This window comes from Ammodytes marinus (assembly GCF_949987685.1).
Source record: "Ammodytes marinus genome assembly, chromosome: 8".
Classification (NCBI taxonomy): Eukaryota; Metazoa; Chordata; class Actinopteri; order Uranoscopiformes; family Ammodytidae; genus Ammodytes; species Ammodytes marinus.
In genome coordinates this window covers 3,654,045-3,726,133 of record NC_137212.1, presented here as the reverse complement: position 1 = coordinate 3,726,133, position 72,089 = coordinate 3,654,045, and the positions used below count along the sequence as shown (strand labels likewise).

Genomic DNA, 72,089 nt, shown 5'->3' with positions numbered 1-72,089 from the left:
CTTTGCTGCTACATACTGTTGAATAGCTCAATGGAATAAGGCTTAGATAGACGTGGGTCACTTGTGTCCTATGTTGTGTACTCTTCTTTGGTTCTTTAGAAATCTTTTTGAGGAAAAGTGTTGATCCCCGGGCAGAATGTTTTAGAACGGTACAGTGTACATTATGCAACATTCTATAGAGGGGGGGGGGGGAAACTAAATGCACCAGAGTTAAGCTTTTTTTTTTTCAACAGCGTCATCCATCTTTGTTTTTCTCCCTTAGTTCAGCTGTCTATAGCGGATGTCTGCAGGCTTCTCATCTGGGCTGTGTTCTTGTGCTGAACTATTTTTTTTTTTTACACTAGCAGGCACGTCCCTCCCCAATGTTTTTATAGTTTTTCAGCCTATCGGAGCGCTGTAAGGGGAATGCCCACCCCCGATTTTTTTTTTTTTTCTTTTCTTTTTTTCGCTCTTTTCTTCACTCCTGTTGCCTACAGGGGCCGCTCATAGTGAGAACATTGTGTGCTGGTAACTGGGCCAAAACAAAAGCCACACAGGGCGGAAGGAGCGGAGCGGGGCTGGCTGCTGGGTGAGAGTTATGACCCCGGGGTGTTTACATTGCTTTGTTCTGCTTCTCTCTCAGAACAGTCTGACTCTTGTGGACTTTGTGAATACACGTCTTAAAGTCTTAAAGTCACGCGCACTTCCTACACTTCCTACACAATTCCTATACATAAACATTTTACGTCCTCCATTTTTTTTTTTTTAGAAACTCATATTATGAAATTTCTTCTTTGCTGATGTCTTAGAAAAGTAGAAGTTGGGCTTTGTTATTGGCCCCCTTAATCCTTTTAGGACGCTGGATCTAAACACTTAAAAAGCTAGTTTTCTTTAGTTTACTCGATTACACGTTTGAGTTCTTGCCAGGTAAAGGCTTGTTTGTCCCACAGAGCAAGTGTCCATGTCATAGCACTAAATATTTCAGAGGAATGGGAGCTGAAACTCGTGTCACATGGGCATGATCTGTTGGTATTGTTTACCCTGGGATGCTTGGGTAGATCCCTTGGGGGGGAGGAACTAGCAGCCAGGCTGGTCTGCTGTTATTGGGAGGTCATTTTGGAGTCTGGAGGGGGGCTCAGACTGCTACTGCCAGATGTCCTGTCTCCTCTCCCCTCCCCCCTCACAGCTAGGGGAGAGTGTGTGTGTGGGTGGGGGTGTGTGCGTTCCTTGTTTTGCAATTGTAACAAAAGCCTCGGAGCACCAAGGACGGGCAGTGGGCAGTGCAGTGTGCATGCCGACGCAAAGCTCTGGTTCCAAACAAACCTAAGCCCCTCTCCTTATATTTCACAGCCCCGGGTGTATGACTGAAACGTGCACTGGGATAAAGCCTGCCTTCCAGTGAATACCAATACTTCCCTGCTGTCTAGTATGGTAGAAACAGATTTAGGATGTCCCAATACATGTGGTCAGACGCAGGATGCCGCATTTTATTTCAACAGCTTTATAAGCAATTTCAAGGTGCATTGTTATGAAGAAAGAACTGAAGTAAAAGTATGTCCCAATTGTATGCCTACTGCATGCAGACTAAGTACTTGTTATGATCAGCTGTAGTAGCCAATAGTCAAAAGAGTATGCGATTTGCAACGCAGGGTTAGTAGAACCTTGTTTTGCCGAATGCTGTTGTCATTCTGATCTGCGATTTGGATAAACGGCCATAAATCCACTCCCTTGCAAATAGCTGCTGACCCACTTATCATGTAGATAATGCATCCTGTTGGCTGGGCCCGTGTTTTGCATTCTGCACATGTCGGTTATCAGGGCGAGAGGTGTGTGTGTGTGAAATATGATCAGGAGGAAAGTGAACTGATTGGGGGGGCTAGTTGCTAGTTTTGCTGCTGACTCAGACGCTAACAGTGCAGCGGCCTCTTTTCATTAATCCCAGACGCACACTGCAAACTTTGAGCCCCAGCGCGCTTCAATAGCAGCTGTAATCCAGCTCCCAGGAAGAGAAACATGGCAGCCAACACCAGCCCCCCACACAATAACATAACACGGGGCTGGAAAATTCAGGCCTTTTGCTCCGGTGTCAGCAGTCTATTATTCTGTCTCACTTGGCAGGACGTGCAGCTGGTGGCAGGCCCCCTTCTGTGCTCTAGTTCCAGGCAGCAAACAGGTTATATTTAGACTGTTTCTTTGTGTTTATCGTCAACACATTTAGATTGTTTGGATGGTTCAATGGAACACTTAGTGCCTCCTGAAGAGCAGTTAAGGTTTAAATATGGGTCACACATGATGGGGCTAAGTTTAGAGCTGGCTGCCTTTTTTGTTCTCATTCAGTTATGTCTTGGCTTTGCCAGCTGCGCTCAGAAAGTAGGTTAAATTCTCTTTTCAACTGTCAGGAGGTTTGATAGAGGTAGAAAAGTGGGGAAGTGTGCAGGTTTGATCAGGAATAAAGCGTTTAAAGGTGCAGTCAGCGACTTGATGTCAATCACGTTTTGTCAAAATCACTGACTATCTCCTTACGATCCTCTACCTGTTCGCACTCCCAAAAAATCCAGTGTTAATACACAGCCTAGGCTCTGTAAATGGGCATTTTGCTTGCTAAAGTGGGCAATCTCTATAATCGCTGACTCCACCTTTTTTTTTTTTTTTTAAAGGGCGCTGCATCATTTGAAATATATATAATCAGTGCAAACCGCCTGCTGTACAGTAAACACAGCCCTGGGTGGGGCTTTGTGGTGCAATGTTATGGTGACAGCCTTCACCCACACTATTAACTCTTTAACTGGTCTGGTTGGCTCGGCTTGGTTCATAAATGTCCTCTTCCATTTCTACTGCTGTGGAAAAAACACAAAGGCAATGAAAGCAATGTGTTCAGTGAGCTATTTTTAGATGGTGTGACTGTGACTTACCCATTCTGTTATTGTGTTGCAGATCATTGAGAAAAGACCAGGGCACAGCCGCAGCCGAGTCTTCCGTGAGGTTGAGATGCTCTACCAGTGCCAGGGCCATAGGTAATGACCAACAATAGTAGTACATTCACTTTTTATTTTATGATTGTACTTTTTTTTTTTATATATATTTTTTTTTATGTTGTGTCCAAAAAAAAAAAAAAAAAATTAATAAAAATCATTTATGGGGGGGATTTTTTTTTTTTTTGAAATATTCTTTACATATATATTGTTTTTAAGCGATGTTGACGGTGCATATTGATGACCATTTATGTGACATATGCAAGATTAAAGCCAGTGTCACAGTTCAGTTACACGTGACACTTGTAATGCCCCCTGATGAATGTTTAAAGACATGCCACAGAATGACTGACCCACATAGTGCATGAATCATGACTGGATTACCACCGGCTCATATTTTCTTTTCTGTTTATTTTCTCCAGTAACATCCTGGAACTGGTGGAGTTCTTCGAAGAGGAAGACAAATTCTACCTGGTCTTTGAAAAGCTGAGAGGAGGTCAGTCTAACATTTTATTTTTTAGTTCTGTAATGCATTTGCCCATCCCATTTGATTTGTGTATGTGACAAGGCATTCATTATATGATTTTTTTTTTTTGTGCTTGTAAATCGTGCTAATAACCTTGTTTTTCCCCTCTCCCTACCAGGGTCAATCTTGGCCCAAATTCACAAAAGACGACACTTCAGTGAGAAGGAAGCCAGTGTGGTCGTGCAGGACATTGCCAGTGCTCTAGATTTCCTGCATAACAAGGGTACGATTACTCTTAAAGGCCTTTTTTATTACTCTCCTTGATCATCGGAAGGTTATACAATCCCCAAGGCTATTATATGCATGCCTTCAAATGGGGCTTGTATAAGTTTAGACTTAACAGAAGCTAAAATGGATCACTGGACAAAATAGCCTGTCCTGATTTTCAAACTAATATAATACTTTTTCCTTCTATCACAATGGCTAGATGTTACTAACTGATTTTTATTATTATTTTTATTAAGGAATGGCACATAGAGATCTGAAGCCGGAAAACATTCTCTGTGAGAGCGCCGATAAGGTGAGTTTACCGCAAACATGTTTATGAAACCAATTAGTTCAAAGGGCGACTAATGTGGTGATAAACTGTGATATAGTCTTATCTAAAACGGTGATACGAAACCCTTTTGTAATGATAAACGTACAGCGGAAATATCTGCTCTCACAAGTGGATACCGTAATCCACTCAAATGATATGAAATCAAAATATTGATGATTTTTATGATTCTGAACCTATTGTGTCTTTGTCAGATTTCCCCAGTCAAGATCTGTGACTTTGACTTGGGCAGCGGGATCAAGTTGAACAGCGACAGCTCCCCAATCTCCACCCCCGAGCTCCTCACTCCCGTAAGTCCACATCAAACATTTTAGATGTCTGTTTCAGCCACCAAAATGCTATCGTATGTTTTAAGAGGGAGGCTGTTTTTCAGATTGTAAAACCAGTCTTTATCATGTTGGACCGCCTTGCTTCGTATTGGGCAATCCTTTAGTGGCCTGAGAATGTTTTTTTTTTTTTTTTTTTTTTTTTTTTTTGATGTTATTGTAGTTTAGATTCTCTGAAATGACGTGCATTGCTTCCTAAATGTCCCTGGCTGGCTTTTTAAACTTTTCCCTTTATCTTGTGCCATATCGGCGACACTTCCCTTAGTAGTTTTAATGTCAACGTCCTGTTGCTTATCGCACGCAAATAGTGAGGACAATGTCCATGAGTTTCTGCGGGGGTTATGATTGTTCAACAAAGTACCAGGGAAAAAGCCCTTTTTGCTAAAGTAGAACTGGCAAGCTCTTGATTTTGTGTCAACACACACTGTCGTTGGAGGGCTTGATGGATGGGGCGTAGCAGGTGAAGGGTAGCAGGAATGTAGGAGTGGGTTGGGGAGTTTTCTACACTTGTAACTTCATCTTGCTTCAGCTAATGACTAGAAGGCCCATCCCCTTAGACCGACTGTCTGTATCGGGCGAGGGGATTTGGGGCCATGAGACCTCGTGTTTAGTCTACAAGGGATTACATGTATGACCCAAAGGATTGTGTGTTTGTTTCTGAGTAGTCGGGTTGTATATATAGGTCGCTCTGGGCTGTTTTTAAGTTTAGTTTATTTCTGTCATTTTCCAGCTTATAGTCGACATGCTCAGGCAAGACGTTGGTAAACAAACATGTAGTCAATGCCTTAAAAACTAAAATATAAAACACACTTTTATACAGGACTGTCCCGAAAAGATATATGTGGAATTCTTAGCTTGCTGCACCTACACTTTTAACATTACTTTACTTGCATGTTACAAGGCAATGAAAGAAGGTCACAGAAACCATCTATATACATTAAATAGGCTTTTTGTCTACCCCAACAATCCCCTAACATATTTCATGTACACTCTTAGCATTCATACTTCAGTTATATATTCGTCAAACATCTTTGTTTTTGTGAGTGCATCACCGCAAGACTTAATCTAATGCAGAACATTTCAATGGGATGAAAAAAAAAAAGCTTTTTGTGTACAAGGCACAGCAACATAGCCTTGTGTTTAATAATAAGACCTCACAGAGAAGAACACAGTGACTTTCTTACAAGGCCACTACATCCGACGATAGAAGAAGTTGTTCTAGTGAAACCAAAACACTCTCTCTCATTTCCCCTTTTTCTCTCTCTGTGTGGTACGGGGCAGAAAAACATCCATCTAGCCTCTTATCTCCGCCCAGCCACTCACTCACTGGCCCCAACCAACCCTAGTGCTGCTCTGCGCTTTCTTTATGGCCCCTTTCATACAAAGGCTGCTGTGCATAACATAAGGCTTGTTCTAGAATGTTTCAGCCCTTTGCCCATATACCTAGCAACTGCCCTGTGATTGGCTGTGGGAGTGGGCGGGGGAGGGGAATATGGGAGGGGTTAGAAACAGGCCCCAGTATGTTGCTTTGCTGCTCATGCGCACTGGGCTTGTTTTCCTTGTGCCTCGATCACAGGAACAATGTTATCTGATTTTTCATCTCACTATTGGCTCTCGCTCATCCGGCCCCCCTCCAAGCCCCCCCCACCCCTCTCTTTCTGGCCACACATTCCTACAGTTGCTGTTGCACAACACAACACACCGTGCAGTTTGCTGTATTTGCTTATGTTCCTAATACAAGAGAATGTGGTCAGGTTAGCTTTATGTAATGGGCTGAAAATGTATGTTTACAGTACAGGTCATATTTATTTTGAAGTGCTGTAATGCAAGCCAGAATGGTGTTAACGCTAGAGGGGGATGTCTCTAGGAAAAGGCTGTTTTTGATTACTAAGAATATTCCTCCTGATAAAACAGAATGTGTTCAGTTTACTTCATGTAAGGGCTCCTTGAAAAATGTAAGTTCATGGTGGATTATTTTTGTTGTGCTCTTGTGCAAAGCAAGAATGATGGTTACATAAGAGGAGGGCGGCCCTCTCTAGGAAAAGGCTATTTTATGTGGCAAAGAATTGTTCCTACAGAATGTCTAGTTAACTTTATGTAAGGGCGGTTTGAAAGTGTATGTTTACAGTGGAAATGTTTAGTTATGCAAGCCCGCTTGGAGTTAACACTAGAGAAGTGCCTGTCTAGGAAAAGGCTATTGTTATGGTACTAACATTTTCGTACAGAATATGTCTAGTTAACTTTATGTAAGGGCTGTTTGATAATGTAAGCATATGGAGTGCACATCTTTTTTTTCTTATGCTCTTAATACGAGCCAGAAAGACGGTAACACAAGAGGAGACGAGCCCTTTCTAGGGAAAAAGTCTATTTTAGTTTACCAAGAAACATGAACATGTGTCTGCCTGCCTGTCATCTTTTTCTTGGCAAGAAATAAACCTTGGCTGTTGGGATGTTGATGCCGCACGTGTGCAGCAGCAGTTGAGAAAGGAAAGAAAAAAAACGTGGGAAGTGCAACAAGATGCGACATGCATTTTTTTTTTCAAAACAAAAACAAACTTGCAGTAATTGCCCTTGTTGGTTTGTTGACGCAGTTTGCGGGCGCAGCTGCTTGCATGACTCTTAGAACAGGTCTGTTGCTGCTTCCTGTTTAAGCCTCTTGAGATTACCCTGAGGTTTTTACAATGGGCAGAGGAGAGGTGTGTCGTTCAGTATGGCCTGATCAGTCACATGGGCTGCAGGAAAGTCCCACAGCTGCCAGTTCCAACAAATCCTAAGCGCTATCATCAGCTGATTAGCGGCACCTTCTACCTACCGACAGCTTACAGGATGCGAGTTCAACAAGGTGCTTTTCTCAACAGGATGTTTGAGGTTGCAACCAAGGACTCGTGATAACTTTCCAGAAATCGCCTGATTTCCTTTTGTACTTTCCCACATACTCACAGCTGATTATGAAAGTATGCGGTTTGCATGCAGTAGGCACACAATTGGATGATACTTTTACTTGTTTTTTTCATCATAACATCACACCTTAAACTTGCCTCTTGCTTGTTTTTAAATAAACGTTATTCTATGTTTTTTAAATTATCCTTATTGTAAACAAATGAGCAGTACAGAAGAAATCTGTTTTTAGTACACAATCACTGCCCTATCAAAAACAACTGGTGCTTGGAGCGCAGCCCTTATTTTCCTGACCCCCCCCCCCTCCACCCTAACTTGAGCTCTTATCACTAGAAGTTGCCGGCTGTCATTGCTATCTTGATACTAACTTGTCTTTGATTGGTGAGGTATTTTTAAACAGCCTTGATTAGCTGTTTTGATAGCACTGCTATTGCATCACCTTTCTAGTTTGAGGGGCACCTTGGTAGCCAAAAATATCCCTTTTTTCTTTCTTTCTTGGCATCGGTCCTGAATCCTTGGGGCCCGTCTGTATGCAGTCACCCCAGCAGACATGATGATGTTGTTGGTAGAAACATGGGGGTTGGGTTGAGGGGGGGGTTGGGTGGTTTTGGATCCAACAGAAGCAGCTTTGTCCGACATTCCTATGCAGTGGGTTTCATTACATAAGGAGCGGAAGAGGAGGAGGAGTAGAGAGACAGCTGGGACAAGCTACCGGGGCACAATACATCAATGTAAACAGATGGAAGGATAGAAGGCCACAGTGGTCTGCCAGGATGTAGGCTTCACTTGGGACAAAGCACTTCAAAATAAACATGGTTGGCTGTGGGCTACAGTTTAGAAAAGAAGAGATTGCTCAAAGGATGGATGCGCTGGTATTCTCAGAACAGGTTTTTTGGAAGAATACTAGTTTCCTTCAATAAGTAAATCCTATAGAAATCTACAAAGAATCTAATTACTTGATTAAGTCCTGTATGTGTATATATGATTGTTTGTATAATACCACACACTTAAGGCGCTATATAAATAAAGTTAAAGTGAGAGCAATCCAAACTTTTGACATGAAAAAACATCTCCGACTCGTATGACCACACACATTCTTAAGTTGAACTAGAGACCTGCCCGTCTTGTTTCCATCACATTAAAGCAGCATGAGGTGTTTTGTGTTTCCACATTATGTAACCTTGGCTCTGCCCCGGTCTGTACCTCTGCAGGACAACAATCCTCTTTGCCCTGCTCAGTAGTTTGGCCTCGTTTCTCTCCGTAGCTACATAACAAGTCCCCGTCTGCCAGGCTTACATACAGATGGACAGTCAAAGCAATGAATCACTGCTTCTCCCTACTGTCTCTACCCACTCACTAACCTGCTTTGATTCAGCCTAGCCCTACCCGCCTCCAGTCTTAGAATTGAACACAATGTTCCCATGTTAAGTCTCCATTCAAATTGAGAAAAGCTGTATAAGGCCCTTTTTTTAAATGGACCCGTCCGTCTCTAGCAGCTATAAGCATGTGACTGTCACAGGCTGCCTCCACTGAACACAACTGGCCCCACAGCGTTTAACACTGGCAACCACGAGGTATCAGCTGAGGGAAGGAATGTAGGGCTGCAGCAGAGAAGAGAAAGGCTTGTTTTCATTTTATAAAGCCCTCTGGAGACCTGGGCTAAAATTGTAAATAATATATATATAAATACTTGTGTTGTCATGAGAACCAGAGCATAGCACGCTTCATCTAAACCAGAGCTTCTATAAAGTGTATCAAACTTGTATGACAATATCTTTGTATTGGGTTGATAAATATGCCTATAACTATTTTCAGATGCTTTACTATCATGCAGCTAACTCCCCAAATAACATGGTAGGATTTTGGGTTACTATACAGGGGCTTTTAAAATCCCTTTCTGCTGTTGCTAACAAAGTATTTCTTTGTCTTGTGTGTTCCAGTGTGGGTCAGCAGAGTACATGGCTCCCGAGGTGGTGGAGGCCTTCAGTGAGGAGGCGACCATCTACGATAAGCGCTGCGACCTGTGGAGCCTGGGGGTCATCCTCTACATCATGCTGAGTGGATACCCGCCGTTCGTGGGTCGCTGCGGAGGGGACTGCGGCTGGGAACTGGGGGAACCTTGCCACACCTGCCAGGTAAGAATATGATGCATTTGAGCTTGAATCTCTTTGCAGGACTTAAAGGAAAAGTTCAATTGTATTTTTTCTTTTTTTTCTTTAACTCTTTGATGCGAGAGGCCACAGAAACCATGACTTAAACCATGTGTGCATTTTTGAAGAAGAAATGGTCAAAGGTCGCTCATCGCTAGGTAGCTTAGCTCAAACACTGGTAGTCAATAGGTGCAGAGTGACGCAACAAGCTAAAAAACAAATGTTGACCCAAAGTTATGCTAAAACAATTAGCATAATGTCTCCATCCAGGTTAATCTAACTTTCTTTTTTTGTTTATGTCCGTTTTTCTAGAACCATTTGTTTGAGAGTATTCAGGAAGGGAAATACGAGTATCCAGAGAAGGAATGGGCTCACATCTCCTCAAGTGCCAAAGACCTCATATCCAAACTTCTCGTCCGCGACGCCAAAAAACGCCTGAGTGCCAACCAGGTGCTGCTGCATCCCTGGGTGACGGGGGTGAGTCTCAAACATCAAGCACATTGAATTTTATATATATATTTATTTCTGTCTTTTTAAGAGACATGTTTTTGTTGAGCTAGGTGTTGCAGTTTCTAATGTATTGTTTTTTTTTTTTTTTTTTCTTCAGGGCGCTTATTACGCTTTCCCATCAAACTTCCTGCATCAAAGGTGAGAGAATGTAACCTTTACAGAACACTGCATTACTTTGGACATTAGGACGTTTATTTGTCATTGTATTGCTACTGCAAAATGTGGCATTAGTAATAAATGGGTTGATAAAAATATTATGTTTTTAATTTTTCTGAACACTCAAAGTAAAAACACACAATAGTGATAGATTAAAAAATAGGATACAGTTTAGACCCCACTTCTGTTTCATATTGCACATTTGAGCCTCAAACATAATTTGTTTGCCTCATAGCATTATTGCCTAAATCATATTTACTCTACATCTACTCTATTCTATATCTACTTTACCCTACTCTCTAACCCTTAAAATATGACTTAGGCAATTATGCTGTTAGGCTAACGAAAAGTAAATGTAGAATAGATTAGATGTATAGTAAAAGTAGAGTAAATATGATTTAGGCAATTATGCTATGAGGCTAACGATATGCAACTTGTCTGTAATGATTTCCATTCCTAATGTCTTCCCCCTCTTCTCTTGCCCACCAGAACCAGCAAAGCCAGGGATCTGACGTTCTTTGCGGACAAGGCGATGGCAGTGAACCGTCAGCTGGCGGAGCAGGACGACATCGAGGACCAGCATCACCACGAGGCCCCGTTCATCATCACCGCTCGGGGCAAGTCTCTGCGCCTCTCCAGCTCCAACCTGGCCCGGCGCAGACAGAGGGACAGCCTGCCCAAAGGAGGGCCCGTGTCTGCCGCAGAGCTCCGCCAGCTGCTGGCCCCTCTGGTCATCGTGGGAGACTGTGCCTGAAAACTTTTGTGTCATTTCCCTCTCGACCCCCCCCCCCCCCCCCCCTACAAAATGGACATCCGACCGTTTCCGTTTAAAAAGATTCAAAGTCCACATTTAAAAGACTCTCCCTCTCCGATACCGGCCCTTATATCTCTCTCACCCTGACTGGACTCCAGCTGGCCCGGGCTGCTTCCTTTGCCATTCAAGGCGTTTTCTTGCCTCGCTGTAAAAGGGAGATTATGCTCTTTTTTGAAAAATGCCTTCTGCCCTACTGCAGCACTTCTGAAGCACACGTCAGCCCAGGGCCTGCATATAGCAAACACACACACAGGTATATGTATGTACATATGTGCACGTCAGGGTGTTTGAGAGGTCGGGCCGGTTAACGATATGGGAGAGAGAAGTATTTTCTAAGTTATGTTAAATTTTCTTTTTCATAACTCAGTTCCGAAGAAAAATCAAAACATTTTATTGTTATGTTCTTCTTCTTTGAAAAATAAGCTCAGACACCAAAGGACTAAAACCTGTTGTGCTGCTCCCACGTTACAACTTGGATCCACTGTGAATTATTACGTTATCTGGAATGTTCTCTTTGCCTGTATGTATACGCATGAATGGCCCATCTGCAGATACACACAAGCTTATGCAATATGCCAAGATGGAGGCTGTTCCTGTCCCGAAAAGGATTCAGTTTAAATGGGTTACTCGGAAGGGGGCTGTTAGCCGAAATTTGGCTTGGGGACTTAAGATATAATTTTTATATACACACTTTTTTTTTTTTTTTTTTTTTTTTCATCCAAAGGTTCCTCAACACTGAGCCTCTTGTGTAAAAGTTTATGATTAAAAACAAGCACTCATTCATCTAGCCTGGTGGCCGCGCACTTAATGCTACCCATAGCTACGAATGTCAGCCATGATTTACTTGTTGCACCAATTCATACGAACGTGTATGCCAACTTTATTATCAGTGGCCCCACACCTTTTTTTTTTGTGTTCATATGAGACCATCAAGCAAGTGTAATAATATGGAATTAAACTATTACACCCCGAAAAAGTAAGACTTTTCTGAGCTAAGCTATGAAGTACATCTGGTATGTTGGTGCAAGCTGATTATGTTTTTAAAAACGGCTAGGCAAATTAAATTGGGTCAGTGTTCCTTTTTCATTGTAGAGAATTCATGACGTGTCCCCTTGCCACAACCACATGCATTTTTTTTTTTTTTTTTCCCTCAAAATCAATTTACGCATTAGATTTAAACATTGACCAGTAAAAGGTTTAAAAACTCTCAATGGTGGTTTTGAAAGAAGCACATTTTGGCCGATTTGACCCAAAGTGTTGTTTATTACTCAAATACATTCGATACAATTCCCAAGGGTTCACTATTGACTGTCTTATCTTTTATCAAGACATCCCTTTCAAAATAAAGGGCATAACGAATTAAAATTAATTTCATAAGAGGCAGAAAAAATATGGAAAAAAAACATTCCACAAAAAGAAAAAAACAACAAAAAAAAGTCTTCCACGGATATGTAGCTGTATTAAGTTTACTTTATTTTTTCATGTGTTGAAAAACTCCATGTCAATGTGCCACACTGATGATTTTTTTTCATTTATTTTTTTCTTTCTAAATGGCTGTCAAGCTTTTTATTTTCTATATGGTTTTCATGCAGGTGTCGTTCAGTTCAGGGTGAAACACCGGATGTTTTCCTTTTTTTTTTGGTATTCTTTTGTGTTTTTAAGAAAGTTCAAAGTACGTGGTGTGTGTAAGATGTTGGAAAAGTTAAGTTGATCTGGAGCGTTCATGCCCAGGGAAGGTGATTTTATTTTTTTATGTTTAAAGCTATAGTGCGTATCTTCTGTTGCCCCCCCCCCCCATGAGGAATTCTCAGTAATTATTACAACATTGTCAGCGCAGCTACATGATATAAGCCCTCTGCGATTGCTCATGGATTTTTATAACTTCTGCTGTACGTCCAGGTTTTTTCTTAGCAGTAGAATCGACAACTGAAACCATTCTTGAGAATTTTCTGAGTTCCTGCACCAGTGTCTGGGGACGGGGGCAACACCAGTTTGTAAACGCTGCCACTTTTCAGAGCTTTGTGGAGCCAATAGGCTTGATCAACTTATTCTGGTGATGGCTTGAATGTAACCGGCATTCATTTATATGGAAAAACCTACGCACTATAGCTTTAAGAGTTGGCAATAATATTTTTTTTTTTTTGTTTTTGTTCAGATATAAAGTTCATTAAGCTCATTCTGAAGCTGACAGGTAATGGATGGGTGGTGAGGTTTTCATAACACTGTAGCCATTTCACCAAAGACGGTTCAAGTCACGACATTGAACAAAACGTGTAAATCCATCACCTAACAGTGACAAAATGGGGGAACTTTTTTGATTGTCCGTGTCCTGTTACCAGCACTGCAGCAACGGTACTATGTTAAAATGGCTCCCTTGGTGTCAAAAGGACCCATTATGCTGATATATAGGACACTGAAATAGTTCTTAAAAAAAAAAAAAAAAAAACTTTCTACAAGATGCATAGTTATGGGGGTTTATGTCTTATACTAAGACTTACTTGAATTTGTGTATGCAGCTGTTTCTTCTCCGTTTGGGAAACTCCTTTTTGCTATTGGTAAACTTTTAAAAGCATTAAGCTAACGATCAAGGCAATCTTGGGGTCTTGAAAACATACCAATACAGTTCAGTATTCTGCCTTTTTCTCTCTCACTTTTTTTTTTGAGCATCGTACAAGTTAAGTCCCTACTTTTTTGATAGGGTTGGATACTCAAAAAAAAAAACAACGCACAGACTTCTGGCCAAAACTCTGTCAACAGCCTGAATGGTATATAGTTGAGTTTTTTTCTCTTGGTCCTGACCATTTCTACCCGGTAGCTTTTTTTCAGACTGCCTTTTAACGGGGACAAAATTATATCCTTTAAAGCCTAGCAAAACTTTTTATATTGTAAAGTCATTTTTTTGAAGTAAGGAAAGTGTTAAAAATTCAACTCATTCATTGAAATGGACAGTCCCACCATACCAACCACCAACACCATTTATGAATGTAGCCCAACAGGCAAACGCATTTACAATCCAGCAACATTTATCACATGTTTTATGAAGATAGTTTCATGGACATAATGTGGGGTTTTTTTTTCTGTCAATGTTGATAGCATTTCTCTACTCATTTTTGGACATTTTAACACTGAAATCGAACCCGAGCCCATTGTAGTTAATGGGAAAGAAATTTGAAAATGAATACATCCCTTTTTTTCCCAGTACAATTTTTTTTTTTTCTGATTTCAAATAAGCACTTTACTGTACCATGTGAATGATTGCAGTTCACTCAAGGCAACATTTATGACAGTTGCTACAGAATTTTGTATTGTTTTCTAAAAAAAAATAATAAAAAAATGCAATAAATGCTTTGAACTACTGTCTCGTCTGTCTGCTTACTGTAGTAACGCCACTGTATGTTTCTCAACGTTTTTATCAATAATGTCCCCTCCTTTTGAAATACTTAATTTAATAATTTTATAATAATTTTAATGCTTAATTAAATTATAATATTTAGTACCAATTGACCAGGTCCAAGCAAAAGTCTATATAAATAATTACAATTGTGATTCGCTATAGTCAGATTCATTAAAATACAACATTGTTAGTGAAAAAGACTTGCAAATATAAACAGTAATCATCATGTTAGATGTCACGAGAAAGAGAAATATAGGGTTAAAAAAACACTCTTTCTGCCTTTTCTCAGGCTAGGATGAACCGATTTCAATTTTTTTCGCACATTTATACTACATAGGATCTCAGAATTCAATACACCTTCATATTCAAACCGGTGAAGTAGGCCTTTAATTGAATAATTTTATAATAATTTTAATGCTTAATTAAATTATAATATTCAGTACCAATTGACCGGCTCCAAGCAAACGCCTATATAAATAATTACAATTGTGATTTGCTATAGTCTGATTCATTAAATTACAACATTGTTACTGAAAAAGACTTACAAATATAAACAGTAATCCTCAAGTTATAATACAGCGATTCTGGAGAAAGCTTGTCAAAATGTTGCTATAGCTACGGTGGGCTCCTTTGTTTACATACCAGTTTACAGAGCCTAGGCTGTGTATTAACACTGGATTCTTTTTCAGCACAGAAATCACTGTCTCTTTTATTAAACAACATTGTAACTGAAAATCACTTGCTATAATAAACTAATTATAGTCATAGGACACTTTTAATTTAGTGTGAAACATGCATAATTAACTTATTCTAGATCAGTTTTAGTAATGATCCATATATCCAAACGTTAAACCTGCAGTGTGTAGAATTTTGGGTTTTATTTCCCAGCAGATTTTGTAGAAAGTAATTATAATATCCATAAGTACATTTAATTTAGTGCATAATAGCTGAAAAACATTTTTTGAATCATTTTTTTTTCCCTTAGAAAGGATCTCATATATGTCCATATTTCTGCATATCTTGCCTAGTGCCGCCATCTTGAAAGTGTCATAGTTGGAATGTCATCAGGTGCATTGTTTAAAATTTAGAATTGTTCTTGTCCTTGAAGGCCACTGTAGCTTCTGTTATTATTCGAAAGGGTTGGGGTTACCCAGGGAGTGTTGCATTCTAGAACTTTGTAGAACTTTCTTGATGATGTCATATTACACACTGCACCTTTAAGACTAGAATATGTTTGTTAACCAAACTGTGGGCCCTGCTGCTGTAAACAACATCAGTGAAACAGTAACTTTTCAGGAAGCTTTCTAAACTTCAAACAGGGTTCCAGGGATCACATTTTCCTGTGAAAAAAGTTTGTTTATTCAGTTATTTGACTTTACCTTAGACATTTTTTCACTTCTTTGACAAACCTAAAGTTACACAGTGCACCTTTAAGACGGTCAGAATCTAAAACAACTGTACTTTTCCTAGAGTGTGCCCTTTCCTGTGCCAGTTAGTTTGATATTAACCAACAGCGTTATCTGTTGGCCCAAGGCTGAGGCCGCTTCATCTGATCAGTAGCTGTATATCTCCTTATCAGTAACACACTCCCTGATACCGACTATGTCACATGTGTCCTTGGGCTGTTGGTAAATATGAGCTCTCTCTCTCTCTCTCTCTCTCTCTCTCTCTCTCTCTCTCTCTCTCTCTCTCTCTCTCTCTCTCTCTCTCTCTCTCTCTCTCTCTCTCTCTCTCTCTCTCACTCACACACACACACACACACACACACACACACACACACACACACACACACACACACACACACACACACACACACACACACACACATACACACACACACACACACACACACACATTTGTACAGCTATACTTGTGAGGACACTCATTGATATTATGCAGTCTCTAGTCTAGCCCCTTATCCTAAACCTAACCTTCAAAACTGAATGCCTAACCCCAACCCTTACACTAACCCTAACATAAACCTAATTCTAACCTGAACCTTAAAACCTAGTGTTAACCCTCAAACAGCCCTTTAAAGGCCTGTCCCAAAGAGAGAACCGGCCAAAAAATGTCCTGCACTTTCCAGTAATGTCCTGACTTATAAGGGCTTACACTCAAATTGGTTCTCACAAAAATAGTTGTACACATGAACCCAAACACACACACACGCATGCACGCACACACACACACACACACACACAAACACACACACACACACACACACACATTGCTTTCACCTTAGCTAGAGAGTCATGCTTGACAAGCTCGTTCTGTCGCGACTGATGCAACTTGCTGCAAGATGCCACCTTGTGATCTCCCTGTCATACTAGATGTCTTACTGTATGTACATAATGCTGAAATAACAAAATGCAAGTGTAGGCCTAAGATTAAAACATTGCTATACGAGTCAGGGTATGTCATCATGTGGTTAAAATAATAATAACCCGTATAAAATAAAATAATGTCTGCAGAAATATTTCTCAAATGTATCTGATGTAGATATTGTTTATGTTTATGTTGATCTTTTTATTTTTTATTTAAAAGTTCTACTTCTTTTCATTCGCTTTTAAATGTTTTCTGATGTGTTTTATGTATTTTAATCTTGCCCCTGTAAAGCACTTTGAATGGCCCTGTGTCTGAATTGTGCTATAGAAATAAACTCGCCTTGCCTTGCCTTATTCTGCTCTATATTTCTTTTATATGGGTCAGAGATAAACACCATTTTGATTCTGATGTCTGTCTGGCATTATATCAGAACTGACAATAAAAAAACGTTGACTTTGACTTTGAAATCAACGGTTGGGTTAGTAGGTACATATAATATATAAAGACAAATCCAAGACAGCAGTGTCAACAAGGGCTGCAACGAACTATCGATTATTTTTAATTTAAACAATTAATCGTATATAATGCAAAATAATAAATTGTCCATCTCATGTTTTTTATGTTTAATCAAAAGAGGAAACTCAGCTATGCCAATTAAAATTATATAAAATTGTAACATTGTTTAGTTGGAACAGGCAAATAATTGGGAATTTTTTTAGTAAACAATGAAGCAAATATCCATGCTTTTAACCTGAGCAATGTCTAATAAAGTAATGTTTAATATTTAGCCTATATATTATATAATTATGATTCAATTCTTCTATTTAAATGTGCTGCACTGTGTTCACATACATATAGTAAAAAGGTTGAAAAACACAGTCATAAAACCCCCTATACAAAACACCTATAGATTATAATTGCGTAGCTTCTATTTCAGCCTTACTTACGTCATAAGGAAACGAGGAAACCAACTGATGCAACAGCAGCATGTTTACTGTACGAGCTGCAGAGGACACGTGACCCACCAGACGCGTCACCGGTCTCTGTCTCCCTCTAGTGGCGAGTTCTGGTAAATGCATTCAGAAATTATACAAGTTTAATAATAAAAAATATATATACACAAGTGCTGTGCAAGTGTGTAATAGCTTATCAGTGTATTTATGGCGCTATCTAGCGGTGGGATATAAAATAAACTAAAGGGCCCAGTTAAACCATTTCAATAAAACATTTTTAAATAGCCTACTACACTAACTTTGTCCAGTTGACTTTTTGCACTATTTAGTATTTAGAATTTAGCAACTATTGTTTATGTGTATCTTATTCTACTGCAAATTAAACTAAATACCTTCATATCTTTTAACCAATTTAAACAAACTATCTTAAATCTGCCAAACTCTACCTGTAACTGTTTTAATTAGACTATATTGTACTTTCACCCATTTAATTTTAATTGCTGCCACTCTTCACCACTATGTAAATGTTTCAATTGTTTTTTTTTTTTTTTTTTTTTTTTCTCTTCACCTGTTGTTGTGTATTTGATGTTTTTGCATTGAATATTGTTTATGTATTGTTGTTTTTCCTTTGAATTTGCTTTGAACTCGACATCATTGTACCCCTCAATTGGTCTCTCGAGGATAAATAAAAGTTAAATGAAAATGAAAAATTGTATTATTATTATTGTTCCTATTGCACAGTGGCTCAGAGACAAACGCCATTTCGATCCTTATGTATCAGCCTGCATATTTTAAGACTTGATAATAACATTTGACTTGGCTTGACTTGTCTGGTGCCTTAAGCCCAAATAAAATTGATCAGAGTCTAAAGGAAAAAGATTGTGTGAAAGTGACACAACAGGTTGAGAGAGGGCGCCAATTATGAAGTCACTGATTACCTGTGTGTGTGTGTGTGTGTGTGTGTGTGTGTGTGTGTGTGTCTATCTGACATTATTGTGTGTGTGTGTGTGTGTGTGTGTGTGTGTGTGTGTGTGTGTGTGTGTGTGTGTGTGTGTGTGTGTGTGTGTATGTGTGTGTGTGTGTGTGTGTGTGTTCGATCTGACATTACCGGTTGAGAGAGAGAGAGAGAGAGCGCCAATTATGACGTCACTGATTACCTGGCCCAGGCAGCGCACCTGTGAACCTCACTGATTGGGGACCGGATGTAATTGGATCACGTGTGTGTCCTAAGTGCACAAAACGCCCGAGCGCGCGGCGTGTCTGTTGTTTGAGAGTGGGGCTGCAGGTAGGGCGGTAGGTAGGTAACGTGTGGAGCATTTTGCGGCTAGAATTTAAATATATGATGGTATCACCTGTCAGGACGGGACATGGTAGGCCTGGTAAAGTCACTGGTGAGTGTACAAAATAAATAAAAAACAAAAGGTTGAATATTCTCCTTCCAGAGATAAAATGTAAGAGCATTTTTATTTATTTTTAAATCCTCTTTTCAGGAAGTTTAAAAAAAATTAAAATCAAATCAGCGAAGACAATGTGCTGGTTTGTTTAACTATATGCACAACATGTGGTAGCTATAGTCAGTATTAGCCTGTAGCACGTGCTCTGGGGAACTTGTTTTCACAAATGGGAGAATGTTTTACATTTAAAGCTGTCGCTAGTTTATTTATTTTATTCGTAGCCATTTTAAGCTCCATGATGAATGGAAACTTTAAGTGCCTTATTATAAGTTGAGATTCTTGGTTGAGTAATGATGGGGGAAAACTTGTGATGGCCATTAAAGATGGTTGTAGATAGGATAAAATAGGCCATAAATAGCCTACAGACCACATTTAGTAGAATAAACACCTTTTAATGTAAAATTGACCATTTTATTCATTCTAATATGGAAGAAGACATTTTATGGGAGCAAAATATCCAAATCTCACTTTGATAAACGATGTATTGGTCACATCAATGTCTCTGTTGAAAGCCCCTTCCCCTCAACTGCGCTGTCTTTTATTTATTAACCCGTTTGTCTTATCTCGCCTCACTGCAGAACTAGGTCATGAATCCCGTCAACCCAGAAGTTGTGACGTCCCGGAGCAACAGAATGGACCACCAGCAGTTTCTGGAGACCTACTTTTTTTTTTTTTTTTTTTTAATATATAATCTGAAGGCACCAATTGTGGTTGCTATTCAGTTTTATCATGTGCTCTGAATTTGTTGTCACACATTAATCCGATATTTAAAGCCCAAATCTTATACCCCATCTTTAGCAAGACTAGGTAGCCTACACTCCCTCCCCCCCCCCTTTTTTTTGTATTTCAACCATATTTAGCTCCATAGCTAAAACATGAATGGTGATATTTTGAGCATAAGCCTATAGGCCTCTGTTCTGCACAACAAATGGGCAAATAAGCACATTTTCTACATTCTCGAGCTGTTGTAGATTTTTATTTTCGGCCCCAGGACTGCCAAGAAAACTAGGCGCTGGTTACACGTGAATTGTGAAATAAAGTTTTGAAACCCTTGTGTCAGTTTACTTTGCGAAGCGGACTTTTAAAACTGCTGCCACTTAATGAGGTGCGCACGCAGGTGTTTCCCTAAATATCCCTAGAACGGACGAAATAAAATTAAAGGAATTAATTTAGACCTCTAGGTTTATTGACTAAAATACCCTACACCCACCTATTAGAAGGGGCTTATTTTTAGTAGTCATATCAAATACTTTTATTTGACCAACAGTTACTTATCCAACATTATAGTTCCACATATGAGTTCTAAACGCTATTTTCCAACATTCCAAACTGTTTGTACATGGAACGTAATGATGGAACGCCGACGACCCTCTGTGACGTCACGTAGAGCGACGCGTTTGGTTTGAATTCACGCGAGCTTTCGGTTTTCTCCTCCCGGACCGAGCCAACATGGCGCCGTAGAGACGTTGTTATTGTTCAGTCGCTCACACCACAAGCTTTCTTTCCCAGTTAAGACAAAGAAACTGGGCAAGAAAAGAGACAGACGGCTTGACATTACAATATCTGGTTATGAGAGGAACGCCAGGGCACAATGTTAAGATCCACCGGCTTCTTCCGAGGGCTCGACTGCCCGTTTTACGCCGATTACAGTGAGGGCAAAGGCGGCAGGAATGGGTGCAACAGACCGTACTGTCACTTCAGACACAGCAGCCAGCAAAGACGGGCTTCATACGGAGCTCCAGCCGATGTTAAAAGGCAACAGAAAGGTGCTGTGTGTTTCTTTGTTTATTCAAGAATTAATTTTAATACTTTAAATGTCTTCTGTGTGTTGGGAAATATGTCGAAACCAAAACGGTGCAGTAGGCTAAAGGGAATAATCTTTACCGCGCAAGGAAACTCAAATTGATGCATCAGATTCTTGCCGTGTTTGCTGTACACTGAGGAAAAAACACGACGAACTATTTAGCCCACACATGGATACAAGAGTGTCATAGTAGTAACAGAACATAACTCATTGTGTTTGGGTGTTCGGTACAGCTATGAAACACACTTCCTATATTATGATGCAATACGGAACCATATATTGAAGTAGTAATGGTAAAAAACTAAAACGTCACAAATTAATAAAGAAAATGAAGTGTTAATTGGGAAATACATAGAAAAAAAGTGCCCTCAGCTGAAGGGTAAAGAGTCCCAAACTTTATCAACGTGAAATATAGTTGTGGCACTTGTAGCAGCTACCAGCAGAGTGAATAATACTAGACTACAGTATGTGTGGTGTCGGTTCATGTTCTATATGTAACTCTCTGTATAGCCCGGAATCACAAATTAACATTTGCCTCAGTGGGCTTCACATTGCATATAATATAACAAAGAGTATAACATAATATAAAGGTGAAGATAGTGCGGATGCAGGAGGACTCCAGATGCTGAGGGGGGACCTGATCGTCGCCATCTCGTCTCCACCGGGGAAAAACTAGAAGAGCACAGACAGAACCAATAAGTGAAACAAAAATAATATTAAAATGCAACTGGCGCCACGTGAACAGCAGCCGAGACACAGCTGCCTCCCCGGGCCACAGCGGCCCGACAGACCCGCTGGTCCGGATGCGCCCGGCCAATGAAGCAAAGCCAGAGGCAACGGGAAAAAGGGCGCAACGCATCCGCCGCAGCCACCGGCACGCCCAGACCCAGGGCCAACCAGGCGAGCACCGAAGCCAGGCAGCGAAACACAGGCGCCCATAGCGACGCCTCAGAGCGGAATGCCAGGCAGGGAAAGATGATTAAAAACAATTAAAAACAGTTAAAACGCAAGTTGCAAAGGTTGCCTTAACTGCTCCAGTGTAAGGATACACCGGGCCAAATTAATTACCACAATTGATGCATCTTGCCGCCTATACGATCTAATACTTTCTACATGTCTTAAAAATGCATTTTCTGAATCATTGAAAAAACTACAGTATATTTTTAGCCTGATTTTGTCTTAACCTCGACCAGTCACATCATAGGATTGGTGTATCTCTACGCTTGATGGTGTTTTTATGCCCTCAACGCAGCCTTCAAGGCAGCGCTGCCTGGTAGGCTCTATCCCCTAACCTTAACCAGCACTGTTGGGGGCACAAAACAACAAACAGCCATCCCTACTTGAAAGTCACTTTACAAATCTACTAACTTCACCTTTTTATTTTTTTCTATCAATCTGATCTTATTAAGGGGTAAAACGTGGTTATTCAGTGGGTAGGGTGGTCCACTCGCAACTACAGGGCCGGTGGTTCAATCCCCCGTCTTTCCACATGTCCAAGTGTCCCTGGGCAAAGAGACACTGAACCATAAATTGCTCCCAATAGTTAGCCAGCACCCTGCGTGCCGTGGTAGCTGCTGCTGCTATCGGTGTATGAATGTGTGCTCCGGTTGTAAGTCGCTTTGGATAAAAGCATCTGCTAAATGACATGTAATGTAATGAAATTAACACTTCTTCTTCTTCTCTTGCTTGTATTCGTGCAGAACAAGGCTACGACCCGTTCAACCCTGAGGTAGTGCGGCCGGAGGACCAGCAGAATGGGGACCTCAGTGGCGCCCTGGAGCAGGTCAACAGAGCCATCGAGGAGGCGCGCAACGAGGTGGAGAGGGAGAAACGAAAGCTCTCTCGCATGGGGGACGAACCCTACGACCCGGGACAGAATGCCACCAGCAGCAGCGTTGTTCCTAAGCCTGTCTCTGGCAAACGCAAATCTGCACCATCTTCTTCTTCTTCTCCGCACATGGATTACAACCCCAGTGAGAAATCCAGCGTGCAGAAATCTGGCAAACGGAAAACGCCGCCGTCTTCTTCACACGAACCCTACGACCCCTGCGACAGCGCCACCGTGTCAAAATCCGGGTCTGCGGGTAAAAGCAAAACTAAACTTTCTTCTCCGCACTTGGCTTACGAGCCGAGCGAAAACACAGTAGTTTCTTCTTCTTCTACTTCTTCTTCTTCTTCTTCTACCGTTTCTGGTAAACGTAAAAAAACGCCGTCGCAAATGGAGTACGATCCTGGCGACAGTATCGGCAGTGTGTCTAAGTCTGGCACGGCTAAAAGCAAATCTCAGACATCCACGCACGAACCTTACGACCCCTGCGAAAGCACCAGTGTTTCTCCTTCTGGTGTTTCTGCTAGTAAACGTAAACCACCGCCTTCGCAAATGGCGTACAATCCCACGGAGAAATCCAGTCTGTCTTCTTCCTCTGCGGGCGCTAAGAGTAAAGCGTTGCAGTCTTTGCACGAGCCATACGACCCGTGCGAAAGCCCCTGTGTCGGCGTCTCTAAATCTGCCTCTGTTAAACGGAAATCGCCGCAATCTTTGTCCTACAATCCTAGCGAGAAATCCAGTGCGTCTCCGTCTGTTGCTAGTAGTAAACGTAAAACAACAACGCCGCTGCCTTCACAAATGGAGTACGATCCCAGTGAGAATTCCGCTGACTCTTCTTCTTCTATGGTTGTTAAAGATAAAGCGCTACCACCACCGCCTTCTACACACATGGCTTACGACCCCGGGAGCTACCAGATCACCGCCGTAGGTTATAACCCCGCGCCGGGCTGTAGCAAATACACCTTGGATTCAGACGACCCAGAGAACAATAACAACAACAACTCCATGGAATATGTTCCCACGTCCGTGAAAAGGCCCCAGCAGAATCGGACACACGCGTACCCGCTCACACCCTCCCCTCCCACCAGTCCGAAATACTCCAACAGCACGTCGACGTCCAAGTGCAAATACACGCTGGATGATTCGAAACCGACGACGGATATGGAGTACGACCCGCTTTCCAACTACACGGCCGGGATCGCGGTGAAAGGCAAAAATAAGTTGACGCCGGACAAAGTTGTCACGAAGGCGGTTAAAACGTACGGTGCTACTAGCAAGGCGATAACGATACAGGGATCGTCAGATGAGGAGTATTGTGCGGCGGTGAAAAAGCCTCACCAGCCAAGCGTGGACCCGAAAAAATACACTTTCTCGGACTCGGACGGCGAGAGCTCGGGAACGGAGTATCGTCCGACTTCGCTGAGTAACGTCCGGGCGAAAAAAGGCAACGGTGGGTCGCTTTGGGAGGCGGTGGTGAGAGAGAAGAAAGACAGAACAGACAGTGTGATGGCGAACGCACTCACACAGAGGAACAAAGAGGACTCCACGGAAGTCGATTCGGACGTACAGGAAGTTGTTAAACAGAAGGACAATGTGGTAGAGAAAAAGAAAATGGCTACCGGTCGGACGAGTCACGAGAAAAGTGGCAAATCGGAGAAAATGAATAAACTTGAAAAGGACGTCAACAAAAAACCTGGTAGTAAGAGCAGTGGTGGGAGCGGTAGCAGCAGTAAAGAGAAAACATCGGGGAAGAATTTGAACCAGGAGAACAAAAGTCATGGGAAGAAAGACGATAGGAAAAATACTGTTAAGGTTAAAACGTCCGATAAAGGCAGAGAGGGTCAGAAGATCAAAACCTATGAAAAGGTCAAAACGGAGAAAAGTAAAGACACAGAAAAAGCTAAAACGGACTCGGTCAAACTAGGTAAAGAGACAGAAAATGGGGCAAAGCCGGACAGCAAGAAACCCAAGCTATCGGAGAAGGACAAGGAAAGGGAACTCGCCAAGTACAAAGAGCGCCAACACAAAAACGGTAAACTCGATAGCAGCAAGAGAGAAAAAGACGTCAAGAAAGTTAGTAAAAGTAGCACAAGTAGTAGTAGTAGTAATAAAGGGAGTTCTGCTAACAGTAAAGATAAAACTAAGCAAAGTATTAGTCCAGCGAAAGTGAAAAAACGTGAGGATAAAAGGCGGAGTCAGAGCTTAAGCCACGCAGACCTGTTTGGAGACGAGAGTCCAGAGGAAGTTGATCCGATCGAGATTGACGATTCTGAGTCGGAGGCGGAGGAAGTTCTGGTGAGGAAATCGGCCGATGCTTTGAAGAGGAGAAGTGGGAACAAGAGGAAGGCCTCCGAGCTCACGCCATCTTCCTCTGAGGATGATGAAGAGGAGGATGAGATGGATGGAGGTAAGGAAGTCTTATTTTTAAATACTTTTTTTTTTCTTTTTTTTTAAGATTCAAACACACTACTGGTATACATTTTGTGATTAAAAAAATATCAACATGAAACAACTTTACAAAAAAATCTTCCTCTGATGAGGAGGAGGAGATGGACGCAGGTAAGGAAGACTGAATTCATACTGTCCATGATGATACTGGTACTGTATATAATTTTTTTTTAATACTTTATTTTTAGATTTTTTTTTCTTTTTTTACAAAGAACACAAAAACACAACTGAAAAAGTGAACATACAAACAAAAGACAAAACAAAACAAAACTAACATGGCGTACTCTACTTAACAGGTTTCTAAGAAATACTGGTATACATTTGTACGTGATTTTAAAAAAAGTCTCATATCGCTATTTGAATGATATAGCTACACAATTTTTAATTTATTTTTTTAACAGCTGTGATAGCGAGTCTTTTACAGAACTGTAACGCTACATCTAGTATAGGATGGTTATCGTCTTAAATATTGTTTTCGCACATTTCCTTGAGATATCTTGATATAACTTTGCGGTTGTGCCCCCCCCCCCTACACACACACACACACACACACACACACACACACACACACACACACACACACACACACACACACACTAGGTGCAGTTAAGGAGGATCTGGTTGGAATGGACTTCTCTGGTTTCCAGGACGATCTGGACTTTGATTCTGACCCGATGGAGGAATGTCTGAGGATCTTCAACGAGTCTAAAGACGTGAAGAGAGAGGACAAGGGGAGGCAAGCTAAACAGGTATTTCTCTCTCTCTCTCTCTCTCCCTCTCTCTCTCTCTCTATCTCTCTCTCTCTCTCTCTCTCTCTCTCTCTCTCTCTCTCTCTCTCTCTCTCTCTCTCTCTCTCTCGCTTGCTTCTTTCAGATATTTTTTTTCATAAACGATTTTTATTTAATTTTTTTAAATTTTTATCATTTTTGGTTTTTATTGTTGTTTTGTATTGTATCTTGGTCGACTGAAGTTGTTTGTAAATGTGCTATAGAAATCATTTTGACTTTGACTTTTGACTCCATTATGCTGCCCTAACCTAGAGCACTTTTCAATTGTCTCTGTGCAATGAGATGAGCTTTATGAATAGCCTTGCCTCCCCTTTCTGTACTGTTGCTTGGGATGGGCGTGAGTAAATTGGTTGCTGGTTTCAAATGAAGTGCATTAGTTAAACCTCCTACGACTTGAGGAAATTTTAAATGTTTTTAAATCAGTCTCATTTTCCCTCTGATGATCATAAATAACTTGTAACAGCAAACAAGACCATCACTATTTGTACATGGTTATTATCAATGCCTTCGCTCGGCTCTGAATCCCCGCCAACTCAAGACAAAACTATTTCAAAGTCAAATCAAAGTCTGCTTTGCTTCACCATGGTCATATCACCATTATTAATCTGACACAGTCACATATAAATACATGACCTCATGGCCATGCATCCTGCCGTCTCTCTTTCACTCTCTTCATAAACAAATGCACAGAATCCATGCGATCTTGGAATACACTACTCGTACCAATCCCTAACTGTTGCACTTTTTAATTTAACACAATTTTTTTTTTTTAAATGCATAATTTGTGATTGCATTATTAACACATTAACATTATTTTATATTTTTATTTTTATTTTTTTATATATTTTTATTTTTATTTTTTTATATATTTTTATTTTTATTTTTTTATATATTTTTATTTTTTTACTATGGAAAAGGGGTAGGATTAAATAAGTGTATACTTCTTCCTGCTCCTTTTCAGGCATATCTCAGCAATACAGATAATTTGTTTTCTTTTATTTTTTTTATTTTTTTGTGAAAACATAATTTTTGTTTATTGTATTTCCATGCTTTTCATTTTGTTTTGTATGTTTGATATGTCTGAAATCAAATCAAATCAAATCAAATCAAATCAAATCAAATCAAATTGCATTATTAACACACCCTGATGTTCCCTCTCAGCCTTCCAGGGATTCAGACGAGGAAAAGGGCCCAGAGAGTCTGGTTCCCGGTCAGAAGAAGAGAGTGTCCCATTGTCTCACCAAAGAGAGTGTAAGTTTACCACCTTAACTGCTTTGACTTTCTCTCTTTGTATGTTTTTTTTGGGGGGGAATTTTGTTTTGAATTTTCAAGCTTTATTAGATAGTACAGAGTTGAAATGGTACGCTCTATCCAGTACGCCACCGGAGTGCCCTTGACTTTCTCTGTTAGCGGAGCAGATAAGTGCTAGTAATCTTTAAATTTGTGATACATGCGTGAAAATTGGCATGAGCAGTCTCCATGGGTCTTGACAAGAACATTTTCCCGAGACAAAAAAAAAAAAAAAAGAAAAAAAAGTTAAATAAAAAAAACAATAGCTACATTTCTATTAGAACTTTTCAAATTGACAATTAAAAAAGTAAAAGTAAGAGCATTCGATAGTGCATCAAGTATTGTGAAAGTGAAATTCCTCCGGCACTTTGGGTAGGAGCTAGGAGGACCTTTTTTTTTTAATCGCCACTCTAAATCAAACTTAATTCCTCTATTGCGGTTGATTGGAATGTTGGAAACTCATTTCCCTGTTCTTGCAAGAATGAACTTGCCGTGGGATCAAAAGGTGTCGGGAGAGCATTGAAACACTCCCTGCGTTCCAAATCACATACTTTCTCTTTTTACTACACTACATACTAAAGTACAGAAGAGTTTTAGTCTTTTTACCACACTACATACTAAAGTACAGAAGAGTTTTAGGGCCACAGGAGAGAAATAAAATCAGATAAGGAAGATTTTCTTTCATTATGTCGAGAAATGTCAAGATTAAAGACGAATACTCCAAAATGCTATTGGAGTTAGTGGGGCATTTCTGTATTTTCAGCATACTACAATTGACGTGCATGTATTTGGACATCCTAAATCTTTTTCTGGCATACTAAATAGTAGGGAAGTATGGGGATTGGAACACAGGGACTGTTGTAGTTGCTCTCAGGTCGTGAAACCTACGCAGTTATTTCAGACCAAAGCAGGAAGTAAAAAACACTAAAAGAACAATGTGTAAATTCTGGTGTGCCTGGAGGCCGTGTCCGGGGATTTCCACTCTTACAGATTGCATCATATTAAATGCACCAACTGATTTGAGATAGAATTCCCCTATCTGCTCTTTCCTCAAGGTATCGGCTGAGATATTTGGCAGTTAAATCAAACAATTCTTTAAGAAATTGCTTTTGACAACGTGTTCTTACCATGTCAGTATTTTGTTTATTTCATAACTGAACAGTTTATTCCCTGATCATTATTAGAAATGTGGAAATGTTTTATTGACTGACAGCTTTAATGCTTTTGAATGTGTTTCTTTAAAAAAAAAAAGGCCTTGCTTTTTTTGCAGCACTAAGTACTATTATTATAAAGTCTATGTTGTTCATTGTATGTATATTTTAATGGTCTCAGTCCTCTTCGCAGCAGACCCGGGTTAGAATCCATATACTCTGTGTTCGGATGATAACACAAAGTAATATGTATGAATATGCAAAGAGAAAATTGTGTATTGTGTGTAATTGTCCGGAAGAATAATAAATAAATAAATACAGCCCCGGGTCAATTCTCTGCATGTCATTCCCCTCTTTGCCCCATTTCATCTCTCTCTCTCCAAATCTAATACAGTCAAAAATGCCAAAAAAAAAACCTCTTAAAAAGATAAAATGTAAATCAATTGTCCTTCTGTCTTCCTCCAGCCTGACGGTGGGTCCCAGGCTGCGTCTCGCCCCTATAAGCGCCTCTCTGCTCAGGAGGTGTGTTACCAGCGCATGCAGCTGGCGCAGCAGCAAGCCGCCACGCTCTCCGCTTCAGTCAAAGATTCACTCAGCTCATCTGGAGAGAGGAAGAGGATCGCTCACCGGGCATTTCCCACCACCTCATCCAACAGGACAAGTATGGGCTCCTTTTAGTACGCTATACAGGGGCTGGATTAGTTAGTTAGATGGTTAGATGGTTTATTATCTATCTCCTATACGATTCTATACGCTGTTTTATCTTGTTCTGTCCTTACTTTTGCATTTAGTCTAGCATTTACCTTACCATTAGCACTTTATACTTTTATTCTATTGTAATTTGATCCTAAGTTTTATTTTTTGGTATTTCATTAGTATTATCATTGTAATTGTACGATTTTTATTTATTGGTTGAATGATTTCGAATGCATTTTAACGTGTGTGTGTGTGTGTGTGTGTGTGTGTGTGTGTGTGTGTGTGTGTGTGTGTGTGTGTGTGTGTGTGTGTGTGTGTGTGTGTGTGTGTGTGTGTGTGTGTGTGTGTGTGTGTGTGTGTGTGTGTGTGTGTGTGTGTGTGTGTGCGTGTGTGTGTAGGTCCTTCACATGTGAAACCCGCCTCCAGTCGAGTGTTGTCTCCGACCCAGACGCATCAGAGCGTTAAGGCCCAAACCACCGCCGGCATCCTCTCCAAGACCGTGTCCACCTCAGTGCAGAAGAGGGTCGCACACACGCCCACCTTAAAGGTATACACACACACACACACACACACACACACACACACACACACACACTTTAAAGGGACAGACAGACAGACACATTTTAAAGGTACACTCACGCACACTGACAGAGAGACACACACACAAACACACACACACCCATAGACAGTGAAACATGCCCACCTTGAAGGTTTCCACAAAATCTCGAATATGCTTATACTGAAACGCTGCATGAACTTGAGACACACACACACACACACACACACACACACACACACACACACACACACACACACACACACACACACCTTGAATGTATCCACAGGCCTCGAATTCCACATATTCTCTTCCACACAGACAGTCACACACACTTTAAAAGGTATTCACAAAACCTCAAAAAAAATTATTTTGAATCCCTACATAAACTTGACAGTTCACTCATAGATATGACCCACCTTTCAAAAGAGAATTTTGTCTAATCTGTCGTATTTAAATTGATATTGATACGAATTGTTATTTTTTTATTTTTTATTTTTGTCTTGTCGTTTTCAGAGCAGCTCTATGAAACGTCCCATCATCCCCGTGGAGTTTGGCGCCAAAATTCCCAACGTGGTCCGCCAGCGTTACCTCAACACCTTCATAGATGAATGTGTCAAGTTCTGCACATCAGAAGCCATTGCCTTCCAGATGGTGAGAACAACACACACTTTTTTTTATTTTTATTTTTTATTTTATGTATTTTTATTGTTTGTTAGAAGAGATGTCCAATGTCACACAGGTTGTGATATTTCACAGTGGTTTACATTTATTTTGGCGACAATGTACAACGTAACTAGCCTGGAAATCCAGACCCTGATATCTTGAACGATAGAGGGTCTGGCGACGATCAATAGTAATTTCCAACTCAAGGGGCGGCTCCTACTCGTGCATTTCAAATGCCACTGCACGCAGTTGGATAGCACTACAACCAATCAGAGCGATGCACAAGGCGACGTAAGCCCCTTTCGTTTAGCGAACAGCTGTTAAACTGTTAAATAAAACGTTTGCCGTTGTCGGTCGGCAAAACAGAACATTCCACTTACTTGCTAATGAAAGATTTGAGTGCTGTCTTCCAAATCGTTAAGGGTCGAGGCCAAAGCAGTCTCAAACTCACACAACATATCCGCAGCCATCTCTGATGTTTACTATCACGGCTTCGACGTCGCATGCACGTCACTGTCGTCATCCGGTTACGTCCTCCCCAGAGTACCATATAAGGGGCTCTGGCGCGCCCATATTAGATAGAACCAATTGAAACGTGAGACCCAGATTTCTGGTCTTCTTGATAAGCTTCAACGGAGCGTGTCCAGACCAACACGCGCAGCAAATTTAATTTGCCAGCGCCTAGTGGCAGGTCTGGGAATGCCAGGCTACAACGTAACAAGAATTACAGCATTTTAACAATTTATATTTTTATATTTTTATAAACCCCATCCAATAAATTAAATAATTTAAATAAAATAAAGTGAAAAAGTGTGTGTGTGGGGGGGTGAAGTCTTGCCAAGTAAAGTGTCCGAAAAAAGTGCCTCATAAGCGGGCACAGGCTGTGTGTAAGGCCCCCAACTATTGGTTGTTAACAATGTTCACATCATTTAACTTGACTATTTGTATGAACCAAGACTCAAAACTAACAATATTATATATTATTAAACAGGTTTGCTTTTATCATAACATGACGATGGGATTGTGATTGTAGCAGTAGCACCAGATTTCTCCTACCTACTTCATTGTTTCGGTAATAACTAGTTGGGATCCTAAATAATAAAAATAAATAAATGTTTTTTTTTAATTAATTAAAGACCTACTTCACCGGTGGGAATATGAAGGTGTATTGAATTCTGAGATCCTATGTAGTATAAATGTGCAAAAAAAAAATGAAATCGGTTCATCCTAGCCTGAGAAAAGGCAGAAAGAGTGTTTTATGGTCTCACTGTCTAACCCTACATTTCTCTTACTGTGATGTCACACTCTTCCCACCGGTGAAGTAGGCCTTTAAGAACATTGGAATTTATTCTAACATTGGAAATATGTCTGTAACAGTGAAATCAATTGAAAAGTATTTTGGTTTGAGCCCGTCATCACTTGAACAAGTTGTAGGTTGCTAACACTGACTTTTGGTTTTGTGTCTGTTGTCAGGCGCTGGACGAGGAGAAGTTGGTTTACGATCGCAGCAGCAGTAAGAACATTTACCTGAACGTGGCCGTCAACGCTCTGAAGAAACTCCGCAGCAAAACCACCTCCGTTCCCTCTCCCATCCCTTATAACAGTGAGTCTGAATATGACCCTCGCCACGCACCGTAGTTTAGGAAAATTCAGGAAGCAGTAACATTGGCTGTGTTCCAGTCTATCTATCTAAACTATCTACTATTTTAGTATGGTAGGAAAAAAAGATCTAGGATGTCCCGATTCTTGTTTCCTGATTTAGTATGGTTAGAAATACCCGGATGTCTAGTGGATCCGGCCGAAATTTTTAGTGTTGAAAACAGCATGCTATTTGGTAAGATTTTGACCCACAATCCAGTGCGCACCGGAAGTGACGTCACATCGACAGAGCCTCCATGTGAATCCAAATCATCTTGTGGCAATTCTGATGCAATTCAGTGTTAACCTGTGTGTGTGTGTGTGTGTGTGTGTGTGTAACAGAGGATCGTAACATAGTCCCTAAGAAGAAGGTTCTGACCCACGAGGAACTGTTGGGAGGTCGTCACGCGGCTACAACCAGCTTCACCATCAACAGGAGCGGCAAACAGCAAGAGGAGAAACTCATGGGTAAGGGCTGTGTTCCAATCCACATACTTCCCTGCTTATATTTAGTATGGTAGGAAAATAATTAGGATGGTCCCAATACATGTGGTCGGATGCAGCATAATGAAAAATACCCAGATGCCCTACTACGGTACATCGGGTCCTGATCTTTAGCGTGGAAATCAGAATGCTTTTTGGGCGATTCTGTATGCGACCCACAATCCACTTCTAAGTTACATCACATGGACGGAGCCTCCAAGTAAAAACAACCAGCGATGAGACGGATATATAAACCAGAGGCAAGATCAAGGTGCCATGTTATGATGAAATAAATAAGTAAAAGTACGTCCCAATTGTATGCCTACTGCACGCAAACTACATGTTTTTTATGATCAGATGTAGTATGTAGAATAGTAAAAATAAAGAGTATGCGATCTGGAGGGCAGGATGGAATAACTCACAGAAAGACTTAGTCAAGAAGACAAGCAGGGGGGCGCCCTTAGCTCAGTTGGTAGAGCGCCCCCCCCCCATGGGCCTCGGCCAGCAGCAGACCCGGGTTCGATTCCAGCCCGCGGTCGTTCTCTGCATGTCACTCCCCTCTCTGCCCCATTTCAACTCTGTCTCTACACTATCAATAAAGCATAACAAATGCCAAAAAAAATATCTAAAAACATATAACATATTTAACATAACATATTTCTGTAAACACGTCGGCCCAAGTTTGAAGTTTATACAGTACATTCCTCCGATCTCACACACACACACACACACACACACACACACACACACACACAGTTCAGATGACAGATTCCACCTCATGATCAAATCAAAAGAACAGCCAAGTAGAGGGAGAGGAGACTGAAGGTATCTTTGTGTCATGTCGAGACTCGTGATCGTCTGTTTACTGTGTGAGTCAAACCAGTTTACAGTCACAATACAAACTCTTCAAACCCTCATGTGACAGTAACCTCCAGGTGCCAAGCTCTCTCTCTCTCTCTCTCTCTCTCTCTCTCTCTCTCTCTCTCTCTCTCTCTCTCTCTCTCTCTCTCTCTCTCTCTCTCTCTCTCTCTCTCTCTCTCTCTCTGCCCCATGACCGGATGTCAGGGGGGGGGGGGGAGTTTCAATGTCACATGTATGCGACCGGCACGCACAATATTACCTCCATTTTGATGAAGGCAAGGAAAGGCAAGGCAGGTTTATTTATATAGCACAATTCAGACACAATTCAGGCCATCTCAAAATGCTTTACAGGGTCATGAAATACATCAAGATTAAAATACATCAAGCATAGAAATGACATTAAACAAGTGAAGAAAAAAAAATCAAACAATTTTCCATGTCAGGTTAGGGTTTGTGCGAGTGAGAGGGAGTTGAATAGTGAGTTCTGCTGGAAGTATTGTCGCGTAGATGAACAAGAAATTCAATTAAATCTCCTACGAGGAACTTTTAAATATTTCTGAAACAGTCTCATTTTTCCTCTGATGATCATAAATGACATGTAACAGCAAACCAGACCATCAGTGCAAAAGGAATTTCATTTTATATAGTTAATATTAATGCCTTGGCTCAGGAACTTGGACAACAAAAACTTAAAGTGTGTGATGAGAGATATATCATATTGTATTTATCTGGCATAATACTTGGAGCGGCTATTCTGTGATTAAATACTCTGCTTGTTTTATAAAGCTTAAGATATATAAGTGGTTTTTTTTTTACATATTGTCCATGTCTACAATAGACTGGAAAGACAGTTTTAAGTAATCTAATTAAAAGGTAATTAGCTGGATAGTCACTTAAAAAAGCAAAATCAACAACAACTGACAGTGATTTTAACACATTGTCCCTTCTGTCCCATTAGGAGCCGGTCTGTACAGGCGGCTGCTGTCCTACATGATGACTGAGGAGCAGCTGCAGGAGAATGGATATCCCAGAGTCAACCCCGAGGCGCCGGGCAGAGCCACCATACACAACGCACCAGAGAAGAAACCTGTTTCAGACCGTACGTTACCACCACTACACCCATTTATAATGTCTGACTCTATGTCGTATTAAAGGGGCACTAGGCAGTTTCAGTGGCAGGGAGATTTATTTACATTTAAAAAATGTTTTAGATACTTTATTAGATAGTACAGAGTTGAAATGGGGAGACAGAGACAGAGAGAGAGAGAGAGAGAGAGAGAGAGAGAGAGAGAGAGGGGGGGGGGATGACATGCAGTAAAGGTCCACAGGTTGGATTTGAACCCGCGGCCAATGCAACGAAGGCCGGAGCCAATATGGTACACGCTCTATCCACTACGCCACCGGAGCGCCCAATAGTGCACCTTTTAAACATTAGTGAAAATGGTCTTGGCTATTACGTGACATTCAGCTCTGTATTGTGTTTCAATTGTTTTATCCCGATAAAGGATTTTTTTTTACTGGGACTTTTTTCTCAGCCGAGCTAAAGGTCTAAGGGCAGAGTGTCATACTGTATGGAATGTAAAGCCCACTGAGGCAAATGTCTATCTGTGATATTGGGCTATAAACAAATAAAACTGATTTGATTTGATTTGATTTGATTTGATTTGATTTCCAGCGCTGAACAAGGTTTGCTGTCGGTGTGGAGCGGAGTATAAGATCAACGTGAACGGAAACTGTGTCCGGAAAGAGGAGTGCTGCTTTCACTGGGGAAGGCTACGGAGACATAAAGGTGCGTTTGTATTTCTTTCAAATTATAAATCTACCTATTAACCATCATCATCATTCCCCTATGAATTACGGATTGTTATTATCGTTGTTGTGATTTGTTCGTTTTATTTTCAATTTTTTGTGTTTGGGTATTAAATATTGGTTTACAAAGTGTTATTCTTAATTTTTATTCCATTTTTTTTGTGCTAGTTTTATGTGAATGCTCTTCCTTGCATTGTATATTGTGTATGTATTGATGTTTTTGTTTCTCGACATCATTGCAAATGACGGTCACCCCTCAATTGATACCTCGAGTATAAATAATGGCTAAATAAAAATGTACTGTTTGTGTACCTTAAAAAAAAAAAAAAAAAGACAATTTAAAAAAAAGGGCGTTTTTTTGTTAGCATTTATTTAGTGCAAATAGCCCCATATGATGAATTCATTTTCATCCTGTAATTTATCTTATTTTCACCCACCAAGCCAAGCCCCATCAATTTAACATTTCCTTTTGTTTGTTTGATGTTGTGTCTCCTGTGTAAAGCGATTTGAGTGCGAGAAAAGCGCAATATAAATCAAATATATTATTATTATTATTATTATTATTATTATTATTATTATTATTATTATTATATCATTATTTTCTCCACCTGTATAAACTGTCTATCTGTTGTCTCTTCCCCTCAGTGTCTGGAGGCTGGGAGACAAACTACAGCTGCTGTGCGTCGGCCGTGGGAGCGCAGGGTTGCTCTGTTGCCAAGGTATCCTCCTTTTCATGTCATTTCATTTAAAAAAAATTCAAATAATCCTTCCCAATGATCCTTTATGCCCCACTAGAATGTGTGGTAGTACGTTTATACTGTATGTAACACAAGCTTATAGAGAAGGTTACATTTAAAAGTATCTTAAAAGACAGTAAAGACCATTTCTCGATGTTTGGTTATTGATCAAATTCTCACAGATTGTAGTCATGTCAGACGTTATTTTCTCTACACATCTGTCAGTCAGATACACAAAAAATGACACTTTAAAATTGCCCAATGCCTTTCCCCTTTAAGGACATACAGCCCCGAAAAAAATTAAGAGACCCGTTTGGATTTTTCTTCAATCTTCATCTCTACATTACTTATTGAAAATGCTCTGAATGACAATAGCTTTATTGTGAATTTGGTAGAAATGTTGTCAGTAGTTTATATTATAAAACCAAAATGTTCATTCTACTCAAACATATGCCTCGTAAGAGTAAAGCAAGAGACACTGAATATTTGGAGTGGTCTCTTCATTTATTCTAGAGCTGTATGCATTTTTTTTAAGTGTTTTTTTTTTGTTTTCACTTGTTTCCGATACGTTTTGCATTCTAATCATGTCCTGTCCCCATAGCAACACGTTCAGGACGGGCGTAAAGAGTCGCTAGACGGCTACGTCACCACGTTCAGTAAAGACCTTCCTCCAGACGGGAACGGAGGAGTGTTCGCTCTGGACTGTGAGATGGTGAGACAGGCAGACAGACAGGCAGGCAGACAGACAGACAGACAGACAGACAGACAGACAGACAGACAGACAGACAGACAGACAGACAGGCAGGCAGGCAGGCAGACAGACAGGCAGACTCAGACAGACAGACAGACAGACAGACAGACAGACAGACAGGCAGACAGACAGACAGACAGACAGACAGACAGACAGACAGGCAGGCAGGCAGGCAGGCAGACAGACAGACAGACAGACAGACAGACAGGCAGACTCAGACAGACAGACAGACAGACAGACAGACAGACAGACAGACAGACAGACAACAGCTTTATACCTGATGATAAAACACTTTGAAATTAACTGGCCTTAAATCAGAATATTTTGTGTCTTGTTTTTTTGTTTAAAGACCAACTTCACCGGTGTGTATAAATAAAAAATAATAAATAAAATACTTCACCCATACGGAACCGCCGTTCTATCATTATAAAATCCCTATTAAAATATAATGAATGAGGTTTTTCCTCCCTCAGTCTTCCCTCAGTCTTCCCTTGGCCCAGCTGTCCTGTTAATCCTAACACCATACATTTTGCCATGTGTGATGTCACACTAGTAAAATATAGGGTTAGACAGTGAGACCATAAAACACTCTTTCTGCCTTTTCTCAGGCTAGGATGAACCGATTTCTAAAATGTTTGCACATTTACACTACATAGGATCTTAGAGTTCAATACACCTTCATATTCCCACCGGTGAAGTAGGTCTTTAAGTGTTTGACAGCCCATATAGATAATAAAATGCTCTTTTATTTCTCTCTCTCTTGTGTCACAGTGTTACACGCGGCTGGGTCTGGAGCTGACCAGAGTGACGGTCATAGACTCTGAGTTGAAAGTCATCTACGACACGTTCGTCAAACCGTTTGGCAAAGTGGTGGATTACAACACGCGGTGAGCTACTGTGTGTGTGTGTGTGTGTGTGTGTGTGTGTGTGTGTGTGTGTGTGTGTGTGTGTGTGTGTGTGTGTGTGTGTGTGTGTGTGTGTGTGTGTGTGTGTGTGTGTGTGTGTGTGTGTGTGTGTGTGTGTGTGTGTGTGTGTGTGTGTGTGTGTGTGTGTGTGTGTGTGTGTCTGTCTGTGTGTGTCTCTGCTAGTGAAAGGCATCGTCAGTTTATTTAGTTATTTGTTTATTTAGCAGGGACAATGCACAGCTCATTAGCAATACCACCAGAGTTAGCTATTAGCTCATTGTCATCTGTAGGTCTGCTATTGATAGTCTATTTGTCAGTTCTACGTCTCCAATACATCACACCAACCTTAAGCCCCTATCTCACTGGGCTGCGACTGTTTGCGACCAGTTGGAGACACAAAATTGCGACCAAATGTGCCAATTTGCGACAATTTTCACTTGCAGTCTCACTGAGTTGGTTCCTCACGACACGTTTGCGAATGTCTTTGCCGGAAGGTCGCATTTATGTCTCACGAACGTCTGGCGAGTGTCGCACGAACGGAATGTCAGTCTCCTTTTTGTCTCAAATCAGTCGCAATTTAGTTTCATATGTCGCCAAACCCTCGCAAAGTTGTCTCACACTTCCCGCACTTTCTGACTCGCGGAGACTAAATTGAGAAGGGTTTGCGACGCGTGCGACACACCTGCGACGACTCTGAGACTATTTTGAGACTGATTTGTCGCACACTTTTTTTGAACATGTTCAAAATTCATGCGACAAGACTGCGCGGTTCTGCGACTCATGCGAGGAAATTGAGACCTCCGCGAACGTTTGGAGACAGTTTAGAGACTTGTTTGCGAATGCAGTCTCCAACTTGTCGCAAACAGTCGCAGCCCAGTGAGATAGGGGCTTTACCACTACAAAACGTTGACTCTGCGATATTTATATTGAAAAATTAGTTTTTAAATGTTTTTACCTTGGGTATTTTTGTTATAGGAAACATTGCTCTTAATTTTGAGAGATTTTACCCGTTTTATTGTACTTTGTGAAATGAAAATAAAACAGAATAGAATAGAATATCTTTGTCATTGTATCAACTAGTACAACAAAATTGAGTGCAGTATTTGTCCAGTATAAAAACATGACATTGAGGTAGTATGTTTATCTATTTTTTGAAACTTTGGTTGCGTTCCGAATCGCATACTCTTTCTTTTTTCTATTCTACATACTACATCCGACGATAAAAAGAATCTAGTTAGGATGCAGTAGGCATACTATTGGGACATACTTTACTCTCTTATTTCATCATAACATTGCGCCTTGATCTTGCCTCTTGCTTTTATATCCGTTGCATCGCCCAAATAGGATGCAGTTTTCAACACTAACAATCTTGGCTGCATGAAGTAGGACATCCGGGTACTTCTAACCATCCTAAATCTGGCCACAAGAATCGGGACATCCTAAATCTTCTTTCTACATACTATATAGTAGAAAGTATGCGATTCGGAACGCAACCTTTTATTTTGGTTATTTTCTTGCTTTTTTTTTTTTTTACATACAAACATAAAACAAAAGACAGACTAAATAAACACACACACACAGTTAGAGCTGCAACGATTAGCGTTTTGGTCCGTAGAATGTTGAAAAAATGTTGATCAACTTCCTCAAAGCCCATGTTGACGTCCTCAAATGCACTGTAATGTCCAACACACACGGACATCCCATCCCAGCTCACTGTCCCGATAGGATTAAAGAAACCAGAAAACATTCACATTTGAGAAGTCGAAATCAGAGAACCCGGACATCTTCTACCAAAAAAAAGAAAAACAAAAAAAAAATCTCATAACGACCAATCGATTATCAAATGTATTAGTATGTTTATCTATGTTGTTGTAGGTTTTCTGGAGTGACAGAGGAGGATCTAGAGAACGCCACCATCTCTCTTCGGGACGTCCAGGCTGTTCTGCTCAGTATGTTCAGCACTGAGTCCATACTCATAGGACACAGTCTGGAGAGTGACCTGCTCGCACTCAAGGTACCACCGACATTCACTCATACCAGTTAATAAATAAAAAATAACTTAACAGTTGAGAAAATGTAATTGTTTATTTTTTTATTGTTGTTGCTTCAATAATTTTTATGTTCCTCAGTCTTCTCTTGGCCCAATGTAGGGTCTTGCTAACCCTACATGTTTACCATGTGTGATGTCACACTAGTAAAATGTAGGGTTAGACAGTGAGACCATAAAACACTCTTTCTGCCTTTTTCTCAGGCTAGGGTGAACCGATTTTAAAAAAAAATTACAAATTTATACTACATAGGATCTCAGAGTTCAATCCACCTTCATATTCACATCGGTGAAATAGGTCTTTAGGTGTAATTGTGTGTGTGTGTGTGTGTGTGTGTGTGTGTGTGTGTGTGTGTGTGTGTGTGTGTGTGTGTGTGTGTGTGTGTGTGTTGCCTGCAGCTGATCCACAGTTCGGTGGTGGACACAGCGATAGTTTTCCCTCACCGCCTCGGCCTGCCGTACAAACGAGCGCTGAGGAACCTGATGGCAGACCACCTCAAACGCATCATCCAGGACAACGGTCAGACACACACACACACTCACTCACTCACTCACTCACTCACTCACTCACTCACTCACTCACTCACTCACTCACTCACTCACTCACTCACTCACTCACTCACTCACTCACTCACTCACTCACTCACTCACTCACTCTCTCACACACACACACACTCACTCACTCACTCACTCACACACACACACACACACACACACACAACTATAGCTGCAATATCAAGCTTTGTTATGTTTAAAAAATATGTTATCCATTATAAAATATAAAATGGCACCAATTATTAGACGATTATTAACAGTTACATAATCTTCTACTCCTTCAAAACACAATGGAAGACTTTTCCAACATGACTTTGAATGCATCTGGAGAGCAGGGAACTTTGGAGTCATGGTTAATGTTAACATGTATTAATGTGTACGTGCATACATCAGTCCAGTCGTAATGTAGTAAATCATGCATGAAGAAATCAAAGGAATATAGGTCTGTTGATGAATTCCAATAAAGGACTCTGCTTTAGTATTCTGCAGTATGGGGGCGCCTTTAGCTCAGTTGGTAGGGCGTCCTCCTCCCGGGCCGGGCCCAGGAGCGGACCTGGGTTCGATTCCCACCCACGGTCGTTCTCTGCATGTCACTCCCCTCTCTGCCCCATTTCACCTCTGTCTCTCTGCACTATCAATAAAGCATAAAAATGCCAAAAAAATATCTTAAAAAAAAAAGAAAGTATTCTGCAGTACATCCTCACCACCAGCAGATGTCAGTCACACACTAACGTCACAACAGAAGGAGTGTTGCATCCATGTGTGTGGATCAGGGTTAGGGTTAGTCACTGCATTTATCACGTCTAAGCAATAATTTCTTGCCGTGTGTGTGTGTGTTTTACAGTGGACGGCCACGATTCCAGTGAAGATGCGTCGGCTTGCATGGAGCTAATGTTCTGGAAGATCAAAGAAGACAACAAGCTCAAGAGATGACCTCACAAACCCCTCTGCTCCTCTGTCTCTCTCTCTCACACACACACACACACACAGTCTCACACACACACACACACACACACACAGTCACACACACACACACACTGTCACATCAACTTTATTTTGTCATTGCACATGTTTCAGAGCAACACAATTCTGTTTACAGTTTCACCCCGCCAAGAAACACAAAGAGACAGCGACCAACAACATGGGAGACAGGAGGGATGAACTGAACAGTCGTCTAGCGTGCGCCGCGCCCCTTTTCCTGCCGTCACCGTGGTTACAGGGACATCCAGGGGGGTGGGAGGGTTTTAGGAAAGTTTACTGACACAAAATGTTATAACTACCTAACTAGCCTAGTGAGACCAGCCTGATCGCGCAAGGTTAGCATTCGTTTCTCTGCTGCACACACACACACACCCACACACACACACACACACACACACACACACACACACACACACACACACACACACACACACACACACACACACACACACACACATACACACACACACACACACACACACACACACACACACACACACACACACACACACACACAGACACATACACACACACACACACACACACACACACATACACACACACATACATACACACACACACACACACACACACACAGACACACACACACACACACGCACACATGGAATCATGCTGGTCTCATCAGGCTAGTTACTATCTACCTAATAAGACAAATGTTACTCCCTTCAAAGCAATAGCCGAAATGAACAATGAATTTTTTTTCATTCGCTTACCGCTATTTAATTTCTAAATAATGTTCATTAAAATATATTTCTGTTTATTTTTTTGAGCAGCGTCTTTTAAGACCTCAAAACACAATGTAAGAATAAATACCTTTTTCTATGGCATTGTCCACACAACCATTATGACATAATATTATATTGTTCATGCCAGACTGTATGTGTATACGGTCTATATTGCACTATAGGAAACGCTCTTGTTGTTATAGGGCCCAAGTCTTGAGTACCTCATCTGTGTTATTTCTCATTCACTTCTAATGAATATAACACGTTCTTATTTAACACTTAAGTGCATTGACGTCTAGGTCTGTCCAACATACAGTAGTATATGGCAAGATAATGCATCCTGTGTGTACATGCACTTGTGTTTGTCACGTTGCACCTACTTTTTTTTCCATGTCACCCATGCTCTGTGTAAAGGTGGAGTCAGTGATTCTGGAGAACGCTTGTTGTAAAAATCACTTCTGTCAAAATCAGTGAATATCTCCTTATTGTCCGCTGCCTGTCCATACTGTGTGTGCTGAAACTAAAATGGTGTTAATACACAGCATAGGCTCTGTAAATAAACAGTTTTTTTGTTGACATACCCTTTGTTTACATGCCAGTTTACAGACTCTAGGCTGTGTATTAACATCAGATTTTTTTAGCATACACAGACAGGTAGCGGATCGCGAGGAGATATTCACTGATTTTAACAACAAGCGTTCTCCAGAATCACTGACTCCACCTTTAAATGGGGCGCTTGGAGTTTTGTTGGTTGGCTCTCAAACTAATCCTATAATACTTGATCACACATAAGAAATAATGAGACAGATAGTTAGTGAAATATATCACTGTATTTTATATAAAGGTTCAAAGACAGAAACACTGACCATGACATTAAATAAATACCAGGAATCATTGTATTGTATTTAAAAAAAGCAGGTTGTTACTCCACAAAGACAAAATTAGGTTCAATATTAATGAATTGTTATTATTGGGTTATTAATATTGAGTACATACATTTATCATCCACTGAGTTCCAGCTAACCTGTGCCATTTTATGTTGAAAATGACTGAACATACTCTTAACGCTGTAAATACGCTGTGAGCAGTTTACTTTTTGTATTTGTTCATTTTTTTGGTTGTGTATCTTTTTCTATTAAAAGGTATTCGGTAAAAGAGGACGTTGTTCTGGCTTTTAAATCTCCACATGCCATAGGCTACCCATTTGTTGCAGAAAATGATTCATGAAAAATGCTTCAGAATGCAGGAAATTCACCCTGCGTTCCAATACCCATACTTCCCTACTATTTAGTACGCCAGAAAAAGATTTAGGTTGCGTTCCGAATCGCATACTTTCTACTATATAGTATGTAGAAAAAAGATTTAGGATGTCCCGATTCTTGTGGCCAGATTTAGGATGGTTAGAATACCCGGATGGTCTACTTCATGCGGCCAAGATTGTTAGTGTTGAAAAGTGCATCCTATTTGGGCGATTCTGACCCACAATCCAGTGCGCACGTGAAGTGACGTAACATCGACGAAGCCTATAGGTCCATGTTATGAAAACAAACGGGGATGCGACGGATATAAAAGCAAGAGGCAAGATCAAGGCGCAATGTTATGATGAAATAAGAGAGTAAAGTATGTCCCAATAGTATGCCTACTGCATCCTAACTAGGCCTAGATTCTTTTTATCGTCAGATGTAGTATGTAGAATAGAAAAAAGAAAGAGTATGCGATTCGGAACGCAACCTTAGGATGTCCCAATACATGCACGTCAATTGTAGTATGCTGAAAATACATAAATGCCAAACGAACTCCAATAGCATTTTGGAGTATTCGTCTTTATTCTTGACATTTCTCGACATAATGAAAAAAAAAAAACTTCCTTAACTGATTTTTTTCGCTCCTGTGGGCCTTAAACTCTACTGTGCTTCAGTCTGTAGTGTAGTAAAACAAGTTTTTGCAATCAAAATGATCCGTGGGAGGACGCCCACACCAACTACTTATGTCCCCCCCATGTTAAAACAAAACCTTCACGCATGCGCTGTAGGCTCAATGCACCTGTTGTGGCAGCTGAAGTGTGTTTGGGTGGATGGGCGGTTAGTTGATATTCTTCTTGTTGCTAAGCAGCAGTCGTTTGTGTGTTAATATCTCCTGTTTAACAGATGTTAGGCAGATTAAACCCCCTTATGTTCAAGCTTTTCTTTAATGACTTATCAATAGTGTTATCAATGCGTATTGACAACGGACCTGTCAGGAGGGTTTGTCAAGCTTTGTAGTTGTCAGTTATCTCAAAGAAAAGACCCCCCCTCCTCCTACACACACACACACACCCTCTTCAACTGAATCGATCGGTACGTTAACACACAATTGAAAGCCTTTCAGTTGAGAGGCCATTCGGGGTTGAGATGATAGCCGGAGACAGGAGCATGTGTGCCGGCTAACAGGCGGAGGATCTGGGGGGATCGATGGTTCCGGGCTGGCCTCTGACCCGGGGCCGCCAGGGGGAGCGGGCTGCGGGTCAACGGATCGTCTTAAGCCGCCGGGATCACGCTGTGAGGCCTGACACTGGCTGTGACACACTCGCGGCTTATAGGGAGACATTGACCCGCTCGCAAACACACCGAGAGTGTTGAGTACACAAAATAGAATCTCACACATAGGCCTACACACACACACACACACACACACACACACACACACACACACAGAGGTGTAAGTTGGAAAGACAGACTCGACTCTCCAGGATCAATCACTCATCAGCAAAACGTTATTAAAACACAAACGATGCGTCTTTGCTACAACCTCATTTAGACTGAAAGCAGACGTCCTCTAAGCTCCACTAATAACTACACTGTATCAGAGTGAAGGTGATTGAATATTTTTCTCTTGGGCGTTTCCCTTTGTAGACGGTCCCTGTGCTCTCGTCTCACAGCCCGCTGCACATAGAGAGCAAAGCTACCGCATTCTGGAACTGTCGAGTTTATTCCTTGACGTTGTATTTCGTCTTTATTCAAGACATTTCCACTGTGTTGTCGAAGTGCATAATAGGAAAAAAAAATTCTTCCTCCTCTCATTTTTCTCTCTCCCATGGCCCTAAAGGTCTTCTTTACAAGGATGTCCTTTAGCCTGGCAGCGCCCGCCTACCTACTTCCGCTCAATTTTCATTTCCCTTCAGTAGTCAAATTAAATGAAGTACAACGGTCTGGCAGGACCAGGATAGATGTCCCTTGGTTCAGCGCACATTATTAAAACGAGAATTGGAATTCATCTTTTTAAGTGAGTGAACATCCATCCGTCTAACTTCATCAATTTAAAATGAGCCGCCCATAATTCCCCCTTTATAGAGATCTGAAGACTTATTATCTTCCAATTATCTTCCTATGATCTCCATGTCTAACCCGCGGGACCATCAGATCAATACAGGCGGGTGGATGGAGGAAAGATCAGGCTGTTAATTGGGGGGGGGGGGGGGGTGGCAAGAGGGGCCGGGCAGCTGTGTGTGTCCATGGGGGTCAAGGGCACACACACAGTAGGCCAGACTGGGGTTCAAAGGGTGAGCTCAAAACCAAACAGAGGAGGGAAAACAAACCAGGAGCATTTTTTTTTAAAGCCATGGTCTTTATTTCAGAACCCCCCCCCCCCCTCACCCCCCCTCCCCCCCAGTGTTAATACCAACCCAGTAAAGTGTCAACAAAGATGTTGGTCCAAGTCCGAGAAAGTTTGGGTGCCAGCCAGACTGAAGGGTGAATCTCAGTTGAACAGGAGAAAGTGAGGACATTTAGGATGGCTGTGTGTTCCAATCCCCATACTTCCCTGCTATTTAGTATAGACCATATACTAAATAGCATCTATGGTACAAAAATATTTAGGATGTCCCAATACATGTGGTCAGACTCAGATGCAGCATGCTGAAAAGATACCCGGATATGCCCCTCTACATCAGGTCGTAATTTTTGGGCGGAAATCAGCATGCTTTTTTAGTGTAGGTTCTGACCCACAATCCACTTCTAAGTTACTATGTAAAGGCATGGACGGAGCCTCCCAGTGAAAAACAACCAGCAATGCTACAAATATATGAGCTAGAGGCAAGTTCAAGGCGAAATGTTATAAGTAAGTAAAAGTGCTTCTCAATTGTACCCTGCATACAAACAACATACTTTATACTTAGGATCAACTGTAGAGGCCTATTGTAAAATATAATATAAAGATATAACCAAGTTTGCACAATGTATTCAAACGTTTCTGGAAAAAATGCAATACAAAAAAGAATCGTTTTAATATCAGAAATCAACAAGCAAAGTTTCATGATGATATCTATAAGTTAAAACTAGTGGTGGGCCGATAACGGCGTTAACGTGCTGCGTTAGCACCAGACTCTTATCGGCGATAAAAAAAATATCGCCGTTAATCTCTTGTTCCTCTTGTTTTAGCGCGGATGTATACCTGGCCGAATTGCACTGTAGTGCACGAGTCAGAACGAGTCCGACTTCGCACCTGTGTACCACATCAAACGTAACGTGCTCACATGGATGCAGCTAGGAAGCCGCCGGGTTTGCTTCAGGGAAAATGTATTTTTAAGAAGCTTCCCAATGGAAACCTCGACAAGACCAAGGTTGTTTGCACCTTGTGCAATGCAGAATTGGTTTACTGTAGGAGTTCTAACAGTCTGTGCTCTCGGAAGCGGCCGGGGCATGCGTGTGTGCAATGGGAGAGCTTTGTGTGGAGAGAAAAAAAAGAGGCAAGGGAAATCGCCAAAGCCAATGCATAGCCTCGACTCATTAAAGGTTGAAAATCACTGAATTACACAACATGTAGGCTAGCCTATGGCTTAAGGCTATGGAAATCATTATGGAAACAATATTTTTTTTTATCAGTGATAGCTCAGCTGATCTCGTTGCTATAGAGACCACGTCCGTCCGCTTTGTTTGACAACTGACAGAGCTGCCAAGTCTCACCCTTTTGGCCGTGAGACACACTCATATCAACCAGCTCACACTCTCACACGCTAGCCTACAACTCAAATTTCTCACGCGGAGAAGTTAATCCCCAAAATAACGATTGTTTTGCGGGACTTTTATTTTGACAGTCTTATATTGAAAAGCTAACGGACATGAGTTCTGCGACATCCTCTTTCTGCACGCAAGTTAACTTGATGCATTAGGTGTGCACCTGCACAGGAGATGAGCCCCTGGTCTGATGCGCCACCTGGCTTGAGAAACACGTTCTCAAAGACTTACTTTGAGTCATTATTTAGGAGCACACACATATTATGAATGAATTCAAATGAGACATTTTAATCTAGATTAATCTAGATTAAAAAAATTAATCTATGCCCACCTCTAATTAAAACATTCTCCCCGATTCACCTGCAGTGTCTTAACTCAACTATTTGCAGATCAACTAATCATCTAATCAACTAATCGTTTGCTTTCATCCAGGATCTAGTGAGTAAAGTGTGTATTTGCTGCGGCTCAGGCCCAGATAATACAGCTCTCCACAGCCCAGCATGGTGCCCCTGTCCCCCCCCCATAGGGACCCCCTCATGGACATATAAAGACCCCCTCTGCTCAAAGGTGAGAGTGAAAGAGAGAGAGAGGCACTGGTCGAATTTGGTAATGAAGACGACCCTCTAAGCTGCTTTGCTCCACATGTTCACACTCGATAAACACTAGGAAGCCCCCCTCGCCTGTCACTGGAACATTGTGTTAGCTATTGATCCCTTTGCTAACTGACCGGCTCCTTTAATACCTGGGGTCCGTTGTGTCCCGGGCCATAGGGGGGAAACGCATACTGACATGTGAAAAGATGGGCCTCTTCTAGTTTAGCATTTCTCTACCATTTTTTTTTGTTGCATTTTACACATCTGCTGAAGTAAAGGAGAATTACGGATGCTGCCTGCACCTGCTGTTATACGGTGACAAATAGAAGAGACCCGACACTCTTCACACACACACACACACACACACACACACACACACACACACACACACACACACACACACACACACACACACACACACACACACACACCTAAATAAACTGAATTGAATTGAACTGTAAAGGAGAGAAAGCTGTCACACTGTCAGGAACTATTTGTGCAGCAGAGGTGCAGAGCTTTTAACGGGGAAAAAAGTCACTTTTAAAAACTTCAAAAATGTGCATTAAACTGAAAGAAATAATGAAAATGAAAAATTGCATGCAGTGCACTCCCAGAGCTGGGCACTGAGTTGGCGAGATGCACTAATGTTGGAGCTAAAGGCACTTTGAATAAACTTAAGACTTGAACAAGAAAAATTTGCATTAAACTGTCTTTCCAGTTTGATTCAATGCTACTTATTTCTAAGTGGTATTTGAATTACTCCACTGCTGTTTATTTTGGCAGTTGAGTGAGCACCTTTAAATATCATTCTCCACTAAATGTATCATATTCTTACTGAAATCAAACAACTGATCTTTTTAAAGTGGCTATGAGGAACATTCAGTTTGTGTTGATTGTAGCGCCCCCTTTGGACCAAAGTGGTAATGTTGTTTGCTAGCACGTGCCGGCGGCGTGTGCATTTGTTTAGGAAGTGAGGGAAAGAGAGACGGCAGGATGCATGGCCATGAGGTCATGTATTTTTCCATGGAAATTAGACCAAGTAAAAGGCATTAATAATGAATAAATATATATAAATAGCATTGCGTTTGCTGTTACAGGTCATTTATGATCATTAGAGGTAAATTTAGACTGTTTCACAGACATTCAAAAGTTTCTCATAGGATTTGGTTTGATAAATCTCATCACTTGATATTGGGGAAAGACTTGAGGCAGTGGTGGATGATGCCATCTTTAGTAACTATAGCTTCTTGTCCTTGAGGGCCACCGTAGCTCCTGTAAATTCTCCAATATTAGACAATTACTGCAACATCACAGAAACACAAGGGCTGTGTTCGGAAAGCCATACTGACGTCCTCCTACTCATACTCATTTTAACTCCAATTTGAGTATGTGACGGTTGTGTATGAGAGTTTGGGTAGGGCGCAAAATGCCCGGGTGAGTACTAACTTCCGGGAAGATTTTGTGTATGGATCGACAGGTTACTTTTCCTACTCAACCGCCCCACAATGCATTGCGACCTTTCAAACGGCATGGCAGTTTTTTTTCAAATTCTTTATTGCTTCTGTATACTTCAGTGTTAACAGTCCGACAAACCTCGCATACACAATCGTTCGTTAAAGGGACATTGTGTAACATTTTAAGTAATTTATTAGCTAAAATCAATATCCTCATTCATAAACATGTCCTCGTTGGTGTAAAATCACCTCTGCCAATAATCTGAACTATCCTCCTGAGTGGAGAATTTCAAATATTAATATTACATTTTGTACATTGAGCAGGCAAGTCTTATGGAGGCATCCATGTTTTTGGAATGTCACCAGGTGCATTGTTTAAAATTTTGAATTGTTCTTGTCCTTGAAGGCCACTGTAGCTTCTGTTATTATTCAAAAGGGTTGGGGTTACCCAGGGAGTGTTGCATTCTAGAAATGTCTAGAACTTTCTTGATGATGTCATATTACACAGTGTCCCTTTAAGTAGACAGTATGTAGTATACACATGGTGAGTATGTAGGGAGGAGGACGTTAGTAGGGCTTTTCAAACACAGCCATGAGAACATTTATAGCTTAGCTTGAACCAATTCATGTTTTTTTGACAGTAATACGAAGGATAAATGTTGAAAGTGTTGAGGGTGACTATTCATGCCTTCTCTCTGTAACTCCTTTTGATTTAACCTGCTCACCAGTGTCAGCTATGTGACTTGTGCCTCTGGTCTTTTCTTCACTGTAATCCTGCTGCATGTGTAAGTGGATCCACTAAGAGCCGGATAACTCCTTTCTAAGCAGGTTTTAAACACTGCAGGAGGGACTGAAAATCCACTAACTTCTCATTTACCTCTGCACCTTAAGACTTTAATGCAAAAAAAACCCCCTCATGTCCTGGTGATTATAGGCCGGGCTGCATCGAGGGCTGTTTCTGCTTTCAAATACACAGACACACACACACACACACACACACACACACACACACACACACACACACACACACACACACACACACACACACACACACACACACACACACACACACACACACACACACACACTCACACACACACACACACACACACACACACACACACATACAAACACACACACACACACACACACAGCCACAGACACACACACACACGCACGCACTCACGCACACAGACACGCACACAAACACAAGCAGTTTGGGATGTTAGGAGTAACCCCTGCGTTCCAAATCTCATACTCTCTTTCTTTTTACTATTCTACATACTATACAGCTGATCATAAAAAGTACATACTGTAGTAAGCATGCAGTGTGATACAATTGGGACATACTTTTACTTATCCATATTTCATCATAACATTGCACCTTGATGTGTCCTCCGCGGAAAAATATGAAAGACAATATCAGAGGTTATTATTTTTAAACCTTGAGAATAATTTGAGCTTCGAAGACATTGTTTCTCCCATTCTGGCAACTTGAAAACAACTTGAGGTCTTTTACGTTTATTTTATTTGTACCCCCGATTTGTTTGAACATCTTTAACAACTGATACGTTTAAATAAGTGGTATAGGGACAAAATTGGCCATTTCATAAAAGTGTTGGGGTCATGTCCCAAGCGTGAATGAAACCTATGGTCCCTAGCACTAATGTTGAAACAAACAAGAACTAACTCTGCCAATGAAGAGGCCATTACTGATTCAGCCTGAACCCTGGTTGTCTTGAAGGTTGGTAGGTGAACCCGCGGCCCGAGTAAAGTGATCCGGATAGGGGCTAAAGCCTAATGGAGGAGTGGGGGGGGGGGGGTGAGCTCCAAGACGAGGGAGGGTCACACACACAACCGCACACACACACACACGCGCGCAACCGCACACACACACACACACACACACACACGCGCACAACCACACACACAATCACACACACACACACACACACACACACACACACACACACACACACACACACACACAACCACACTCTTTGTGTTGGTCTTTAATCCCCCCAGCCAACACAGCAGCTTTGAGCCAGGTTTCATCATGAAAGTGCCATGAAATAACTACTTTTTCTCTCTCTCTCTCTCTCTCTCTCTCTCTCTCTCTCTCTCTCTCTCTCTCTCTCACGAAGTAAATCTGCCCCTAATCCTGCGAGTGGTGTAGACAAAGGCCTTTGGGAAATAATCCTGGAGCTTTTAGTGCATGGGGCTGAGGGGCTGCCTCTTCTAAATGACTTATTTCTCTTGGACACTAATATAGCTTGACAGCCAGGGACAGGGAAAGGGAGGAGATGTTTAAGAAGGGGAAAAAAAACAAAGCTATATAGGCTAAGTAAAGGGCACAAACATTTTCACATATTTTTGGAAGTTCACACACACACACACACACACACACACACACACACACACACACACAGACACACACACACACACACACACACACACACACATTGTGAACTGTGGTTATTTGTAAACGCCTTATAGTATATATATAGTAATATACCCTATATAGTCCAGGGTTCACAGCCACACAAAAAACACAACAGTCAAGACATCTCAGATCTCACGTGCTCAAATGTGATTCAAAATAAAACCGATTTATTATGTGTAGTTGTTGTGGGCGTGGAGGAATTTACGTGAAGAATCTTATTTGGCAAAAAAATTAAGTTTGTCATGATTCTCCAATTCTTGATAATGTAAAGGATGTGCAATGTGTACTCACTTCTAAGCATTATTTTATCATTTTTTAATGTTGTAAATTAAACCTGCAGTGTGTAGAATTCTGGGTTTTATTTCCTAGCAGATTTTGTAGAAAGTAATTATAATATCCATAAGTACATTTAATTTAGTGCATAATAGCTGAAAAAAATGTTTTGAATTATTATTTTTTTCCTTAGAAATGGTCTCATATATGTCCATATTTCTGCATATTTTGGACCAAGGCCTAGTGCCGCCATCTTGAAAGTGTCATATTTGGAATGTCATCAGGTGCATTGTTTAACATTTAGAATTGTTCTTTTTCCTTGAAGGCCACTGTAGCTTCTGTTATTATTCGAAAGGGTTGGGGTTACCCAGGGAGCGTTGCATTCTAGGACTTTGTAGAACTTTCTTGATGATGTCATATTACACACTGCACCTTTAAGAAACATACGTTTGTAACATGCCGATGACGCGATAACATTTCTGGACCAATAAAAATAACATTTTCTTCATATAAGCGCTTTGAGAGCGAGAAAAGCGCTATATAAATTAAATGTATTTTTATTATTATAATGTAGCCACTGAATCAATGTGATAGAAGCATATTTTTAAATTATCGGTTCAGCCAATAATGTAATAACCAGCCAATTATCTCATAATAACTATCATATGCAGAGAGTTTAATTCATTTTCCTTTATTTATCCTCGAAAGATCAATTGAGGGTCGACCCTCTTTTACAATGACGTCGAGTTAGTACAGATACACAATATACAATGAAAATACACAACAAGTTTACAAAGAGACAACAACAATTAAAACATTCAGATCAATTGAATGAAAGAGACAATAGCCTAATTAAAACAGTTACAAGTGGAGTGGGGCTGATTCAAAATAATAAGTTTAAATTGGTTAACAGTTAATCAACAGTCTATGGTTTTAAGTGACAAAACAGTCCATATAGTGGCCGTTATGTTACTCATATTTCATCATCTTTCTTTGCAGGTGGAGTCCCCCCCCCTTTGTCATGGAAACTGCAAATGCTCAATTTCCATTTTTCTGAGCTCTGGATTTAAAATTTACAAACATGTACCTTGAGATAATGTATTGTGAACCAGTGGGGTAGCCTATGATTTAAATGTCTTTTTTTATTATAGCCTAATGTATTTTGGTGTCGATTAGATTTTTTCTACATTTCTTGGAAAGACTTGACCCCATTGAGCAGGTTCTTAAAGATTAATTTAACACACGGTGACAGTTCACAGGGAAAATATGGCGCCTGTTAGCAAAACAAACTCTTAAATAGAGGGGAAAAGCCCCTTTTGAATGGGGATTGTGTGTGTGTGTGTGTGTGTGTGTGTGTGTGTGTGTGTGTGTGTGTGTGTGTGTGTGTGTGTGTGTGTGTGGTGGGGGGGGAGAGAGACAGCGGTATATGGGAGAAAAGCGTAGGCCGAGAAGGGGAGAGCACAATCAAAGGCTGTTATTTTAATCTGTCCTGCCTCGGAGATTAGCCCACCACATTGTTTTAATTGTTTTAAAGGGACGGAATGAAACGCCCGTTTATATAGGGGGTAGTGGGGTGTGTGTGTGTGTGCGTGGGGAGTGGGGGGGGTCCTTTGGCATAAATCTCTCAAGTTCAATAGTTTCTAAAAAACTTGAGCCCCTTCGCAACCCCCCTCTCGCCCTAATCCTAGACTAATACCTTTCTTTCTATTGGCCAATGGCCGAGGGGGTGCCTGGGTAAATGCGTCTTAAATAGTCGCGGTGGGTGAGAATGGTTTTGGGAGAATTAAAAAGATCCGAGGAGTAAGTAGGGCTACTAGAAGCGCAAGGAAATATCAGACGCACACGCGAAAATACTGCAGGAAATACTGGACAAAAAGGGACAACAAGGGACTACTTTCTTGCGCGTAAACAAGCGCACCTGGATATCAGGTAAACAAACGGGAACATGGCGTGGACAAGGGGAAAAAGTTTTGTGGATATTTTCATCAGGGAAGAGATTTGTAAAATGCCTCTATTGTATGATTGATAGCCTACGAATGAAATCATTTGTTTGTAAGTTCAAAATGCTGCTTTTATGGCTGTAATGTGCTAAATAGAGGTGTAACATTTGGGTGGTATATTGTGCTCAATAATATGCGATGCACTTTACTTTACTTTGCACTAATACACTTTACTTCACCTTTCATACAAGAAATGCAGCTCAGAGTGCGTTATAGTGATACAATGACATGCATTACAATCTTCATAATGAATAGACACAACATGAATATAGACATAGACGATAATAGTAGAAAAATTGGAGCAGTGAATAATAAGATATCCATAATGGAAATTACTAAATTACTATTATTTTTTTTATTAATATTGCATATTTTCATCATTTTCTTTATCTATCTATCTATCTATCTATCTATCTATCTATCTATCTATCTATCTATCTATCTATCTATCTATCTATCTATCTATCTATCTATCTATCTATCTATCTATCTATCTATCTATCTATCTATCTATCTATCTATCTATCTATCCATCCATCCATCCATCCATCCATCCATCCATCCATCCATCCATCCATCCATCCATCCATCCATCCATCCATCCATCCATCCATCCATCCATCCATCCATCCATCCATCCATCCATCCATCCACCTACCTATCTATCCATCCATTGCAATTCATTGAAAAAAATATAGCTTTCTGTCCCTAAACATTTTTTTTTCTTCTTTCCTTTTTTAGACTGAATATGAACTCATTGAATTTCCATGGGACGTCCCGTGCTGGTGTGTTCCCCCTGCACGGTGTGAGCTCTGTGCTACTGGACCTCCACCAGCAGATGGCAGAGCAGTACCACGTTTACTCTGCTGCCAGCCCCGCAGTGCACACGCTCTCTATGGCCGAGAGACTGGCAGGTAAGGCAGGGCGCTCCATGGTACATCTTCAAGGGACATTTTAAACCGTATAATACTAATTAATAGGCTACACAGCGGTGATGTAAATATATTGATTGATTGTCTTTATTTTGAACATGTAAGCAATTAAAAACAAAGTTGAAATAGTATGAAATAAAATGGCAAAAAAATAATAGTTTCCACATGCTCGAAAGGGGGTAGGAGAAAGTAAAAAAAAAACTATGTAGTCCTATCCCTAAACAGATCAATTTAGCTTGGATAGTTAGTATTATGTTATTAACGTGTCCGTTTTCTTTTTTACATAGTATGAAGAAGACAGGAACTTGACAAAAATAACTATTCTCAAAAAACTGTGCTCTTGCCTATTTATGATCACTTTTAAGTCCAGAAATCAGCCCAAAATAAGTCTGCCAAGGTCAAAACAAACTGTAAATATGGGATGAAATATCAGATTCCCTCCCTGTCATCATAAGCTCCTGTTTGCAGAGAGCTTGTTTGGGCCTGGAACCCTGTAAAGTTGACCAGTTTAAAACGTTGCTGAAGACTCACTTTTTGTTGCATTGGCCCTTAACACAAGTTGAGACTTTGACACTATTACCTTTCTTTTTTTCTCATGTATCTTATATGTTGTTTTGTATTGTTTCTTGTTCAGCACTTTGGTCAACTGATGATGTTTTTAAATGTGCCATAGAAATAAATGTGTCTTTTACTTTGTCTCGCTGACTCAGACTGTATATCTATATATTTTTTAAGATTATTTTTTGGCATTTTCAAGCTTTATTAGACAGTACAGAGTTGAAATGGGGAGACAGAGAGAGAGGGAGAGAGGGGGATGACCTACAGTAAAGGTCCACGGGTCGGATTCGAACCCGCGACGAAAGGCCGGAGCCATTATGGTACACGCTCTATCCACTACGCCACCGGAGCACCCCCGTCAGACTGTATATTTTAGCTGACGTCTCTTTGTTTACCTCCAGAGCTGATCCTGGAGGCTCGCTATGGCAGCCAGCAGAAGCAGCGCCGCAGTCGCACAGCGTTCAGTGTGCCTCAGCTGCAGGCTCTAGAGAAAGCCTTCAGTCAGACCCAGTACCCAGACGTCAGCATGAGAGAGAGACTGGCTGTGTGCATCAACCTGCCCGAGGCACGCATACAGGTGAGACATGCACCTGCTGAGAACAGTACTGTGTGTGTGTGTGTGAGTGTGTGTGTGTGTGTGTGTGTGTGTGTGTGTGTGTGTGTGTGTGTGTGTGTGTGAGTGTGTGTGTGTGTGTGTGTGTGTGCATGTGTGTGGGTGTGTGCGTGTGTGTGTGTGTGCGTGTGTATACGATTGATTGTTGGACATTTAAAAGGTGGCCCCTTTTGTTTACATGTCAGTTTACAGAGCCTAGGCTGTGTAATAATAACGTTGGATTTCTTTTCCCTGAGGATGTTGGAAGATGAATAAGAAGTTCTATAGAATAAATAACTAAATACATCTTCACCTCATCTTCAACTTGATATTGAGGAAAGACTTGAGGCAGTGGTGGATGATGTCATCTTTAGTAACTAGCTTGTTGTCCTTGAAGGCCACCGTAGCTTCTGTAAATTCTCCCAAAGGGAAGGGGTTAGCAAGGGAGCGTCGACATCTAGAATCTCACCACTAGATGCCACTAAATATTACGATACTACACACTATCTATCCATCCATCCATCCATCCATCCATCCATCCATCCATCCATCCATCCATCCATCCACCCATCCATCCATCCATCCATCCATCCATCCATCCATCCATCCATCCATCCATCCATCCATCCATCCATCCATCCATCCATCCATCCATCCATCCATCCATCCATCCATCCATCCATCCATCCATCCATCCACCCACCCACCCACCCATCCATCCATCCATCCATCCATCCATCCATCCATCCATCCATCCATCCATCCATCCATCCATCCATCCATCCATCCATCCATCCATCCATCCATCTATCTATCCATCCACTGTAAACAATATAGCTTTCTGTCCCTAAAAACAAATACACACTGCACCTATTAAAGTAAGATTGAACCTATTACCATTCTCTCTCTCTCTTTCTCATCCAGGTTTGGTTCAAGAACAGGAGAGCAAAGTTCCGTAAAGGCCAGCGCTGCTCTCCCAACTCCAGAGACGTCTGCGTGGAAGACGCACCTCATCGTAACCACGACGTCAAGACCAAAGACAAACAAAAACAACATGACATCATCCCCACGTCACACTTTGACAACAGCACCTTCTCTCCTCCTCACGGTGATAAAACCAGTGATATTTGCCCACCTCTGCCTCTCAGTCATTCAGATTATTCGGATGTTTCAAGATGCCCCATTCGAAACCACTCCCCTCCACTGTTTCCCTATGTATCAGCAAGGGAGCGCTACACCCACTTGCTGTCTACCGAACTCGCCCTACCACCGGTGTACTGGCCCCTTGTACATCCACACAGCTCTGTCCCGGGACTTTCACCATCGCCCGTTACTAAAAACTGTCCCGGCAGCCTCTCCTTACACACTGCTTGTTCCAGGAAAGCAGTGATGCCGCCACACCCACACCTTGGGCTGTAACTGTAGACCGCCAACTGAATGACAAAACCTCTGTATACTTTCAAGATTTCAAGATTAAACATTGTTTATTCGTCATAGGCAAGGCAAGGCAAGGCAAGTTTATTTATATAGCACAATTCAGACACAAGGCCATTCAATGTGCTTTACAGGGGGCATGAAATACACCAAGATTTAGAATAAACATTAGAAAAGCGATAGTACAATATGATAAAACATTTAAAAGCGAATGAATAAAAATGAATAAATAAAAATAAAACATTTACATTTTTACGTCATGTACATTAACAATTACAGCAGCAGTCATTGGCAAGTCCCAGGCTCCTCTCAACAATGTGATGTAGAAGAAGAAAATGTATAATAGACACAACACAAGTGAAGAGAGCAACACCTGAGACATAAATAAACACAGGAGTAGTTCAAGGACACAGGGCGGCACAGATACTTGTTGACATTGTGGTATATAGGCCGATGGAAGACATTTTTTCACCAGTAAAGAAAAAAATAAAAATAAAATTTAGACTTTTCCTTGATAATAGAATAAATATCCCCATAAGTCATAACAATATGAGATAAAAAGTCAATTTTTTTTTTTTTAACCTTTATTTATACAGGTATATCCCATTGAGACCGAAGACTCTTTTGCAAGGGAGACCTGTTCCCATTCCCACACACATTCACACACCGATAGCAGACCAACTATCGACATTCACACGAGGCAAGGTGGGTGAAGTGTCTTGCCCAAGGACACAACAACTGTGACACAGGTGGCAGGGCGGGGATCGAACCTCCAACCCTTTGATCATCAACCGACCCGCTCTGCCAACTGAGCCAACTGACTAACCATGTCAATATTTTTCTATTAAAATAAACACCTTAATGTACATTTTCGACCATCTATTTATATTATATGAAAGAAGACATGTTATGGAAGAGAAAACAATGTTTTTGCCTGTCATGTCTCGCCTTCATAATTTTTCACATTTTGGTTCCAGTGTGAACACCACATTTAAATATATTGTTATGTCCTATCTATGGCATTATTTAGCTGCTACACTGCCAAGTAGCTAAACACTGATAATGATGGTGACGGCAATTTGAGGGACGTTCCTCATTGTAACTAGACACTGTAACCTAGAAATGTGAAATAAAATGATTTTTTTGTACCGATGCTCCGTTTAATTTTCCTTTTGGTTATTGTGAGTTAGTAGTATTGTCAGCAGGAATGCAAGAAGAAAATAGTTTTAACTTATTTTCATTCAGAGGTCTCTCTCAACAAAAAGTAAATGATTGGGTACAAGACGATATATAAAAACAGTGGAAATGTATTCTAGTGACATGGGACTTTTCTAAAGATTAAAGGAAGGCCAATAGCTAGTGGTAATACATTTTTTTCCCCCACAAAACATGTTCAAATCATGTGGGCAGAAAGTGAAACAGTAATAAGCTTTATCTGGAAGAAACAACATATAAAAAGTTTTGTTTCATATAAAAGGCACTAGTGTCTGCAAGTGATCTTAGTTTCAGTTCTGTCGGACATGCAAATCTGTCAACTGAATGAACCAGTTTGGAGCAGCTATGCAAGAGTTGAGCTGTTTTGCCCTCTTAAGTAAACTTTTGAATGCATGACTTCTTCTTGTCACAGAGGACTTTATTATTTATTTTGTAGCCTACTTAGGCCTAGTAAAAGGATGAATGCAGGAATTACAACAGCAAAAAAAAATATATACTCATTCCACTACTTCAGGCAAGTCCTACAATGATTCTATAATTTATACATTTTTATATAGGCTATGCTGACACAGTAGGCCTAGATTATTTTATTTCTTTTTTTGCTATGCTGAAAAAATATATTTCCTATTCTACTCCAACTATGATGATATTGGCCTAACTGATGTTTTTATTTTGAATTATTGTCATTATTTTTTGCAACTGAAACAAAAGGATGCAATTTCCCTTTGGGGGTGAATGAAATAATTATCTATCTGTAAAAGGGGCTTTTCTTTATCCATCTATTTACATTAGGCCTACACCTATGATGAGTGTCAGCCAAACAGTTGGGTACATTTTTAGGTATAAAATCAGAGTCCATTCAATACAACTTTCGCCAAACTTACTTTGATTTGTTTAAAACATTATACATTTGACAACTGAATCGACCTGTTTGTAGCAGATACTCTATGAGGTGATGTTTCTCCTTATTCCCCAAAACCAGTTGCGTTAGTTTTTGTACGTAGCGCAGTGCTGGGAAATGAACGTAACGTTTACGCCAGGGCAGCGGCACCTGAGGGAGGCTTAAAGAGACAACAGCAGAAGAAATCATAGCAACGCCAACGAAATGAGAAAATAACCATGACTACGACACCGTTTAACATGACTACGAGTTGAAGGTGACACGCTTTTTGTTTTCTTTTCGGTGACCTGACTGTTGTTTTTTAAAAGACGCGTTAAAACATTCTCTCCGTCTTCCGTTGACGTTCTCTCGCTGTTCTGTTTAGCGCAGCTAGCCTAGCATGCTAACAAACTGGCGAGCTCGTGAGCAGAGCGGTAACCAACGGATCCGGGGCTGCCGTTGGTGAGCAGCAGCGAGTCGGTAGTTTGGGATTAAGGAGTTTCCCGGCGGTGGCAGCCAGAGAGGTGTAAGATAAAGATTGTAGCCGGTGTCTGAACTCAACGAAACAACATTATAAGGTGAAACAACGTCCACTTTTTTTGTATCATTACGTTACTCCCAGTCGATGACATGAAGTACTTACAACGTCGCTTGTTATTCCTCTGTTATTAACCATTTGCTATACTAGCTAACAGGTCAATGTAGCTAAGGAAATGTCAATCAATGAATTATTTATATCATGTTTGATTGGTATTACCTCTCTAACGATTAGCTGGCCTTTGTGTTTTTATATGATAGTATGTTGTTAACAGATTAGCTTCATAGTTAGCTGTGTGTGTGTTTTTTTAACCATCGGGCCAAGGTGTTTTTGGTAGGTGCTAGCCACGTTAGCTTAGCGCTTTAACGAGACATATCGATCAAACGTCCACTTTGGATTTGTTCAACTTCAATTATATTTATGTAGCACAATGAAATGCTTCAGAAGAATCGAATTCAGTGTCGGATTGAGCGATGTGTCAAGCTACACGCTAACCAACGCCTGGCCTTGTCCGCAAAACTAAACCAGCTTGACAAATGTTAACCCTAGGTTTTATGGATACACGGATCGATATCGAGAAATATGTTTAATGTAAGATTTTAGTTTATTTTGTCTAATTTCGTGTGTGTGCTATCAAAGAGAGAAAGTGGCTACTTTATTTCACCGAAACTGAAGCAAAATGACAGCTGGCAGGCACTATAAGGAAGCCAGTTAGCCATTAGCTAGCTGTAATAGTAGCTCACAAAGATAGATATTTTAAATTTTTTTGCTTTGGGCAAGGCCGTTTTGTCAGTTTGGTCAGGAAGATAATACTTAATTGTCAATTTGAGTGTCTTAGTTGGTAGCTAAGATCATTTAAAAGACGTTTGAAATCGTCTTGTGTCGTGTTGGCAGAACCTTTAAAAAGTCATAAATGCTCTGAATTCTTTTATCAAAAAATATGGCGAGAAACTGCAGGTGAATTAGGTTTTTACTTAAAGATATCATCATGAAACTTTGCCAGTTGATTACTGAGAGTAAAACAATTGTTTTTGTATTACAATTTTTCTATAAATGTTTTAAGTACATACATCAATTTGGCAATATCTAACTAATTATGTTTACTTTTGTATCTCTGTAAAAAATAATCTAGATTTTGGATAAAGCCAGAGTTAAAGTCTTTATCTCCTTTTAACAAATAAGTCTTGAGGATAATTTCTTTTTTCTTTTTTTTATACATGAAAAAATACAATGTGTTGTAGAAGTCCTAAACGTGCTTTTCAAATGTATTTTTTTTTTAAAAATTCATAAATCAGACAACTAACAACATATGATCACATTCTTCTGGTATAACCTTCTGAATGGTGATAAGAATGAATCTGGAAATGTAATTAGATGTAAGTGCTTTAGAAGTTGAGATATTTCGTCAAAGGTATTGAAAAAATCTTCCAAAAAAGTATTGTTAAGTAACTGGTATCCAAGTCAGGGGAACTGTATCGATATTGAACATTTTTGAACGATACCCAGCCCTAGTGACACATCTTTCACTCTGTTTTTAACATCTATGTAGCTATAACAAACAGCCTTGGATGAATAAAACAATAGGCTACTTCCTGAAATGAGAGAGTCTAGACATAAGGGGAAGAATGCCTAAAAATAACCCGGGACATTATTTCTCATCAAACACTATTGGTTTTGAATCCATGTACTAGTATTATTATTTTGGTATCCACCTCGATGAATTAAACACTTGTCATAGTGCACTTAATTTCACTAACTGTCCAATCTCGTGACCCGGTCGGCTAGTCTGTCATTATTTCCTACAGTGAGTATCAGCATGCGTCACGCTATAAGGAAGACATGACGGTTCAATTATTAACTGCATACCTGCTGGTCCCTTTCTCAGGTGTGCTGCTGCTGACTGCAGTGTAGTGGAAGGCTACAGGAATACACAAGATTTACTGTGGATTTTTTTTGGGATCATTTTTTTTAAAGATAATTTTTTTTGCCATGTTTGCTTTATTAGATAGATTGGAGAGACAGAATTGAAATGGGGCAAAGAGGGGAAGACATGCAGAGAACTGCGGGGCGGGACTCAAACCCGGGTCTGCTGCGGGGCCTTGGCAGGGGGGGGGGGGAGGGACGCCTTGCTAGTCTAATTTGATATTACTACAATCGTTACCCAATATATTTACAGGGCAAAACATATTGATAAAAATACATTTTATCTAAAGGTGAAGTCAGTGAATCTGCTTGTTGTCAATATCAGTGAATATCTCCTCAAGATCTGCAACCTGTCCGAACTGTGCGCTCACTGAAAAACATCCACAACCTAGACTCTGTAAACGTTTTCACTGCGCACACACAGTAGGGACAGGAAGCAAACCGCGAGGAGAAATCATTGACTGAATTGGACAAAATGTGATTTTGACAACAAGCGTTCTCCAGAATCTCTGACTCCGCCTTGAAAATTCTCTGCTGGAGGCCATATTGTAACGATAATGACTTTAAAATGTGTATTTTTGTATGCTTGATCTCTGTTGTTACAGGTCATAACAGGAAAAAAAAAACACCAACAAACTGATTTTAACTGTCTGTGTTTGCGTTTGCAGATCTCCGGCTGACACCAAACCAGTTTTCTCCTCTGACTGACTCTGGGTTGGAGGCTTCGCAGCATGGAGACGGCCCACCACCGACTCACCGAAGGCTGACCAGACGGACAGAGAGGCGCCCCAGGACATGTACCCAAGTCGCGGCCGCCCTGTGGACGCAGTAGCCGGGCTAAGGAGCGCGCCTTTTTATGACTAAAATCGTGTGTGTGTGTGGCTGTGCACGACTGCCTGCCTATTCCTTCGGGCAGGGGCATGCGACTACTGTGAGACTGGAACCGAAGACAATACACACAAGAAGGGAAGGGAAGCCTCTCTGTTGAACAAGGAACACAGAAGAAACAGCTGTTATTTTTCAGCTAGTTGAAGTGACTCCTCCTGAAGCACATTTTAACAGCTTCAACACCTTTTCCTCTCCTCTCTGTCCTGTGAGATATATATTTGTCCCCCCCTCTCCTCCTTTCCTTATGTCTATGGTTCTTAACATTGGGATTTCTGTGGTTTGAATGGCCGGAGAATAACCGTGGAGAGGCCTGGGTACCACAAGCTTATGGATATTGATAAGAGAGGGGGCAAGGGAGAGACGGACGAAGCCAAAAAGATGTCGAAGACGGCGGGCGGCAGGACGGGACACGGCGGCCGGAGCTCGGGGACCAACTCGGGAGTTCTCATGGTCGGACCGAACTTCCGCGTTGGGAAAAAGATCGGCTGCGGGAACTTTGGAGAGCTGCGGTTGGGCAAAAACCTGTACACTAACGAATATGTGGCCATCAAGTTGGTAAGTTCCTCCTACTGAAAGGTTTGGTGGCAAGTGAAGTAACAGCATGAGAAATGTGAAGTCATAATTTCGCTCATGCGACAGACAGACAGACAGACAGACAGACAGACAGACAGACAGACAGACAGACAGACAGACTCCCTCACTCACTCACTCACTCACACACTCACTCACTCACTCACACACTCACTCACTCACTCACTCACTCACTCACTCACTCACTCACTCACTCACTCACTCACTCACTCACTCACTCACTCACTCACTCACTCACTCACTCACTCACTCACTCACTCACTCACTCACTCACTCACTCACTCACTCACTCACTCACACACACACACACACACACTCACACTTCTGGTCCATCTCTCCAATGTTGATCAGTATCTTACATGGCAGTTACCGGGTGTTTATTTAGCTTTTTTTAGCTATTCAAATTATGTTGGAAGCTTGTTTTATTTTGTAACAGAGTCTCTGAGTGAAGAAGAGCAGTTGACTCTCTGACCTAAGGGTGACACACACAGGAAGTAAATAGTACGAACACACACACACACACACGCACACACACACACACGCACACACACACGCACACACACACACACCACCAATTCTGTTAATGACTCAACTTCGCTCTGTTTGTGTTTACCAAAGACGCAAAGAAGCGCAAGACGGAACCAGACTTGATAATGTTTTTAACCACATCAGTTTACATACAAGGACAGGAACTTATTGTCCTTTCACAACATTTAAAAAGAAAGAAGGGCATTTTAAAGTCGTATTGCGTAACATTTCAAAACTCATTCACTACCTACCTATCCTACATTTTCCTTAGTCAGTGAAGTCAAGGTCAATCTCTCCTTCTAATGCGCTCACACTAGGCCTTATGGACAATCATTTATTTACTCTTTTTGTTTGTGTCAGCGTGGACTCTTTTTTTTTTTTCTTGTTTTAGACAGGGCCACTGGATTTGCAACACCTGGGTTGTTGTGAAAAACCACATGAAAGTCATTGCCTCATTGTTTGTTTTAGATTCTAGGTCGGATAGCTAGTCACCATTTCCTCTGCGCATCAACTCTTCTCTTCACATTTTCCCATGGTTCTAAATGTGTTGCCACTCGTAGGGTTTTGAGCACTGGCCGATCGTTCTATGACCCAATGCCTCAAACTCCAGTTAAAGGTGCAATGTGTAATATCTCTGTAGTAATATTTAGTGGCATCATGTGGTGTAAGTTCTAGATTGCAACTCTACGTGTATAACCCCTTCCTTTGGTAGCTTTTTCAGAAGCTACGGTGGCCTTCAGGGACAAGAAGCTATAGTTACTAAAGATGGCATCATCCACCGCTGCCTCAAGTCTTTCCACAATATCAAGTGATTAGGTGAAGATGTATTTAGTTATTTAGTCTTCCAACATTTGCATTTCCCGCAGGCAGCCACTAAAACACGCAAGGCCGTTAAGTTTGTCCGTTATGTGCTGCTGTAGAAACATGATGGAGCAACATTGCGGCCTCTGTGGAAGGTGGCCCCCTTCCTATGTAGATATTAAAGGCTCATTCTGAGGAAATACAAGAAACAACAACTTTCATGTTCTGGAGATTATAATCAAATTTAAACACACTTTATGAATATTATATTCCATTCCTACCAAGTCTGTTTTGTGAAATGCTGACACATTCTACACACTACACCTTTAAGTAGTTATAGTGAAGCTGCTGGTGGGGTCTATGCGTCATGGCCACCACATCTAAACTGGTCTGGGAACGATTATTCTTACATTTGTATCTCCCAGTGAGGTCATTATCTCATCCATTGCTAACCACATGGAAGGCATGGCAGGTTAGCAAACAGCTGTAATTGCAGTTCTCCCCTTCGCCCTGAAATCTTGTAGTTTTGTACTGCTGTGCTGCCTGTGTGTGTGTGTGTGTGTGTGTGTGTGTGTGTGTGTGTGTGTGTGTGTGTGTGTGTGTGTGTGTGTGTGTGTGTGTGTGTGTGTGTGTGTGTGTGTGTGTGTGTGTGTGTGTGTGTGTGTGTGTGTGTGTGTGTGTGTGTGTGTGTGTGTGTGTGTGTGTGTGTGTGTGTGTGTGTGTGTGTGTGTGTGTGTGTGTGTGTGTGTGTGTGTGTGTGTGTGTGAGCCCTCCCATCTGTTTGGGTATTTTTATCCCCACGGTGTGCAGCTATATCTGGCTGTGGCATTAGGGCCGTGCCACTCAACTGCTCCGTGGATCACTCGCCCGACCGACCGACCTGGCGTTATCTGAATGTTTCACAGTCAGAGCAGGAAGTGTGCTAATGGTGTAAACAAGCATCGGCAAGCTCCGGCTTCTTCTTGCAAGGGGCCGGATTTATTATGAGGAGGTCTTGGGTTAAAGCTACAGTGTGTAACTTTTTCATATAAATGAATGTCTGTTACATTTAAGCCGTCGCCAAATGAGTTGACACAAAGGTGGTTTAAGTCTATCAGCTCCATAAAACTTTCTCTGTATTTCTCAGTATGGCAGCGTTTACAAACTGGTGTCACCCTCCCTCCCCTCCTCCCCAACACTGGTACAGGAGATCAGAAAAAAGGAAGCGCCCGAGAAACGCTTTTCACAGACAGGGTCACAAAGGGCTCTACAATGTGCACAGAGAATAAAATCATAGTGTAAAAATACGACTAAGATTTTTTTTTTATTAAAACAGGCTTCTTCTCCCTTGTCGGTTCTCGTCCGGGGAGAACCCAGGTCAGGCCCAGTTGTCTCCCCCACACGTGTCTGCCTGTCCCTGGGGTAAAACCTAGCGGCTGGCTGCCACTGCCTGTCACTGAGCCTTACCTTCTGGACTAGCACCAATAACAGCCGCTGCTATCTCCCACCACTTGCTAACACATGCTCGACATGAGTAGGTTCTCCTCCTCTCTCTGTCAGTCACTTCACTGCTAACAGCTTACTCATGGATACACTCTAAAATGATCGTTGGCAAAGTATACAACTCGGATATGTTTATTTGAATATACAGTTATGGACATTTGGATATAGAATTTAATTTCATAATATTGAAGATACATTTTTTTTTTATTTATTTTTTTTTTCAAAGGATATCGTGTTTTAGGGCTGTTAACAATGTTCTGGTCATAGATTAAAACATTTATTTTTATTTTTTAAACTTTTTTTAATGCCCCCGTCTTGATACACAAGAATTAAAGTAGCTTGTAAACCTGCTTACTAAATATTTTCCGCTCTAACACACGTTTTGAAATAGTCTACACTCCATCGGATACTCTTCAAGTAGGGTCCCAAATGAACCCTTAAACCTGCAGTGTGTAGAATTTTGGGTTTTATTTCCTAGCAGATTTTGTAGAAAGTAATTATAATATCCATAAGTACATTTAATTTAGTGCACAATAGCTGAATTTTTTTTTTTTATTATTTATTTTTCCCTTAGAAAGGGTCTCGTATATGTCCATATTTCTGCATATTTTGGACCAAGGCCTAGTGCCGCCATCTTGAAAGTGTCATAGTTGGAATGTCATCAGGTGCATTGTTTAAAATGTAGAATTGTTCTTGTCCTTGAAGGCCACGGTAGCTTCTGTTATTATTCAAAAGGGTTGGGGTTACCCAGGGAGCGTTGCATTCTAGAACTTTGTAGAACTTTCTTGATGATGTCATATTACACACTGCACCTTTAACTGAACAATGTTAATTATTACTATGCGGCCGGTTGACTGACGTGTTATATATCCTCAAGTAAACCAATGATATATAACTGTGTCGCTTGTTATCTGTGTAGTTAAAACTAATCTCTCGACTGTATTGCAATGTAATGAACTGTAGGACAACAGCGCATAGTGATAACTCTGCCTTGAGCTTTTGTCTTTCTCTGCTCATTGTCTCGTGTACCATCTTTCCGAGCTGTGTGTGTGCGTGTGGGTGTTGCCCGCCTGCACCTGGGACAAAGGTGAATGCCAGTGTCAGCCGGCTCCTCCACGTGACTTAGGGCAGAGTGGGTCGAGAGAGAGAGAGAAAGAGAGAAGGGGGCAAGTGTGCTGAAAGATGCTCTTTGTTAGCAGGCCCTTGTCCACACACACAAACACAGACAGAGACACACACATACACACACACAGACACACTCACACACACACACACACACACACACACACACAGTGCTTCAGTCCTTTGCTTCAGCTGGATGCTTTCTTTCTCACACACACACACACACACACACACACACACACACACACACACACACACACACACACACAGTGACAAACGCCTGTGTGATGGAGGCAGGGCCGTGTAGCTATCGCTGCTGTAAGTGCTTTACTGCAGCCTTCAGTCCCAAGGGGAGATCCCCGTGTCTTAAAGAAACAGCAGCATTTAAAGCAAGACTTATCTCAATGTGGACAACTTGATTATAGATTCTCCTGACCCAATTTAAACTGCTCATATCCGTCCTGTGCTGTGGTTTGCATTGTGTGTCTATATGCTGCGAAATTTAGCTGGTTTGACCGACGTAGGAAGATAAAGACAATTGTACATTCACACAGAGCCTTCACTGCACATGCCTTTTTTAAAGCCGTTGGAAAAGCAGTTAGGCCATAACTGTCTGTGGATGTCTGTCAAGAAGTGATCGAACACAACAATGTCTGTAGCTATGTGGCAACTAGCAACGGTGAATTATAAACGATTTTTATTGAATTTCTTTTTTTTTTAAACAAACATTCACAACCCCCACCCACCCCACACCCCAAACAATCCTTGGGCACATGACGGTGAATTATCTTTAAATTTATAGAGAAATAATTTCCCTTTTTAGAAAGCCTTGATTGACAAATCAGAACACAGCATTTATCAGTGCTGCGTTATAACAGGTAATTATGTGTTATGTGTTTTGAAAGTAAAGAAAATGGCGGTAACATTTGCCCAACATGGGAGGAGAGACTGTAAGTGAATGCATCAGTGTCTGGACTTATTGTACAGCACTGTGCGTTCGTTCGTTCCATAGTTCAGGGAGAGAAGGGGGAGGAGTGATCATGGGGGGGAGACAATCGCCGTAAACACACAGAAACTATACTGTTCGTTCATTGTGTTCCAGCCGTGTACATACAGAGCACTGCTTCACCCTGTACGTGCATGTTGGCTCTGCGTCCGCAAAGCACACAGATGGATTTCTGGCATCACAATTAAATTAACCTTTTGACACCAGAGAGTACAATGGTCGTCCAGGCTTCTCATTTTTAGCACCGTGACCTCGATTGTTCCAGGCTGAAGCTAATTAGGGTTAATTCCATGCGTTGGGATAATCTACAGAATAAAGCACTCGGCTTTTGTCTGACTGACTTGTGAATGTGACCGGTTGTTGACTGTAGGATTAACACTAGAGCCAAGATTGTTTACCTTCAGAAAGACACGGCGCTGTTCAAAACTATACTTCACCTTTATTTTGGTTAAAGGCGCAGTGTGTAGAATTTATTGGCATTTTTTTTATAACAAACTTGGTTGGAATGGAATATAATATTCAAATATGTTTTTTTTTTTGGTGTATAATTGCTTGAAAAATTAATTGTTTTCTTCTTTTACCTTTTTTTATAATGAGCTTTTACTATCTGCCGCCATGTTTCTACAGTAGCACAGAACAAAATAACCTAATGGCCATATGCATTTTTAAAAGTGATTGTCCTGGGGGAAATGCACATGTTGAAATACCAAGAAGTGTATATAGAATAATTACCGAAATACATCTTCACCTCATCACTTGATATTGTGGAAAGACTTGAGGCAGTGGTAGATGATGTCATCTTTAGTAACTATAGCTTCTTGTCCTTGAAGGCCACCGTAGCAGCTTCTGTAAATAATCGAAAAGGGAGCGGTTAGCAATGGAGCGTTACAATCCATCCACTCGATACCTATAAACATTCCAATATTACACACACGGCCCCTTTAAACCTGCAGTGTGTAGAATTTTGGGTTTTATTTCCTAGCAGATTTTGTAGAAAGTAATTATAATATCCATAAGTACATTTAATTTAGTGCATAATAGCTGAAAAAAAAAATTTCCCCTTAGAAAGGCTCTCATATATGTCCATATTTCTGCATATTTTGGACCAAGGCCTAGTGCCGCCATCTTGAAAGTGTCATAGTTGGAATGTCATCAGGTGCATTGTTTAAAATTTAGAATTGTTCTTGTCCTTGAAGGCCACTGTAGCTTCTGTTATTATTCTAAAGGGTTGGGGTTACCCAGGGAGCGTTGCATTCTAGAACTTTGTAGAACTTTCTTGATGATGTCATATTACACACTGCACCTTTAAGGAAATCTGAGGTTGTTGTACTGGACTCTCCTGTGTGCCTACCTACCACCGGAGCATGACAAGCAGCAGCTCTGGTTGCTGTCTCCAGCTCAGCAGCTTACAGCATTCGTTCGTTCGTTCGTTACATTGCACATTTCAATTTAATTGATCTACTTTTTACTTTCTAATCTATTTTACATATATATACCTTTTTTATTGTGTACCCTTTTTGCACTATTTAGTATTTAGAATTAATTTTAATGTAAATATTGTTTATCTTTATCTTATTCTACTTTATTTTGTTATTATTATTGTTCCTATTACACCGTGGGTCAGAGACAAACGCCATTTTGATGCTTACGTACGCCTGCATGCATATTTAAAGAATTGACAATACAGTCTTAGTTGACTTGATTTGAACTGTGAAAGCACAAAAGCTCCATCAGCATGTTTCGGCTGTAATTTAAAAGTGACATTTTGACGACTGAGGTTCTCCCCTCCTTGGCCAAGCTAAATGAATAAATCCTTGGATGTCAACAGAATGTAAAAGCCTTTTATACGTTCAGTCAACTAACCAACTAATCCTCTAATGAATCATTAGCCAGCAGCTACACAGTGCCCTTCACAAAGACACACATTGTTGCTTTGACGATGATTTATTAGCCGTCATAAAAACCTGCCCAGGAGGGTTTAAAGGTACAATGTGTAGCATTTATTGGCATTTTTTTCAGAAAAAACTTTGTAGAAATGAAATATGATAATCATAACTATGTTTTAATTAGTGGATAATCACTCGAAAATAAAAGTAGTTTCTTTGAAGACTTTTATTGTGGAAAGACTTGAGGCAGTGGTGGAAGATGCCATTTTTATTAGCTAGCTTTCTTGTCCTTGAAGGCCACCGTAGCTTCTGTAAATGATCCCAAACAGATGGATAATCAAGAGAGTGTTCCAATCTAGAATTTTTTTTTTTCCACCACATTAGTTGACGTCAAAACACACCGATATTACACACTGCACCTTTAAATGTTGGTAACAGTGTTTTATGTAGAAATACCTAAGTGCAAATTGTGAGTGAACAAAAATAAGTTTGAACATAGTGTAGGGTGTGTGGCTGTAAACCAGTGAATGCCTTGTAATTCAACCTTGTAAGTATGTGTACATCCTAGTTCATGGCAAAGCACTATTTTATTTGACCAATTAAGAGTTTAACGCCGACACTGAATTCTTGTATTTTTCTAAATTACATGTTAATGTTCAAGGCTGTTGCAATAGTTAAGTTAACCAGTTTCGACGGCCACACATTCGCACTGCAATCTTCTGTCTCGACTGTCTTTATAGCATCATAATTGAAGTGGTGAAGTGGAGCCAGAATCAGATTATGGTGATTTGAAGAGTGCTGCCCAAGCCAAATTGACCTCCAGATCTATTTTTAAAAGTTTGCAGGACAAAATGGCAAAGTTTCAGCTTGGAATTAAAGATGCAGTCAGCAATTCTGGAGGACGCTTGTTGTGTAGCATGCACGCACACACACACACACACACACACACACACACACACACACACACACACACACACACACACACACACACACACACACACACATACACATACACATACACATACACATACACATACACATACACATACACATACACATACACATACACACACACACAGTACAGACAGGTAGCGGATCACAAGGAGATATTCACTGATTTTGACAACAAGCGTTCTCCAGAAATGCTGACTCAACCTTTTTAAAGCTGCGACGTCTTACCATGTAAGCAATGACCAAGGTTTAGCACGGGATTATGCAGTACAGACTATAACGGGCAGTGACAGTTTCTATTATTCTTGTGTTGACTCTGGTTAAGCATAGCGGATTAGAAATGCAACCACAGGCCCTTTTCAATGGCAGAAGTGTTCATATCATTGTCCTACTATTTCGTGACTGCACTGTGTTATTATAAAAATGTATTGGGTACACACAGGCTCACATAGTTAAACAAATGAGGCAGTGCAAACACAATACAAGACATTGTGCTTATGCCACGCCCGGCTCCTCTGTCCAGTGACAAAGGAGACTTGCCTCTTGGGTTCATGAGAGTGGAACTTCCCATGACTCTGTGCGATCACTGGCAACACTGTGTGTGTGTGTGCTGTGTTTGGAGCCGACTTCAGCATGGTTTTAAAGACACAGCAGCGTAATTCTGACTGAATTCAAAAAGACTGCTGATTTCACTAGCACATTTAAGATGGCTACTATAGATTTTTTGTTGTCCTAGAAACAAATGGGGTGGAGGGGGGGAGAGTTGATATGTTGCATTAACGGAGACTTTTCAGGCCTCAACACTAACTTTTCAAAAATGGTCGCCAAGCATCAGCCCCTGGTTACCTAAGATTAAAACATATTTTCCATTTTTAGTCACTTTTGAATATATATTTTAAAGTGTCGAATAGACTTTATATCACATACTAAGATCGGACTGTCACTGTAAATTAGCCTTTTGTAATAATAAAAAGTTAATTGAGCGAACTTTTACTTCCTGCATTCCAGATGCCTATTTGCATGGCTGCACGCGGGCAAACAAAGCAACGTGTGTGCAGTGCTGTCTGGTTCCAACTGTAACAGCAATATTTTCATATCATTAAAGCTATAGTGTGTAACTTATGTCACCCCTATGAATAATTCTGGGTAACTACAACGACACTGTCTGTGGAGCTGATAGGCTTAATTAACTTTGTCAACTCCTTTGCCAATGGTTAGGCGATTTGTCACCGGCATCCATTTATATGAAAAAGTT

At 40.9% G+C, this 72,089-nt stretch overlaps 3 protein-coding genes across 5 annotated transcripts in view; all 3 read left to right on the top strand.

The window, feature by feature from the left end:
- mknk2b (MAPK interacting serine/threonine kinase 2b) overlaps positions 1-14,234 on the top strand; it is a 16,910-nt gene extending 2,676 nt beyond the window's left edge. Inside the window, exons 6-14 of the mRNA XM_080032952.1 lie at positions 2,914-2,993; positions 3,374-3,447; positions 3,596-3,700; positions 3,942-3,997; positions 4,228-4,323; positions 9,198-9,392; positions 9,720-9,884; positions 10,015-10,055; positions 10,563-14,234. Coding sequence (XP_079889078.1) covers positions 2,914-2,993; positions 3,374-3,447; positions 3,596-3,700; positions 3,942-3,997; positions 4,228-4,323; positions 9,198-9,392; positions 9,720-9,884; positions 10,015-10,055; positions 10,563-10,827 — 1,077 coding nt within the window. The 3' untranslated portion in view covers positions 10,828-14,234. The remainder of the gene's footprint in view (positions 1-2,913; positions 2,994-3,373; positions 3,448-3,595; positions 3,701-3,941; positions 3,998-4,227; positions 4,324-9,197; positions 9,393-9,719; positions 9,885-10,014; positions 10,056-10,562) is intronic.
- Positions 14,235-20,470: 6,236 nt separating this feature from the next.
- Positions 20,471-42,910, top strand: rexo1 (REX1, RNA exonuclease 1 homolog). The gene is made up of 17 exons (XM_080033138.1): positions 20,471-20,779; positions 22,518-25,052; positions 25,694-25,842; positions 27,043-27,132; positions 28,788-28,983; positions 29,417-29,565; positions 30,091-30,228; positions 31,714-31,843; positions 32,221-32,346; positions 34,181-34,321; positions 34,898-35,011; positions 35,677-35,750; positions 36,370-36,480; positions 37,291-37,406; positions 39,300-39,438; positions 39,871-39,991; positions 40,871-42,910. Exons 1-17 carry the CDS (start codon positions 20,605-20,607, stop codon positions 40,957-40,959), a joined length of 4,593 nt encoding a protein of 1,530 aa, XP_079889264.1. The 5' UTR covers positions 20,471-20,604; the 3' UTR covers positions 40,960-42,910.
- Positions 42,911-59,281: 16,371 nt separating this feature from the next.
- The window catches only part of csnk1g2b (casein kinase 1, gamma 2b), a 44,351-nt gene continuing 31,543 nt past the window's right edge, over positions 59,282-72,089 (top strand). For 2 of the 3 annotated variants that reach the window (XM_080033253.1, XM_080033251.1), the window contains exons 1-2: positions 59,301-59,696; positions 62,248-63,022. In XM_080033253.1, the coding sequence (XP_079889379.1) occupies positions 62,795-63,022 (228 nt within the window). In that variant the 5' untranslated portion in view covers positions 59,301-59,696; positions 62,248-62,794. Of the gene's footprint in view, positions 59,697-62,247; positions 63,023-72,089 lie in introns of all 3 variants that reach the window. The other variant, XM_080033252.1, reaches the window with a different exon arrangement.

What these genes read in the sequence shown, in the direction of transcription:
- rexo1 (XM_080033138.1), top strand. Translation starts at nt 20,605, where the DNA reads ATGTTAAGATCCACCGGCTTCTTCCGAGGGCTCGACTGCCCGTTTTAC. An exon ending in AGGGGAGGCAAGCTAAACAG is followed by an intron (nt 25,843 to 27,042) that starts GTATTTCTCTCT and finishes GTTCCCTCTCAG; the next exon opens with CCTTCCAGGGATTCAGACGA. An exon ending in CACACACGCCCACCTTAAAG is followed by an intron (nt 29,566 to 30,090) that starts GTATACACACAC and finishes TGTCGTTTTCAG; the next exon opens with AGCAGCTCTATGAAACGTCC.